This window comes from Oreochromis niloticus, unplaced genomic scaffold (genome assembly GCF_001858045.2).
Source record: "Oreochromis niloticus isolate F11D_XX unplaced genomic scaffold, O_niloticus_UMD_NMBU tig00007262_pilon, whole genome shotgun sequence".
Classification (NCBI taxonomy): Eukaryota; Metazoa; Chordata; class Actinopteri; order Cichliformes; family Cichlidae; genus Oreochromis; species Oreochromis niloticus.
The window spans coordinates 1-70,667 of NW_020328451.1; the positions used below are offsets into that span (position 1 = coordinate 1).

Consider the following 70,667-nt stretch of genomic DNA (forward strand, 5'->3'; position numbering starts at 1 on the left):
TAAACAAGCCCCTTCACCGCTGTGCCTTTAGTAGTTGGTATGAAGCGTTTGTGTCGATATGTTGTTTGGTTTCGCCAGATGTGCATTATGGACTGATATCTCCAGTTTGGTCTTGCATGTCTTAAAAACATTCAGCCTCATTTACAACAGTGTGTATTCAGAAATCAGTGATTCATCAGTGGTTTGTGCCTGAATTGTTTGTACTATGTGAACATCCATTCCTTAAAAAATTGGCAACTATTTGAGCGTTTCCCACTTCCGAATAGTCTCTGTCACTGCTGTTTCCACTGATGTTTCCTCTTGGCACTGTGTTAATACAGATATGAAAGCTCCCAACAAACCATCTGCCAAAACTTCAGCTTTTGTAGTCATATTTGACAATGATCAGTTAATAAATTACACTGGCTTCGCAGCACCTGGCTGCTAATTACCCTTAATCCTAAAGATGCGCTTAGTTCTAACATAAGTTTACTGTGGTGTATCACATCGTTGAAAAGCTGAGTTTGATTTCTTTAGCCAAAACCAGGCCTTACTATAGTCACACCTTTCCAATCAAGAAATCGCATAAATAAGACATCCCTGACGAAGCAGAGTACACCAAAAGATCATCAAAACCAGATATCATGCCGCCATCCAAGGAAATTTAGGAACAGGTGACAAAAAATGAATTGAGATCTCTCAGTCTCGCAGCAACAACTCATCTAAGCAGTAACAAAAGACCCCAGACCAACATCCAAAGAACTGCAGTCCTCACTTGCCTCAGTTAGTATTCATGACTCCATGATGAGAAAGAGACTGGGCAAAAATGGCCGGCATGGCAGAGGTCCAAGACAAAAACCACTGCTGGTAAAAGGAACATAAAGGCTTGTTTCAGTTTTGCCTGAAAACATCTTGATGATTCCCAAGACCTTTGGGAAAATACTCTGGGGACTGACTAATGAGACAAAAGCTGAACTATTTAAAAGGTGTGTGTCCTGTTAGATCTTGTGTAAAAGTAACTGTGGGGATCAGGGAGAATTTTGCTGCTATTTTTATAATCATCATCATTACCTTTGCATTAATAATTAATATTGATATTGCATTCAGATGTTTAAACATACTGGTATCATATTAACTGTTATTACAGGTGCAGTGATAACCACTTTAAACTGTTGAGTTGAATTTATAATCTTAAATGCTTTTGAATGCTTTTTATAATCTCAAATGTTTATATGCAGATTACATTACTTATAAAAGAAAGGCCTAACGCTGAGTATACTCTGTGCCAAAATAAGACAGGAAACTGCATGCTTTGCAAAAGCGAAACCGAAAGCAGAGTCTAAGTGCAAGCTATTTTGAGGAGCTGTTTGGATGATGCTATTTGAATAACCAGGTTATTCTTTATTATCTTTTATTCATTTATATATTTTGATTAAGCTTTTAGTAGAGGTTCTTGATTAAAACATTTATTCAGTAGATTACATATACATAGTTTCAGTTTGGTTATTACATATATGAGAGTGGCTTCTGTCTCTCTGTCTGGTGAGAGGTCAGGAGCTAGTCGGCGAGGTGAAATAGGGTGCAATTGTGGTTAGCACACACACACACACACGTAGACACCCACACACACACTCAGTTAGAGAGAATCATTTATAGGTGAAAGTTTAATCATATTTTGCTTGTGACTGCAAATTGTGCCTGCAAAAGTACCGTTTGTTGCAGAACGTCTGCTTGATGTTCCAGAGAGACAAGCGGGCGTCCGGTGGCGACAGGAAGCACCTGCCGTGAAGACAAAGTTTTTTTAATTGTGTTAAAGGTTGTTAACAGAACATTTGTGGTTTTGAAACTTCTCCATGTCTGGTATTTGTTTGACGTATGAGGGGGCTTATAATGATTTGCTTGTGATCTATTGTGAAAGGTGACTTTTAGGTCAGAGTGGAGGCACTTGCAGCAGCGACAGCACAGGATGTTGACGATCAGATAAGGAGAATAGAGCGGGTGACAGGAAACATGTGCAGAGGCGTGAAAGCAGCGTTTTAAGACTATTAAAATGCTGTGGACTGAGATGAGTGATGTTCAAGAATATATATGAGTAAAAGTCCTGAACATGATAGCTTGACCCGAGTTTGAATAAAGAGAAAATTGATGAACATAAGTTGGGGAAGTGTAGTAGGGAGAAAGTGTTTTTTATCCTTTACAGGAGAAGATTTCCACGAGAGAGGGACTCAGAGAGGTGACCCCACATAATGTATGGAGAGAGGAGTATTAGGAGTAGAAATTATTTACTGCTATTGTTCATATTACCATTGTATTAATAATTAATAGTGATATTGCATTCAGATGTTCAAACATATGGGTATCATAGTAGCCTTTTTACAGGTCCAGTAAGAACCACTTTAAACTGTTGAGTTGAATTTATAATCTTAAACGTTTATAGGCAGATTACATTGCATTATATGAAAGGCTCACCTTTGAATATAATCTGGGCCTAAAACTCCTGAGAGGAAACTGCAGGTTTGCAGAGTGTGCTTTTGCAGGAAGTGAAACCGAAAGCAGAGTCTGAGTGCAAGTTATTTGAGCAGGTTATTTTGTATTATCTTTTATGCATCTATATCTTTGATTAAGCTTTTAGTAGAGGTTTTTGATTGAAACAGTTGTTTAATACATTTTACATATAAGTCAAGATTATTACACACTGGTTGCATAAGCGAAGAGGTGAAATAGGGTGCAATTGTGGTTAGCACCCTATTTGGTTAGCACACACTCACATACAGGCAGGGGTTCATTTGTGAAAGGTGAAAGTTTAAGCATGTTTGCTATGACTGTATTTCTGTGTGTACGTGACTGTTTGATGAAGAAGCAGGTGCAGGATGTGAGAGCTGAGGTGGCTTGCGGGAAACCACCTGGGAGAAGATGGAAGCCAGTGTCCTTTAATTGTGTCACAAGTTGTCAAAAAGAACATTTGTGGTTTTGAAACTGATGCATGTGCTGACGTGGAGAGGGCGTCACTAAAAACACCTCGATGCATAAAACTAATGCTGTGTCTTTGTTGAGATGAGATCTGATGCTGTTTGTACACAGTGGAACATCTCCCACGCTGCGTGTGTTTCATTAAAATCATCGTTTGACTCCACCTGGCAGGATAAGTGTGTTGTTTTTAATTTCCTTGTGCTCCCTCCTTAATAAAATGAACCTTAACACTAGTTACAGTCAACTATGACACCTTTTGGAATTGTAACACCCCAATTTGCACTGCACAACTGAAATATGTGCATTTCTGCTCTGGTCAACCTAAGAACCGCTGAGCAATAACATTCGTGATATCCAAAGTCCTTCTCTTCTTCTACTTCTATAAAATATTATTCTGTGGTACTCTTAGCTTCATATGTTCTCCTCAGTTTGTATACTGTAGTTTTATGAAGCTACTCTTCTTGTCTAGCTTTCATAGATCCTCTCCAGCTAGATAAGGCACTGCATCCTCCCGTTCCCCCTTTCTGTCTCCTCACTGCTGCCTTTGTTGTGCTCTTCTAGTACTGTAGGAAACACATCTGATTGCTCCATTCTGGCTGATTATTCCTCTTAGCTAACAAGCATGCAGCTATATCTGCAGCCATAAACTTCTAAAACAAATAAATCTCTATTGTTTGTTTATTATATTTCTACTTGTTTTTCATTTTTGGGCTGTTTTGATATTGCTTTTTCAGAAAATCACAAGCTTTCATTAACAAATGTTACTAAGCTTTACAAAACCAAACAAAAAAACAAAGCCCTACTAGTGGTGCCTAGAGTCTGTCATATTCCTTACACAACAACAAAATATTGAAGATTTGGACACAATACACATTTGTTAAGCTCTTCTAATCCTGCCCAGTACTGGGGTTAGACATTGACTGACCAGCAGTTCTTCGCATTTATCACCGTGAATATGAGTGTTGAAAAAATATACATCTCTGATGTCCTGTTACTACCGGTGACAAACATTAACAAAACAAACAAAAAATGCATAAAAATCAATTATCAAAGACAGTAATGGATTCAATCATTTTATAAGCTATGTATTTATTTAGGCATATCAGAAAGCTGGTTGAGGATTATGAATTGTCCATGCTTTGACTTTTTTATGTGGAGCAACATGAACTTGATGAACATGTGGTAAGCCATGAGCATATAATTAAGGGTCCCTTCACACACAGTGCTGCATGGTACAGTGTGTGGACACAGCATGATCAACAGTAAACTTACAGTCTGCTCCAGTGCCCAATGACAGAATGTTATTCTTTTGTTTTTTCAATTTGGCCTCTTACAACCCCACAGTGGATTTTAATCACATGACCAAACTGTCTAGACGTTTACCTTTAATTCCAGGAGTTTAACAAAAAACTATTTTATACTTAGGTCCATAAATCCATCAGTAATTTCGGTCAGTAACTGCCTGAAGTCTAGAACCCAACAGACATCACCAAATGTTTCTTCCCTTGAGATCCACCATAGTCCATTACTTCCGCTGCCTTCAGTTACTGCACATGTGTGAGTCTTTCACCATTATGTTTTTAATTTAATAAATAAAATACATATAAATAAAACTGCTGGGTTAAGATCAGGGGACTGACTTGGCCGTTGAAGAATATCTCTTGAATATTGAGAAATTCTTGGGTTTCTGTCATGATCCGGAGTCCGTGACTCCGTGTTTATGTTTTAGTTTATTATTATTCTGTGGTTTTGGTTATCTTGGGTGTTTGTACTCTTCTGTTTCATGGTTCATGTTCCTATGTTCTGTGTCCCCCAGTCTGTGTTAAGTTGGTGTGTTATGTCATTACGTGTATGTGTTTCCTGTTTTACTTTGAAGGTCCGTGTCTGTTTTCAGTGTGTTCAGTTTACTTTTCCCCTGTCTCGTCAGGTCTGATTACTTCCAGCTGTGCCCTCCTTTTGTGTCTCATTCCCTCGTTATCCTTCTGTGTATTTTAACCTCGTGTCTGCCTCTGTTAGTTGCTGGTTCGTCTGTGTTGTTACCCTCCATGTTCTCCTGTGTTCTCCCTGCATCTCCGTTTCATGTTTCAGGTTTGTTTTTGCTTAGCTTTTCCCAGTTTAGTTTACTCTTAGGTTTGGTTTTTTGTCCACCTTATCTCCGTTTGTGTCACTCTTTGGTTAATAAAGCTCGCTCACCACTTAAGCAGTCTGCATCTTGGGTCCATTTATATTTACACACGGCCTGCCTCGGCACCCCGTGACAGTTTCTTTTGTGGTGAGGTCATTATCAATTTGCTCTGACAAATGCTTTCCAACCAGTTTTGCAGTATTTGGCTGAATTTGAGCAGAGTACAGCCCTGTACACTTCACAATTAATTCTGCTGTTCTACCCAGTTCCACTGGCAGCCCCACATGCCAGTGCACTGTATCACATTTGATGGATGGTGTGTTTTGGATCATGAGCCGTTCCTTTTGTTCTCCATACTTTTCTCTTCCCATCATTCTGGTACAAGTCAGCCTAGGTTTCATCTGTTTAAAGAACTTAATACAGAACCGGGATGGACGATGTTTTCTGTCAAAATGTATTCTTGCCTTCCTCTTCTTGAGTGTAACCAGTGGTGTGCACTTTATTTGATTTTACTGACAATGATAAATTGACAATGATAAAGGGTGTTTACTACGTGGCTAGCTTTTGAAAATATGTTTATCCTCAAGGTTTTCTAAAGCCAAAGAAATGTGATATTCTTCAATGACCAAGTCTCTCACTTGATCTCAACCCGAAGGAGCATTTTCATTTACCGAACAAAAAAGTGAAGGCTGAAGAACACAAACAAGCAGTAGCTGAAGGCAAATCAAGTATTTAGTGATCTACATTGTTTGACTTGAGATCCACTGTGATGGTGGTATAAGTAAGTAAAGTGAGAAGAACATGTGTCATTGTTCAAACTCTTGGACCAAACTGTAATTCAACTCAACACAGCAGCTCTGTTTGTGAAAATGTTCCTCTTTGCACAGGGGCTTCATTCAGCTTTCTGATTGTTCTGAAGTCTCCACTTTGGTGCTGTGTTCGATTTCGTTGTCCATCGTATTCAGGTCAGCACGTCTTTAAGCTTATTGAAGTGTAGATTTGCTGCAGAGTTCTTCTTGCCAGAATAAGTCGTCAACTTGTTTGATTATTGTATCCACCACCTGTACCTATATGAATCGTGCATTATAAACATGAAAGGGCGTAGACATGGTCATATTAAAAGTAAAACATTCTTTAGGTTTCTTCTTTTACCCTCAATCCATTAATCCTTTGTATTTTTGCAAGTTACTTTGAATATAGAATAAGAGGAAGCAAGGAAGTCATCAGAGTGAAAAAATTCTAGACCTGCTACCTGTCATGTATTGTACATCATATTTTCTGAAGTTTTCTATGTACAAGGTCTCAAAAGCAGAGTGTGCTAAAGGTCGGGGGTGGAGCTGACTGTCTGGATGACAATGGCAGGGTGCATCCCGTTGAAGAGCCTGGCCACTTGAGGAGAGATGACGCATAGAGAGGAACCCATCATTTGGTACAGCCTCCTCAGAAAAGTAATAAACGTTTGAGGGACAAGCAGAGGCCAGATGGCTGCAGTCGGCCTTTCAGAGTTAAGAGTCTGTCACTCCAAGGTTGACTCAGTTGAGCTGATCCTCATACTGTTTCCGGAAACAGTCACCAGCGGGGAAAAACTCCCAACAACGTTCCTGGTACATTTTCCATACGTAAGACTCCTTAAAGACAGAGAGCAAGAGGTAAGGAGGGTTTGCTTCATGTGTGTTACATTTAAAGTGTAATTATCACATCAGCTTTGTTCATTATGGAAATTAGTACTAGCATTGTAACCTCTAGGTACCTACTGAAATGAACAAAGCTAGCCTAGAACCCAGAGTGCCATTAAAGCCGACCCCAGCCCAGCAGTCAGACCTGATCTTCAACAGCTAACAAAGGCAGTGATGTGCAGTCAGGGTGCAGCGTCCGTTTCTATGTGTTCATGTTTCTAAAGCAGAATCCCTGTGGTGATCACTTTAAAGTATCTTTGTGCTGGTTTTCATTTTTGCATTGTGCTGTCGGCTTTGTGCTCATGCCTAAATACTACAAGAAAGCTCATATGTGTGTGCTCAATGGGATAGTGATTTGTGTTGGTGTGTGGGACTGTAGCCTCAGGTTTATATTGTTAAATGGTAATTATAAGACAATGTGTTTCAGGTCATTATACGGAGAAACAGAAAAGTAACATAACAAGTAGTGCAACAAATGAATTTCTCTGGTGAGTAATTAAATAACATACTATATTACTTTTAAGAAAAGTGTTCTGGGTAATATTTGTAATCTGTTACTTATTTTGAAAAATGATCCCAGATATGATCACAACAGGGAAATGCTTTAAACATGCACAAACATTTGACCACAAAACATGCAATTAATATGCACAGATGTAATGTCTTTGATATGCTGCTTAGAGATGGTGACTCTCCAAGCAGAGCCAATCAGAACCCAATGAGAATCAATAAGAGAATTGATAAGTGACATCAACAGTGGTATTGAATTTGCTAAATTTGTATAAATTCTCATCCCTTACTACAAGCCGTTTTTGTCTGAATCACACATTATTTGATCATTTGATATGCTGGGGTTTAAAAGCTCCTGAGCTCATACCACAGAAGTGAATGCTAGAAGCTAACTAAGAATATTTTTTAAGCTTCCAGTTATACTTTAAAAACTGCACTTGAAGTAGCGGAAAAACTTAAAACAATTTAAAAGAAAACCAGAGTGACCAAAAGAAGGAATCCAGCAAAAGGGAGAGTAGACGATCACTACAGATGCACCCACTGACCAGCCATGGACTGGAATTGGTTGATCTCCAATGTTCTCCACCCTGATCAGTGACCAGCCAATCAGCCCCTGCATAAAGCCCTGCATTTTATGCATTCACAACAGGCATTAAAGGTAAATCAGACTGAGCGGCATAAACTAACATGTCAATAGTGTGAAAGCGCTTGAGTTGTGCTTATATGATTGGGCCTGGGTCTCCTTCAGTGTATGAAAAAGGCAAGCCTTCAACATTCACCACACCTTACACGTTGTTGTTTAGCTTGGAGACTTTGGATTCCTTGACTGAAAACTGCTGAAACTGCCCTGTTGTAGCACTCATTCCCAGTGACGATTCTGTGAATGTCCACAGTGTAATCTCAGGGTTCACAGAGCAAGTGGTCAAAACAGGACTTCTGGAACGTGATCCAGAAATAGCACCCATGATGGAATATCATCAGTATATATCCAACAAAATGATCTTGAATGGGAGACTGGCCAGTTTTTAGTTTTAAACAAACCTCATTACTACAAAGACATTTATGAAAAACTTCTATAAAGTATTCTGCTTTAATCACATAAGATACAAACTGATTACAAGTTTGTTTTGAGGCCCTTGTTTAGGAATTAGTTAAACATTACAGGAAATGTTATCCTTTGTATTTGATCGAACATACAAATATGACCAGAGGTGATTTTCAATGTTCCATACTGAGGCTTTAACAATGTAAGCAGCCATTAAAAAACTGTTACTGGCAGAGAGAGTGGAAAGGTGTTTTACCTGGCCTGTGTGCTCTGTTTCATCTTTGTTGATGAGATACATCAGAAAGAATCTGAAGCGCACACACACACACACACACACACACAGTTGTTAGAAAACACAAACAGTATTATCATTGCATATATCAGTCACACAGCATCAGTGCCAGATGTTACAGTAGCACTTGCTGGCTGGAGGCAGTTGTGTATTCTTGCCTGTGTGGGTTCTCTGAGGCTTCCTGCCACATTCAAAGGACATGTTTGTTAGATTAATTGGTGATTCTGGCCATAGGCGTGAATGTGCATGTGAATTGTTGTCTTCTGAGAGACTAACAACCTGTCCAGGGTTTGCCCCACCTCTCTCCTAATGACAGCTTGGACTGTACAACAATTTTAAGAAACTTCTACATAAAGCATTATACCTAAAAATGAGGGCTGGCTCGAGACACAGTACTGTATTTAGGGTTAAAGTCAACAGACATTTGAAATTTTGGTTGTATTTTCTATTACAGCTCAAGAACGTAATGTGGCCATTTCCAAGTTATTACTACTCAGTTACCAAAGTATCCAAGTAGTATCATGGTAGCAACTGTGGTTACAGTTGAGTAATGCCACACTGAAATTTATGTAACTGGATAAGAAGTGTCCAAACACTGGGGATAATAATGTGGAAATGCACCTCGGTGTAACACAAATGCTGTGGTACAAAACAAGCCAAGACAAATATCATAGATATCATCACATCTACCTGAGATTGGGGACCAAGCCCCAAGTACCCCAAGATTGGGCACCTATCTTTCATTAACTGACCTGAAAGACTGTGTACTATGTAGGTGTGATGATCTATGATGATGTAGGTGTTAAAAGGTACAATAAGACACAGAGAAATGCAGACACTCTCCAGATGTACTTACAGGTAGTTGGCTAAGTTGTGCTCCTGTAGAGTGTGCGTTTCAAAGCCGTGTGGCACGGTGTCAAAGTAGTCATTACCTATTCCACAGATAAAACATTTGGTCTGCAAGAGAAACACGGGATAGTTAAGTGGTTGTCATTTATTGTAACCTATTGGCAATCTTCATCTATGCCCCTGTTGGAGATACAGCTATGCAAAACAACTACAAAACGTATATTTTTACATGTTCATATGCCTCAGTTGTAAAAAACTGCATTGAAGTGTTGTGTGTGTTTTCACCTCCATGTCTTCTTTCACTTGTTCCTGCTGATCCCTCAGATCTCCAAAGGCATCAATGATTAACCCTAGAATTTCACAGAGGGTGGAGCTTAAACATGCCGGTCCACATTATTACACTGAATACAACAATAGATATGAAAACCGCAGGCTATCTGCTTTATCTACTATAATACTTCTAAAGGAGTATTTTTGCTATTCAGTTACATTCTCTATATTACATCCAAAGAGCGTATGTCCCTATAGAGAAGGCTATAAATACTAAAAACAAAGCCTAGACAGATGCAAAATTCTGAATGGTCCAGGTCCCATCATATTTTAAAAGCCTCATAATATCATATTAATCCAACTGAGCACTTCAGTGTCAGAATGTAAGCTAACATTTGGTTTGTTTCCAAAAGTAGAATGGGAGGAAGAGCCCTCAGCTCTAACCAACTCTTCTCCAATGAAACCAGCTTCCAGTCTGGGTTCTTGAGACAGACACCCTACTTTTAAGATTAGGCCCCAAACTTTTGTTTTTGACAAGCTTAGTTATCATCATTGTCAATATGTATGGCAGAGGGAAACAATTATTTGGTTCCTACTCAATTTCTACTACCACTGAAGTTTCTCACTTGAAAAGAAACGAACAGTCTCTAATTTTTATGGTAGTTACATTTTAATGGAGAGAGAAAGAATATCAACCTAAAATCTAAAATTTCATTGAAGTTATGAATTGATTTGCATATCACTGAGTGAAACAGATAGTTAATCCCCAACCAAAATATGACTTTGCGCTTGGTGAAGAAACCCTTGTTGGCACACACAGTGATAAGGCATTTCTTTTAGGTGATCAACGGGTTTGCACATCTTACGAGAGATTTTGGCCCACCCCTCTTTACAGAAATTCTTCAGATTACTTGGCTCCTTCTTGGCAGTTCAAAGCTTTAGCTCCCTCCACAGATTTTCTATTGGACTGAGCTCTGCAGACTGGCTAGGCCACTCCATGGTAGGCAGCACAACTAATGTGCTGCTTCTTCTTCCGCCACTGCTTCGTTGCCTTGGTGGTATATTTTAGTTCACTTTCATGCAAGAAGACCCATCTAAACCCATCTTAGGTGTTCTGATTGAGAGTTTACAGTACAGTACACCTTCTTTTGGGGAACCAGCTTCCAGTTGGGATTCAGGAGACAGACACTATCTCTACTTTTAAGGTTAGGCTTCAAACTTTCCTTTTTGATAAAGCATATAGTTAGTGCTGGATCAGGTGACCATGAATCCTCCCCTAGTTACCGTGTTGCACTGTTTCGTCTTTAGTCACCTTTTTCTCTCACTTTGTGTTTATACACCGCTCTGCATTTAATTATTAGTTATTTTTAATCTCTGGCTCTCTGTCTTTGTCCTGTCTTCCTTCCCTCAGCCCAACCGGTCGTGGCAGATGGCCGCCCTCCCTGAGCCTGGTTCTGCTGGAGGTGTCCTTCTGTTAAAAGGGAGTTTTTCCTTCCCAGAGCGGTTCCTCATAGGAGGGTCATATGATTGTTGGGGTTTGTGCTTGTTTTTTTGTATTATTGTAGATAAAAGGCACACTGTGGAAGATAGACAGAGTTTAATAATAAGTAATGATTAAGTTTTTTTATGGGAAGAGGAGGATTTTAAAATCAGTTCTGAATTTAACAGGGAGCCAATGAAGAGACGTTAATATGGGAGAAATATACTATATCTAGTCCCTGTCAGTACTCTTGCTGCAGCGTTGTGGGTTAACTGAAGGCTTTTCAGGGAGTTTTTAGGACATCCTGATAATAATGAATTGCAGTAGTCCAGCCTGGGAGTAATAAATGCACAAAATAGTTTTTCAGCATCAATCTGTGACAGAATATTTTATAATTTTAGAGATGTTGTGCAAAGAAAGCAGTCCTATATTTTTCTTTAATATGCATATATCCTTACCCCAGAGTTAGTATCTGGTTAGGCACTATGCTTCGTGGAATTTTTAAGGCCAAGTACAATAAGCTCAGTTTTATCTGAATTTACAAGCAGGAAATTGGATGGTTAAGTTGGGCTGATTAAGGCTGTTGGCTGATGCGATGTTCAGAGTTGGAAATCTGCCCTGAGGGGACGGGAAAAAATTCAGGAAATTCCAACTTCCGATTTCACATAGAAAGCACCATCTGACCATTTTTTGCTACTATAAGCCTTATTGTAAGGAAGGAGACAAATCTTGCTAGGACACTGCCGTTCATTAGTGCATCTCTCCATCCCACTAAGCACCTGTCACCTTCTTGAACTACAGACAGGCAGAGCTGCCACCCTCAGCCCCTAATAGGAGACAAAAGAGCTCTATGGAATGCAATGGGTGGCTGACTATAGGGGATTAGTGTGTGTTTGTGTGTCCTGAAATTTCCGGGTGACAGAAGGCTTCCTTTTATCCTCAGAAAATACCATAGAGCCCTTATATAGTATTTCTTTCAGATGGCTTAGCAGCAGAAAACATTCTCATCTAAGCTGAGTCTTTACTTGGCATGTCTCTCATCACTGACAAGATGGTCATATGTTTGGCTTTGCGATACACTTATCTTTCACCCCTGACCCACACTGACATGCATTAATGACACAGGTGTTTATGTATAAGTAATGGCTTACACTACCAACATTTAAATTCATCATAATTGTTCCATTTCTGTTTCATGGCTACATCTTTGGTTAAACTTTACTATGTCACAAAGTTGTCTCTTTTAATCTGGCTAATCAATGTCAGCTTGTGCTGCATAGGTAAGGTAGGTAGGCACCGCTATCATGAAACTGGTATCCCAGTTTTCTACTAATATTATCTAATATTCTGGATATTTATAAGTGAGATATTTGTATTTATTAAAGCTATTTCTTATAAATGTAAACTTTGTAACATATTGTATTATTTATTTTACTTTAGTTTGTTACTGTTTTTGTCTTGGAGAAACTGTAAGTGCATAATTTTCTTAGGGATTAATAAAGTGTCCTGATTTTGATACTCCAAATGCCCTTATCCTGGTCACCAATTTTGGCTTGACTTCCTGGAGCCAAATAAGGTAATGCCCAAAGACAGCCTTAAACTGAGCTTAAATCACAGTAAAGGCTCAGGTTAGTAACATATAATTATTTATATTACTTCCACTGTTGCTATTCCTAAACACTTAATAATGCCTGAAAAAGAAGCGGACAAAATAAGTAATCTTCTTACTGCCTGAGGGTAACACTGCCGAGATTAAAACTACTGACTCACAGCTCTCTGTCCATAAATGGAAGTGTTTGCTCTTTACAGACAGCAAAGAACAAAGTTTTAGTCAGACAAATGTGATGGGAGCAACTTCCCACAGCCAAGAAAGTGAAGCAGTGCATACCAGACATCCCAGTATTAGCTTTGGGTACAAAAAAGTATGTCGAGGCTCTCTTGGTGTAATTTTGGTAGGCTGGCCACTCCTGAGAAGCTTCACAGGTGTTCCATTTGTTTTCATTTATGAATAATGGCTCTCACCCATCATTCATATTTATCATCATATTTATCCCAATATTTTTATATGACATAATTGCCAGACACAATAACCAGAATTTTATCTTATACAGGGAGTGCAGAATTATTAGGCAAATGAGTATTTTGTCCACATCATCCTCTTCATGCATGTTGTCTCACTCCAAGCTGTATAGGCTCGAAAGCCTACTACCAATTAAGCATATTAGGTGATGTGCATCTCTGTAATGAGAAGGGTGTGGTCTAATGACATCAACACCCTATATCAGGTGTGCATAATTATTAGGCAACTTCTTTTCCTTTGGCAAAATGGGTCAAAAGAAGGACTTGACAGGCTCAGAAAAGTCCAAAATAGTGAGATATCTTGCAGAGGGATGCAGCAGTCTTAAAATTGCAAAGCTTCTGAAGCGTGATCATCGAACAATCAAGCGTTTCATTCAAAATAGTCAACAGGGTCGCAAGAAGCGTGTGGAAAAACCAAGGCCCAAAATAACTGCCCATGAACTGAGAAAAGTCAAGCATGCAGCTGCCAAGATGCCACTTGCCACCAGTTTGGCCATATTTCAGAGCTGCAACATCACTGGAGTGCCCAAAAGCACAAGGTGTGCAATACTCAGAGACATGGCCAAGGTAAGAAAGGCTGAAAGACGACCACCACTGAACAAGACACACAAGCTGAAACGTCAAGACTGGGCCAAGAAATATCTCAAGACTGATTTTTCTAAGGTTTTATGGACTGATGAAATGAGAGTGAGTCTTGATGGGCCAGATGGATGGGCCCGTGGCTGGATTGGTAAAGGGCAGAGAGCTCCAGTCCCACTCAGACGCCAGCAAGGTGGAGGTGGAGTACTGGTTTGGGCTGGTATCATCAAAGATGAGCTTCTGGGGCCTTTTCGGGTTGAGGATGGAGTCAAGCTCAACCCCCAGTCCTACTGCCAGTTTCTGGAAGACACCTTCTTCAAGCAGTGGTACAGGAAGAAGTCTGCATCCTTCAAGAAAAACATGATTTTCATGCAGGACAATGCTCCATCACACGCGTCCAAGTACTCCACAGCGTGGCTGGCAAGAAAGGGTATAAAAGAAGAAAAACTAATGACATGGCCTCCTTGTTCACCTGATCTGAACCCCATTGAGAACCTGTGGTCCATCATCAAATGTGAGATTTACAAGGACCCTATATATTTGTTTTTTGTTAAGTTGCCTAATAATTATGCACAGTAATAGTCACCTGCACACACAGATATCCCCCTAAAATAGCTAAAACTAAAAACAAACTAAAAACTACTTCCAAAAACATTCAGCTTTGATATTAATGAGTTTTTTGGGTTCATTGAGAACATGGTTGTTGTTCAATAATAAAATTATTCCTCAAAAATACAACTTGCCTAATAATTCTGCACTCCCTGTAATGTTATGGGCCGATACAACAAGTCATATGATGCCGTTACTGCTATTGATGTTAAATGCCATAAGCAACTTTAAAACTTTTTAAACAGGAACTAGAAAAAAAAAGTTGAGGTAAACTAAAAATGTTCCTATGAAATTACTCTGATATAAACAAAAAAGACAAAAGAGCTTAAGAACTTCTGCAGGGAATCCACATGATGGAGCCAGACATCGCTCTCCTGACTGATTCTGATTACTTACATTGTCTGTGAACACAACCCCCAGCTTCCAGATCTGGTACTTGACGTCAACAGAGTTCAACCTGTGAACATAGTGAGAAGACACAAAGTCTTTTAACAGGTACATTAAATAGTAACACTTTTCATGTTTTGATTAAAACGTGAACAGAAATGGTTTAAATGAAAGAGACTCTCTGTTATCAGAACTGACGATATCTTAGCTCCTTTACCTGGTATAACCAGTATGAAAATATATGTGAATGTGACAGGATCATGTCTTATTCAGTGTTCAGATAAAAAATACTGTACTGATTGTACCTGCTATTCTTTGTTGCAGAAAATTTCTTATTAATCCAAATCCCCCATAGAGGATGACCCCATGGAACCATTACTTTATTAAAGTCACTGTCAGCCGTTCAAAGATGCAGGAAATCTCCTTTGTGTTCGTCTCTGAAGTTTGAGCTCTACGTGAGCTTTGAGTGCTGAAGTAGAGTAGAAATGGGCTATGTAACCAACAGTTTACAATTTAAAATCCTCCACTAAATACCATTAAAATGCACACCTACAACCTGGTACAAGAAATAATTTTCCCTGTACAGTACAGTTTCAAACTTCATAACAACTGTATGGTGGGTCATTTGGACAGTGATGGTAGGTAAGGGCATGGCCACTTTGACTGACAGGTGACTGGCCTGTAAGTCAGCTGTAACTGATCGTTATTTGATTACCTAACTGGCAAACTGCATTTTTTAATGGAATTACAAAAATAGCACTAAAATTATCTGATCTAATAATTAAAAAGAAATTACAAAATTTCTATGCTAGACTAATGAGCACAGCTTGACTGTTCTACCAAAACTTAAACTCTACTAAGGTTTGTGGTGGACAATTTACTGTAAATTGCACTACATTTAACACTGAAACACACTTTTTTCTATGACTGCTATGTGTGTGATAGTTGCTGCTTGGAGGGTGTGCTTATTTGGAATAAGAAGGGGAGTGTGTAACTGGCACGGAAAGCCAAATTAATTTTACTTTTCTGCTGACAGACTAAATTGATTTCCAATGTTTAATTAGATCTATTTAAAATTTCAGAGCTCTAATATGCCACTGTGCCTTAGAAATAAACAGCAGCACCTGTCAATAGCCTCAGACAGGGGTTTTGCAACATTTTCAACATCTGTAACTCCCATAACTCCTGAACCATTTCAAATGAAAGACTTTCAATGGTTCCTGAAAACAGTGACTCTGTGCTTGTCAGTGATTTTAGGGTCATTACAGTAATCCCAGGCACAGTGTTGCAGCAACCCCAAAAAGACGGTTGGAGGTTGGCTGACAGAAGAGAGAGTTAGTGAGTGTGATGGAGCCCTACACAAAACACACACACAACCATGTTTTTATAGTTTTGTTTTTGCTGTGTTGTTTTCTGTGTTATTTGCCAAAATTTGGATGTAGCACCTGCCTGGGCTTATAGTAATGACCCTTATATCACTGAAAAAGCACAGAGTTGATGCTTTCAGGAGCCGTTTGAATTTTTCAGTTGTGCCAGTGGTTCAGGAGTTGCAGCAATTTGACCTAAAATAGGTTAACTTTAATTTAAATGTTTATTTCAACACTCGGTGTGCTAAGCCCCAAGATTAACTATTTTCTGCAGCATTAATCTCTTGGTTTGTAAAAATGTTGCATTTTACTGTTATATTTATATGTTCTTTATAGCTTTTAATGACCAATTTATCACCATCCTCTAATAACTACCCTTTTGAAGGAGCTGATACTCATAGGGATCATTTTGTGCCAAATAAGAGTTACTTGGCCCAGAAAACACACATATTTACGTGAGCAAAGAAAGTTCATAATACAGATTAGAGACCAGCAGTTATAAAATCACTACGTACTAACTAATCAGTTATCCAGAAAATAGTGCCACCATTCGTGGAACTTCCCTCTGAGGGATCTTTTGGCTTTCCCTGATGAGCATCAAAAAAAGAAACAAAGATTCTAAAACAAACCCATTTTTGATATTTTTTTTTCCCCTGTTGGCTGTGATTTTTAAAATTATTTTGTTATTTAAACATTAACATATGATCCTTAAATGGACACCTATATGTACTTTTTGACCTTATATCAAATATGCACACAGTCTAAGCCTATCACTGGAGCCGCATCACTGGAGCCACAGCGCCAATCCATCTGTCCATCTCCTGCTCCCCTCTCCCCTCACTCGTGAACAAGACCCCAAGATACTTAAACTCCTTAACATGGGGCAGAAACTCGTCCCAGAACCAGAGTGGGCACTCCTGCATTTTCTGACTGAGCACCATGGCCTAAGACTTGGAGGTGCTGATTCTAATTCCTGACGCGTCACACTTGGTTGTGAACCGCTCCATTGTGAGCTGCAAACGAAAAGATTGTGCCACAGAAAGACTAGAAAAATCATTTAGACTATATGACCAAAAACACAAACACAAATGTTAGTTAAAAAAAAGGTCTGCAAGGTGTTGCCTCAGCAGATGGATCTGCATATTTGATTTGGGACTGGTTTAATGGTACAACAGCAGTAATCTTTAGCCACAGATTCACATTTCCGCGATTGAGTATTTTCAGCAGTAAGTCAGTGTGTGTTTAAATTTACATTGAATCAGTTTCCTTATTTCTTTAAAGGTGACAGTGCATGTTAATGAATACATCAGTGTAAATATGCCAGTTAGCCAAAAGGCTACCCTTCATCTGTCGCCCCTGGCAGGTCAGACAAAATCTATAAACACGAAATTTAACACACCATCAGACAATGTAGAACGATCTAGTCCAGACCACAAAAACATAAAATTACAACATGAAATGTCATAGTACAATAAAACAATAAATATAAAACATACAACAATAAAGATAACACATATTAATATAAAATTAATAATCACTAATCAAATTCCTCTTTAGCCATTGTTTGAGATGAGTTTTAAATGTGTTGAAGGTAGTACATTCTCTTATTACAGCTGGAATATCACTCCAAATCTCACTACCTGTAACTGATAATAACTGTTTGCTGAGCGTTATGTCTAAAAGGTATTGCACAATCACCTCTAGTAGAGGATCAGGTTTGTTTTCCACTGATAATGGATTTTAACATGACTGATCAATGATTGTGGAGCACGTCCATGTTGGATCTTATAAATACAACGAGCAAACTTCAATGTTTTAAAATGTTCAAAACTTAAGATATTATATTTCTGAAGTACGACGGAAGGAAAAAGTTACATTATTTCATAGTTTAAAAAAATCCAATTTCATATGATCAAATTTATGTCAAAAAATCTAAATTTTATTCCCTCCTATGTCATGTGTGAGTACTGTACTGTAAATGTCATGGATATCAGATGACACTGATAACCTAATGCTAATTGCAATAACTATGCAGAGGTCTCTAGGCCTCGACTTTTATGGAGCATGTGAAGTTTGGGGCAGAGTGGACAAAGAAAAGTTTCTCAGCAGGTTCAACAGGTTGCTACAACACAGGCCGATGAAGTATTGCACTCACTCATCCAAAGTGGCAAACATGTAACGTACACCCTAAGACTGATGCTGCTTTTTACTCCTTAGTTATGATTTAATCTGATATTCTGTAGCCTTGGAGACAGTTTGCATAGATTAGAATGTTAGATTCCTGTGATGTCATCGATGCCCATGTTTTGTTTTAATGTCTTGTGATAGTTCTAACTGCATACAAAGTCAGAGTTCAAGTGAGTTTAGTACAAAGAGTACAATTTTGAACCAGTTCCTGACATGTCGTCAAAATCTTGGCTGACCTTTACCACACCACGTGCTGTGGGTGTGCGTAAATATCTAGGTGAGTAAAGTCTCCTTTACCTGTTAAATTCATCTTAATTTGGGGCTTTTCCTTCAGGTGTTTTGATTCAGTAGTAACCAAGTGATCTTTGTACAAACTGCAGACCGCCACACTGAGCCCTGGTTCCTCAGGATAGAGGACAGGACGTCAGATGGGCGAATCAAGAGCTCCAAACGAAAAGATTGTGCCACAGAAAGACTGGAAAAAGCTTCCAAAAGAAGCAAGGACAGCAAAAGTCCAACCCCAGGCCTCAGCCATCTTGTCTTGGAGAAGTGTAAGTGAGACATTCAGAGAGATTATGTTTTGTTTTCTAGTTATTGATCATCTGTAGGCCTGTGTGGAGTTCAGAGGTCTAATTGGTTTTTGGTTTTCCAGCTGCTTTCAGAAAGAAGAGCAGCAAACGAAAGTCAAGCAGCGATGGAACAAAACAACCACGCAGTAAAAAGAGCAAGACATCAAGCTCACAGGAGGAGGCCAGCTGCTCCGTCTTTGAGGCAGATACACCTTTGCCCAGCGCATACAAAAGTCACAGTATAGGTAAGAAGTACACACCACACCTGCAGTGATAGAGCCTCTTTCCCAAGCTCTCAGAGTTTAGCTGGTATCCATCTGCTAATCACCAGGAAGCTTCTAACAAAGCCTGTATGAATGTGTAAATTGAGGCAATGACAGCTTTCCTACATACAACTAATCACAACCCCTGTGTTTGTTTTGTCTCTCTGTAGAGGACTTTGAAGAAAAATACAAAGAGCAGGATAAGCTGGGTGAAGGAGGCTTTGGGACTGTCTTCTTTGGAAAACGCAGAGAAGACAATTTCCCAGTATGGCTTCTTATGTGTGCACTTTACAATTCTTCGAGTTCCTCCTGTTCTCTTTTTTCTAAAACACATTTTCTCTGTAATGCAGGTGGTGATTAAGCATGTTGCTCATGTTTTAGTCAGCTACCTACCAGTGGTAAGAAATGTTTGTCTTTTTCTGTTGTTTTCTCCCAACATGTACCTCAAACAGCCTAATGTTTGAACACTGACCTTGATGTTCTGTTTCTCAAGCTTCTTAATGGTGAAATGACCAAGATTCCCAAGGAGGTGGCATTGCTAATAAAAGTGGGGGCAGGACCAGAGGCTACAAGCAGCAATGTGACCCCCATTTTAATCGACTGGTATGACTTGGAAGACGAACTCATTATGGTCTTTGAAAGGCCAAAAGAAAACATAGACTTGGAAGCCTACCTGGCAAACAGAAGAACCTTTGTGCACGAGAGGGAGGTTAAGGTCAGCGAGTGGCAAGATAACATATATGGCAGTCCTTAATGGATAATGTAAATCTGATTATTTGAACGTATTTTTCATTTGTCTGTCAGGTCATAATGAGACAGCTGGTACATGCAGCCGCTGAAATGCAATCCAAGGGTGTCTTCCATCGAGACATTAAGCCAGACAATATTGTGTGTGACACATCGCCTGATCATCCAGCATTTCAATGTGTCAGATTCATCGATTTTGGCATTGGAGTCACTTTTACACCAGAAGCAATCACACGAAGAAATGGTAGGTCGTCAGCCTCACTGTTTAAATGTCCTTGCCTGCCCACACGCTTAGTGCCCACATGCTTAGTGCCCACGCGCTTAGTGCCCACGCGCTTAATGCCCACGCGCTTAGTGCCCACACGCTTAGTGCCCACACGCTTAGTGCCCACATGAATTCCTTACCATGAATAATTTCTCTCTGGATTTTAGGGACCAAATCACCTGCTCCAAACTGGCAGGACTTTAATGCCACCACAGCAGACTGCGTCACAGTTTTGCAGCTGGGTACGGTGATGGATTGGCTGGTACGTCACATCATCCCTGATGACAACAACACATCTGAGATGCGCACTGACATTTCAGAGGGTAAGCTGAATGTTAATTCTTTAACCTGTCGCATTACAAGGCTTGAAAATTCTGTTTTCTGTGTTATCTGTCTTTATCTGTATCGCTAATGCACACTTATATAAACACCAACGTGATAAACTCGAACCCCACTTTTGTATTTCTGAACAGATTGCAAGTGTTTTCTGTTGGGTTGTTACTGTCAGAGCCATGAAGACCGTCTCACCCTAGAGGAAGTTCAGAATCATCCCTGGCTCAAATGACGTACTGATGCCAAGTAAAACAGGGTTACAGAGCAGGAGCTCTAACAAAGAAGTATTCGGTCACATTCAAAAGCTATGGCACATAGCTGTCCATGTTTTTATCATTTCTATCATTTTTACAGGGCCCGCCCCTCTGGAAGCACCCCACAAGAGCAAGTGGACCATGAGATTGCAGTGGAACTTCCACCCGGTCTTTAGTCTTGTTGCCATTGTATTTTCCATACATTTCCCACCCACCCCCAGCAATCCGTGGAAAGGGGATCTCTCTCTGAATTGCCTTTCCCGAGGTTTCTTCTCAAGTTTTTGAGGAGTTTTTCCTCGTCTTCTTAGAGAGCTTGTGCTGGGTTAAAAACTGTTGCTACTATTAGCCTGAGTTATGAATACAGTTGTGGCCTAATGTTTTGTCAGTGGTACAAAATTTGCTTTTGCGCACTTTGCCACTTCAGTCTGTATTTAGAGCCACAACTGTATACACAACAGACCGAACATGCTCAGCTTTGCCAAAGCTAGCAGGAATTGGAGTTTAATTTGATCAATTAATTATTTATGAATCAATTTAACAAACAAATGGGCAAATGTAAAGAAATGTATCAATCAGGGAATTAGTAGCAACATTAATTGGACAATCTAAATTTATTGGTTGATTATTAAATGAATCTGGATAACTCATCCTGCATCTCCTGTGTGTTTATGTCACTGATATTGATTTATTAATGATTATTTTTTTCTACTAATGTGTCACAATTTCCTTGAAAGTGAAAGGATCTGGATTTCTTCTCTTAAGCGCCTCAGTGTCATCATCCTGTCCTGTCATACTAAGAAATGCAGTTGTGAGTTTTTCATTGCTTCACTTGCACAAAATACCTGGGCACAAAAAATGGTCCAGCTCTCTCCTGCTGTCCTGTTGTATAAGGCGCACACAATTCACCGTGATGAGAGGATAACCTTTCTCACTGCTCCTGTCCTTGATCCTCTGAGTCACTTAAATACCAAACTACTTGTGTGATATGTTGGTCCAGATTCACTGTTAGATGCTGAGCTTGTGGTGATACTCTAAGCCACTACTGTACTCTGGCTGTTTCAGAGTTTTCACAGTCACTGCTTTCAGGTGTCTCCATCCAGTCACGTCTCCCAACATGATGACTTCTTTTCTTTTGGTTCCCTCTACGTGGAAGTGGTCCCCCAGTGGTCAACAGGTAGGTCATTCACGAGGTGTAGGAGATTTCTATGAAGTAAACACATTACGTCTCTGAACACATTTTGTAAATGGGACTGTCACTCACTTGTTGTTTGACTCCCAGCAAGGTCTCAGTTTTCCAGGTCCTCCCCTCTCACTCATGTTACAGACCAGGACACTGTCTCACCAGGTTGGAGAGTGACTGTGTTCTGTGTCTGATGATCATAGTTCTTCTTACGCCTTGCACTAGAGTGCTGGCTGTTCTCAGCTGCAATACGGTAAGCCTCCTCCATCCACAAAGCCCACTTTTTAGCATTGCTCTGAGGTGTTTCAGTCCGATCTCTGGCTAACAGGCCAAAAATTAAGTCTACTAGGAGATGGGGGTGTCGACCCAACATGAGGCAGTGGGGTGAAAAGCCTGTTGCCTCGTGCCTGGTGCAGTTGTATGCATGTACTATCTGAGGCAGATGCTCTTTCCAGCTGCTCTTTGCCTTCTCCTCCAGTGTCCTTAGCATTTGAAGAAATGTCCAATGAAATCGCTCAGCTGGGTTGCCATTTGGATGGTATGGTGTTGTCCTTGAGTGAGCAGCTGCAGCCAGGTGTCGTAGGGTTGTAAATAAGTCATTTTCAAATTCCCGCCCTTGGTCGTGGTGTAGCCATCTTGGAAATCCAAACTGGGGGATGAAGTCATTAAAAATCTTTTCTGCAGCTGTTCTGCCAGACTTGTTTTTTGTGGGGTACGCCTGAGCAAACCTGGTGAAGTGGTCAATGACTACCAAAATGTAGTCGTAGCCCCCCCCATATAGTCTATGGACACAAGTTCGAGTGGTGCAGATGTGGAGAGGCATCATCCCATTGGGGCTCTGATGTGTTTGACTGGTTTCTTTTGCTTAATGCAGGGGCGTTTTCTGGTCACATATGCCTCAATGTCCCTGTTCATAAGAGGCCAGTAGAAACGGTCCCATGCCAAGTGAATGACCCTCTCTGCCCTGCGTGACCCATCATGGAGATGTTTAAGCACTAGGAGATGATATTGCGCTGGCAGCACAAGCTGCTTTCTCTGAGCTGCTGTACGATGTTGCAGCTGATTTTCCATATGAAGCTTTCCCCACTCGTGCATAAGCTTTCTCACAGAGCCACTGGCTCTCCTTCTGCCATCATTAGTTATTACTGATTTTGTTTCTTTCAGTTTGATAAGTTAACTGATAGTTGCATCCTTCCTTTGGGATTTTACCAGGTCACTGTGACAGGCTGCAATGGTGACATGTTCACAAGTGTCTCTGGCTGGACATGTTAGGCACAGGGCAGCGACATATGCAGCATCTTGTCTCTTTGCAGACTCACAACCCTCCCATGTAGCCTGAATGGCCTCTCTCGTCAGCTCTTCAGTACACTTTGTGAGGGAGGTGTCAATGTCAAGTGGAAACCAAGAGAATGAGTCTGCATCAGTGTTCACCTTCCCCGGCCTTTATTTGACATCAAACCTGAAATCTGCCAGCTCACCTACCCAGCGGTGGCCTACTGCATTCAGCGTTGCAGTACTCATCACATATGTGAGGGGATTACTGTCTGTATAGACCAGGAGTCGCATGTGGCTCTTTCATCCTTATACTGCGGCTCCACATGGCTTGGGACAATAAATGATAAGTATTTATTTGAAGTGTATTTTTTCTTCGCGCTACTTTTTTAAATTGTAGAACTAAATTGGAAGATTATTGTGATCTTGAAATATTAAAATAAAATTAGATTTTATTATTTTCATTGTTCAAAATAACCGTTGCATAACGTGGAAGCTGGTGCACCCGCCAAAACGCCGTGCATGTATCGAGACTTTCAACCCCGGGTAGGCCAAGTATGGAGAAATGTAAGAAAAGAAAAATACAGGGGCGATTCTAGGATCAGAGCTTTGGGGGTGCTGAGCACCCACAGAGTTGCCCAGCCAGGCAAGATAAACTTTACTCGTCACGATCAGACTTCTTCCCTGTCTCTGTCAGTCCCTGCATCCTTAAATGTCTCCAGTTGTCCTGAGTTCTTTCTGACTGTCTCCTTTGTGCATTTAAACCCATGTTCCTCCCTGTCCTCGTCATCTGTTGTCTTCTTCTTCGTTATCAGTCATCATAATTTTACCATCTCTGTGCAAATTATTACAAAATATTGATAAAAAAAAATATAAAAATGGAGGCAACTTTACCTGTGGTAAAATCGTTACTGCAGATACTAATTTTACTAATTTACTAATACTAATTTTGTGTTGTAAGATTTATGAGTTTCATGCTTTCATAGTAGTACTTGGGAGAGCTTGACATTTTTATCAGGTGGTACACACTGTAAAAAGTTTGAGAATAACTGATAAGTGTATGTGTGATTAAGATTAAGGAACTGACCTCCCAGCCCATTGTTCCTTCAGTGGGCTGGTTTCAGTCACTATGCAAATGTACTGTTTATAAGATTGGGGAAACCTGCAGTCAGCTGAGACTGAAAAAGTCACTTGGATGAGTGATGAAACTTTTCTCCCACAAAACGCTACATCCAGATGAACAGAATCAACTTTTGGAGATGTGTATGTGTGCTTTTGAAAAACATTTAAAGCTGCAGTACAGAATCTTTGAAACAAGCTAGCTTAAACATTTTTAGAATATAAACAGAGCACTCTGCTTTTCTTTACAGCTCCTCACTCCACCAGGGCTCTGTTTGGCACTTTCTGATAGTGCGCAAATGTGATGTATGTACTGCGGCATTCACACAGACAACTAGATGGTCCAAAAGTTGGCCTACCTATTACTGGCTGAGGTTTTAGTAGAGTTGTGGCTGAACCACATAAAAATATATCATTAATTTTAATTTCCCCAATAAATTATCACGTTATGTTGGAATGTTGTTAAAGAGGGTCAAAAATGTTTCAACCCAGTTTGTTTTGCAGATTCTGTATAGCAGCTTTAATATAGGGAGACACAACTTCCAGATTGTGTGAGTAAAATCAGGTTTTTTCTCTTTATCAGGTTAATAGTTTCTGTTGTGCCTGTCACTGTTCCCTGTCTGTTTTCTTACCTGGTTCTTCCTTACCTTGTACTTTCTCCTCATGTTCCCCTCTTTCCTCTCTCCCTCTTTGGACTGACAATCATACACAAATAGATTGTATTCAATTAGATAAAAAAAATTACATTAATATGAAAAAATACTATTAAGATCACTAACAAAAAGTCCTCTCTCAGTGTACTTTCAACCAAAAGGCAAATAACCAAACCACAAGAACATCTAATAAAAGATATAAATATTGAAACACTGATCCAACATTATTCTTGATTAACGGATTATTTGATTTTACACTTTTACCTGAATGTGGCTCCTTTTTTTGAAAAAACTTCCATTATGAACCTGGCTGTCTCTCTGTACACACACACACACACACACACACACACACACACACACACAAGAGTTATAAGGTTAATGGGCATTCAGTCAGTTAGCTAGTTAGTATCCATTTCAAACAGGACAGTGGTAAAAACAGCAGGCTACGGAAAATGTTCAGTTTCAGATTTTAATTCAATTCAATTCAATTCAATTTTATTTATACAGCGCCAAATCACAACAAAAGTCGCCTCAAGGCGCTTTATATTGTACAGTAGATAGCACAATAATAAATGGAGAGACAGAAGGTCATCATTGACGAGTTGATCAAAAAGTTGGATGTAAACCTGAACGAGGACATCGGGAACCTGTCACCTGAGGACCTGAGGCAGAGGGTGGACGCTGCCATTGCTCAGATAGTGAACCCAGCCAGAGTAAAATTTTAAATAGGCTATATAAATTTCAATGGGAGCAACAGGACGGTCAAATGTTGCTGATTTTACTACAGAGCAGGAGGGATTGTACGGTAGCAAACATCGTAGGAAAACACGTTTCCCACACTGCAGGTCAGGCACGTGCAGAGGGGGGGCAGAAGGGGCTTGAGCACCCGCCCCTTTCCTGATGGGTGCCCAAAGTGCCCTTTTGTTGAGGCAATTTTTTTTTTAATTTTTAATTTTTTTTTTAAATGTGTGTGTGCTTGTGGAGTCCTGTCTGTGCCCCTCAACAATAATATTTAACTATTAATCACATTTTTGCTAAATAAAAGGATCTGGCTTGCATCAGTCACATGATCACCATTAACCAATGATCGCCCTTGACGGCAGAACGCGCTGGTTACGAGCCGGGAACGAGCTCACAAAGTGCACGCGCATTTTTTGCGGTCCGGAGCTGTAGGAGAAACACAAATTACCTCAGACACACAGACTGATGCGACAAAACCAGTAAGTAGGTGTACAGCGCACACTGTAGTCTAAAGCACACAGGAGTATTAGCTTATCACGTACACGTTGGTAAGCTGTCTTGTGGCAACTCACGAACTGAAACAAATGAGCGTGCTGTGTGTGCAACAGCGCGACAAACATTACCTGTCCTTTTATTAACTTCACAAGTAGTGCTGGTCATAGCTGCTGGCTCACTGGGTAAGGCTGTCATGGGTCTGTAGCTCTGTCCACCGTTTTGGGGAACATATTTAGTTTTAAAGTAAGTTACAGGGCTTTTCCTGCCTTTCTAGAGGGCTTATATTTCACTTAAAACGATCTAATATGCATGTCCACATAATTATGGATTATTATAATTATAATATTTTAAAAAAACACACTGTATTTTAAAGAACATACATTAAGAAACAGATTATATTAGATTTATATTTTAAATAAGACAAAATGCTGATTTTACAGCAGCAAAATTATTGTATCTCCACAGTTTAAAAATGTAATAAGCTTTCTGCCTGCACAGAGTGGATAGTGAAACAAATGGAATCATCATAAATACATTATTATAAATTTGTTACTTTTTTTCCCTCATTGCTTTATTATTGTAGCTCTAGTAATAAATAATAAGGGAAGGATTCTGGATCAGCACCATGATGCAAACTTGTGCCCACAGTATATACAGTATTCTGAAGAAGGTCTAAAATGTCACTGTGTGTGCGTGCATGTGTGTGTTTTATGTATATGGATTTTTGAATTATTACTCATAACATTGTCCAGACATGGCTGGTAAGGACATGAGGAGGAAACAGTAGGAGCTGTGTGAGGCTACTAAAGGCAGTGGATCCCTCAGCAGCTGGATTACAAAGAGCACAGGTAACATTAACACATGTACCAGTTGTTGGAGAGGTATTCCAGTATAAAAATAATAATAAGCACAACTGAAATGTTTTGCTTCTATAACATTTTTCTGTCATCATTTTATTATAGATTAAGTGTAAGAGTTGTTAAGTGTGGATAATTAAATAATAGTAACAATAATAATAATAATAATAATAATAATAATGGATTGGATTTCATATAGCGCTTTTTAAGGCACCCAAAGCGCTTTACAATGCCACTATTCATTCACTCTCACATTCACGCACTGGCGTGTATTGCAATAGTGTATTGCAATAGCAAGTTATGCCTTGTTCTCAGATGGACAGCAAGTGGAGAGTGATAGATGAAATGAGGGGATGGAAGGAGGAAGAGAGGCAAAGAGTGATTCACAGGCAGGGTCTAGTTTATTTCTCAGATTTTTGTTGCCTTATGGTTCCAAGTGCTGTCACCAATCTTTGCATTTTGTTATTATCTCATGACACTTGTTTAATCAGCTACCATCTCTCCTATGGACTTTTTAATGTCTACAGTCTCAGATCAACACAGCCCTGCCCTCCAGCACTATCAGCAGCAGCAGCAGCAGCAACCCCTCAACAGCAACATTGTACCCATCAGGTAAAACATAGGCTACGTTTGCTTTGCCTCACAACAGTGATATAGTATGATGCGATCCCATATTAGATTCTTGATGAATGTGTGTTGTTGTTATTCAGCCTGGTTCAATGTGCCCTTTTTTAGCTTTGAGCACCCGCCCCTATAAACGTCTCTGCACGGCCCTGCTGCAGGTTACCTGTGTGCAGTAGCGGTTTTAGATACGGGCGACACGGGCGGTTGCCCGGGGCGGCATCGTGGTGGGGGCGGCATCACGGGCATCGGCAAAAAAAAAAAATGCTTGTACTCATGCTGCCCCGACATCATGCCAGCGCATATTGGGAATGTCATAGGCACCGATCGGTTTTCTACCGCCCATTTGCTGGGAGTAAGGGCGCCCTCCGTTTGCGAGGTGCGCCTGCTGCTTGCGGCACAGGGAGGAGAGGGCGGGGCGGCGGGGGATTCTCTGGCTGGCTGGAGCAGCATCTAATAACCAACTCGCAAAATAAAACAAAATAAAAACAAACCAACAACACGAAAACACCAGACATCATGATACAGACTTATAATTTGCACCGATGTTTTTTCAAAATTCTATACGCGGAAAGTGAGCGCGAGAGCCCTCGGTGCGCCTGCTCGCTGCTGATGTCAAAGTAAACTTTATTGTCATCTCCGCTACAGACAATCCAGTATATAGAGAGACGAGACGACGAGGCTCCAGTTACAGCGGTGCAAGTAAACAAACAATAAATATTTAAGAGTAAAAAACTAAATATACACTTTAGGACTCGGGGTAAAGGGATCAATAACAATTTAAAATGTATATTTTGTATTTTGTTGATTTAAAGTCTCACACACAACCCGTTTTTAAAGTTTAAAAAAAAAGACAAAAGAAGAGGAGTGTAGCGACTTCCACAGTCGCTAGAGGCCAGGGACTGAGCCTATTTGCCTGACGCGCTGTCAACTTTACGCAATAATGCGAGAGGTGGAATTGCTTGCTTGTTTATTAAAGTGCTTGAAAAGTTTACAGAGCAATGTGATCGGCTCACGATTCAAACTCTTAAAACGTCACAGGCTCTAATGCAACAAGGGGAAACTCGTTGTGTTGCGGTCAACAAAAACTACAGCTACCCAGCCCTGCTCTGTCAAAATCAAACCAGTGAATGACAGACTGACAACGCCCTCTTAACGTCACCGCTACCACCCACGTGACTCCCGTTACACATCACCATAGCAACCAAACAAATGAAAACCCAGTGATTATTAAAATTCAATACATTTAATTATGGCTCCTACATGGAGAAAGATACAGGTAAGCAGATGTGTCATTGGATAATGGCAGGTCATGTATCCTAAAACTTTCAGAAAACTTTCTTAATTATGTGGGTTACAGTTCCTCCAAGAAGAAATGGTAAAAATAGTAACAGTAACAGACTAAACTCCAAACAATATATACAATAATATAATATTAATTAGTCAGTGTCAATTGTTGATTTGTCCTGTTCTCATTGTATGACGAATTATGTCTGTTTAGTAGCCGTTTGCATACATGTGTGTGTGTGTGTGTGTGTGTGTGTGCGTGCGTGTGTGTGGGGGTGGGGGGGGCGCCAGAGGGGGTGTTCGCCCAGGGCGCCAAACAGGCTAGGACCGCCACTGCCTGTGTGTAATGTTTTTCAGCTTAAAAAGAAACATGGTCTGACTCCTACCTAACTATATAAAGAGTAACGGAAGGTAAATGCAGCTAACATGCCCTGTTTTAAGCCAGGCACTTACAGCTCCGCTCCGCTGCGTCTCAGCCACCATCGCTCTGGCAGCAACGAGCCAGAGCAGCGGAGAGCCGAGCTGGAACAAACCATTTTGGGAGAGGGGGGGGATATCTATACTTTTGTTGTTAAAATGTTACGTCTCAACCAAGTACTGTATGCTTTTTATATTTTTTTAGTAGTGTGTCACACAAACAGCAAATATTGTCAAAAACAAGTAAGAAATCTTACTGGTTAAAAATGGGCTAAAATCGCCCCTGCCCAGTGAGTTGACGTCACTCCAGCGCGAAAACTGCGATCTGGAAGCAGTCAGTGATCAATAACTGATCAATAACCGTTATTAGCAGCCGATAAGGAGACCGGATGGGTTCTGGGACGGAACACAGTTTCTAAGGGACCAGACTCTGAAGTTTTCCCGGTGAGTGGATCCGGATCTCCGGGAGAAGAGCCACCGGTCCCGGTGTTTCAGGATAGCCGATTAGATGTCTGTTAAGATTCTCAGTCATCCAGGTCATGTAGTAAGGAGCTTGGAAAGAAAGCGTCTGGACTTCTTTAATCTTTATCTATCTTTAATGGATAGCCGGTTAGATTTGTTTACATGTTCCAGATGCTGCATCCGATGCTGATTATAAATATTTAAATATAGTTAAAGGGAAAAACCCTTTGACTGGACTTGGACCGGTGTTTATATGACATTTTTCGGTTATGTTTCATGTTGCTAAGACATATGGAGCTGAACGGTGACGGCTCCTAGCGTCAGATGCGCTCGATTAATTCTGTTACTACTGCTAATTTCTCTGCTCTTTTTTTACCAACTCTGCCCTTTACGACTCCAGACGTCTTTTGGATTTATCGGTTAATGAGCTTACCAATCTTTTTAATTCCACATACTCTTCTATTTTGGACACTGTGGCTCCTACAAAGACAAAGCGTACTAAGTTGTTATATCAACCCTGGCTGAATGAAACTACCCATGCTCTCAGGCGTGAATGCCGTCGCGCTGAGAGGAAGTGGAAAAAGGACAAACTTCAAATGTCCTGGAAATTCTTCGTAATTGTTTAGCAAAATATCAGAAGACCGTGAAAGCTGCTAAATCTGCCTTTCTGTCAGGTCTTATTTTGACCAATTGCCACAAGCCTCGCGCCCTTTTTAACATTTTTTAACTCTAATTGATCCTTGTGCTACCACATATAAGGAGGCCTCCTCGTCCCTTTGTGAACATTTCTTAAGGCATTTTATTGATAAAGTTACAACGTTAAGGGCCCCGTTTTCACCGGTAGTCTCACATCCAGCTCCAGCTTTTAAATGCTCCTGTGGCGACCCACTAGAGGGCTCCACTCACACCCAAGCTTGGAAGAAGGGTTCTGTTGTGTTTGGGCGGAATATGCTCAGTTCATGTTTGGAGGTGAATAAAGTTGGAGTGTAAAACTACGGCTCCTGAGTCATGTGTCCCATGCCTCCATACTCTGCTGTTTTCCAGCAGTTTGAGCCTGTGTTTGGATGTAAAGGAAATAATTGATCACTTAACAATCTCCAACTCCCCACATGATATTCTTCCAGCCCGCACTTTCAAGGAAGCGCTGAACACTATTGGACCTTGTATTTTATTCATATTGAATGCATCAATGTCTTCAGGCTGTGTACCGTCTGCCTTCAAGCCTGCTGTTGTACAACCTGTTATTAAGAAGACTAATCTTGACTCCAGTGTTCTTTCCAATTATAGGCCGATTTCTAAACTTTCCTTGATGTCAAAAATCCTGGAAAAGTAGTCTGTAAACAACTTCAGACCTTCTTAGATACCAATGGTATTAGTGAAAAGTTCCAGTCTGGCTTTAAGCGTCAACATAGTACTGAGACTGCTTTGCTAAGAGTTTTTAATGATCTCCTTTCAACTGCTGTTTCAGGTTGCTCTGTGGTTTTAGTATTACTGGGTCTGACCTCTGCTTTTGACACCGTACACTGAAAAAAAGGGATTGGCCAACTCTTGGATTTACGTAAACATCTTGCGTGTATTTAACATAAGTGCCTCATGCTTTAAAGTTAAGTGTAACTATATAGTGTAGAAACTACATGATATGCAGAGAGGCTAGATTAAATTGTTCATATCATGTTCGAGTGAAGTAACTCAATAACTTTCAGTCCCGTACGCTTTTGGATCGTGGTTTCAGGAAGGCATCCATCTCAGTCAAATCGAGCAAATTGGGTGGTTGTTACATTAAAAAAGTCTAACTTGTAATTTAAACACAATAATATCATGTTTCTATAAACGTAATTAAATCATGAAGGATCTGTATGAAATTCAACAACTTAATTTGTTCTTGTTGAGATGACATGATACAATCTAGTCAGAGTGGTTAGTTGCTGAACTCATGAAATTCACAAGATCGCACGAGATGTCAAACTGCAGGAAAATCACTGGAGTTATAAGAGGCAGACAATTACACACACACCACGTGTATGCTATTGCTATTTATTGTGGTTTAACCTGTCAAGGACAAAAACGTACAAAAAAATTCTGCATCAAGCCTTGAAATCATAGCTTTCCTGCTTTTGTTAAGTCTGGATTGGTGGCATGGTGGTTAGTGCTGTTGCTTCACAGTAAGAAGATCCTGGGTTCAAATCCACAGTCTGGCTAGTTTGCACTGGTTTCTCTCTGGGTATTCTGGTTTCTTCCCACAGTTAAAAGTCATGCAGTTGTTAGAGTTAGGTTAATTGGTGATTCTAAATTACCTGTCAATGTAAGTGCAAATGGTTGTTTGTGATAGACTTATGAGTTGTCCAGGGTGTACCCTGCCTTGTAACCTATCACTTCAGGGTTATTTCCCAGCCCCCCTGCAACCAGGATAAAGATAGGAGGATGGTAGTTGTTGTACATCCATTAAATTTTTATGGTAACCAGGATCTAGATTTTTTTTGAACATTACATAATATGAAGAGAACATGTAGTATTTAAGTGACCAAGTAGTATTGGGGTAAAAGTTACTGAATAGTGTTGAAATAAAATGACAAAATTGTGAAGGATTAAAATATTCCAAGAGCTCAACTTACTTCATCTAAACATGTTTCAATCGCGTTTTATGAACACAAAATGCACATGTTTATTGAATATGAATAAGTTGTGTTGATTGAACTCAATTGTTTAAGTTTCTGCCAAAGCAAAACATTTGTGTGCAACCGATGTCCACTATTGAATCAAGTAAATCCAACATGGCCTTTTTTTCAGTGTAGATCATAAGATCTTTTTATCAAGATTAGATCAAGTAGTTGGTCTTAAGGGCACAGCTTTGTCTTGGTTTAAATCTTATCTCCCAGAGAGGTCATTCTCCATTGCTATGAGGCAATATTCCTCCTCTTCTGCCCCCTTTCACTGTGGGGTGCCTCAGTGGTCTGTTTTGAGCCCTATGTTATTCTCTCTGTACTTGTTGCCCTTGGGATCTATTTTCAAAAAGTATAATATTTCTTTCCATTGCTATGCCGATGACATTCAAATATCTTTTCCTCTGACCTTGAATGTCACAGATACATTGCATACATTGTTTAATTGTCTTTATCAGGTGCCAGAATGCATGATCATATCACTCCGGTTTTAGCTAACTTACACTGGCTTCCTGTGAAATTTCGTATTGATTTTAAAATTCGAGCTGGTGGGTAACAGACGTCTCCGAAAATGTCGGAGCACTTTTGCAAATATGTGATATCTTGATAAACCAGCTACATTCTCGCCTGAAAATATGTTAAAAGTTTATTTTGTGACCCAGAAAGAGTAATATTAAAACTTAGCAGCGCCCGCCATTGTTGGAAACTGGAACTGGCTGGGCCGTGCTATGAATTCTGGGATAGGTTGGGCCACGAAGGATACACCCGACCCATCCTTCAAATTCGGGGAAAAGGAGGACGCATTTGTCGGCCGCATCTGGAGGAGTCTACGAATTGGGACAGCCTTTGCTGCGTCGCTGTGACATAATCGGCCTACAAATGCGGCCTCAGGAGGATGCAGCCTAGGTTTTTGAACACAGCTGCAGAGGGTTGGTGTGACAGAGGAAGAGATGGAGACAGATAATTGGCTAAAATGTTGTATGAGTCTTCATCAGTTACTGCACAGTGGAGCTATCCTAAACACATATACATCATCATCAGAAACAGGAAGTGAGAGTGACCTTCATACTTATCGTCATGTGAAAGCTTGATATCTAAACGGTCTCTTCACCTCAGGGACTGCTGACCTCTGACCTCCACCATGAGCTCCCGGGTGTGCAGGACCTGCGGGGGGTCCGACATCGACGTGGACCAGGCCCGTGGCAGCACCGTGTGCACCGGCTGCGGTTCGGTTCTGGAGGACAACATCATCGTGTCCGAGGTCCAGTTTGTGGAGGGAAGCGGAGGCGTGTCGTCCGCCGTGGGACAGTTTGTGTCTGCTGATGGTGAGACGCCAACAGGGGGCTGGCGGGTTAGGGTGAAACAGGAAGGGCTGATTATAAGGAAGACCATGTGAGTCTGCTGAAGTCCATCCAAGTTTCACAGAAGCAGGCTTCTGACCAGTTCAGGTACTTTAATTAGTGCCATGTTTCAGAAGAAAACATCACAAGAAACAAGCCGCCGTGTCTCGAAGCTTCTCGTTCCGAATCCAGAATCAGAAACGTGTCCGCCTGAGCGTTCCCCTCGTGGGCCTTAACTGATGTCCATCGTACAAGAGTGGAAGTCTGCTCGTTCTTCCTCTTAAAATGTTTCACTGGAACCACGAACCAAACAGAAAGAAACAGAAATGCACAATGTATCGCCAACTGCTGCACCTGTAAGAGATAAAAAAAAAAGTAAACAAGACAAACATACAGCATGTAGAACAGAAAAATTAGAAAATACACAGATACATACAGGCCACTACGAGCCACCAAGGGCATGGGCCAACGACCACACTAAAACATCAAGCACCAGCATCCCAGGGAGGGCACTAAGCATCCAGCAGGGAGCAGGGCCATGTCCCAGCCATGCGCGCACACACACACACACCATTAACTAATGGTGTGTGTGTCCTAGCAGGTCCTAGCAGAAAGACATAAAGATACTAAACCAAAATACACAGAAACTTGTTTTATGCTGCAATAGGTGTAGGCTGCTGGGGGATACCCATGATGCACTGGGTGTTTCTTTTCACTCACTATGTGTTAATAGACCTCTGCACTGAATCATCCTTGTTATTAATCTCTGGCTCTCTTCCACAGCATGTCTTTATCCTGTCTTCCTTCTCTCACCCCAACCGGTCGCAGCAGATGGCCCCGCCCCTCCCTGAGCCTGGTTCTGCCGGAGGTTTCTTCCTGTTAAAAGGGAGTTTTTCCTTCCCACTGTCGCCAAAGTGCTTGCTCATAGGGAGTCATGTGATTGTTGGGTTTTTCTCTGTGTGTATTATTGTAGGGTCTGCCTTACAATATAAAGCGCCTTGAGGTGACTGTTGTTGTGATTTGGCGCTGTATAAATAACACTGAACTGAACTGAATTTTTAAAGTCAGTAAACATGTTAGCTGTACAATCATTCCACCCTGGAACGAAAACTCGGACTTCATGCCTGTGATGAGTGTCTGTAAACCTCTGAGCACATCTGTATGGGAGTACAGGAGAAACACAGCGGAGGTGGGTCTGATTAGGAAAAAATCCAGACTGAATGATTCTGCAGCTGAAAGTCTGCTGAATAAAACCAGATCCTGAACCCAAGCTGAAGCAAGGTGCTCAGCAGGGTTGCGCTCAGTGTGCAGGACACCTGTGGACTCTGACATAGGTGCAGGAAGCCGAGTGTGACACCCTCCTTACCTGAACTGCTGCTTGGATCTTTCTGTTTTTACTCTTTAGCAGAATAACACTAACCCGTCTTTGCCCAAAATGCTCTGCAGCAACTACAGTGATAGGGTCAAAGATCAAAGTCCTCCTTGGTTCTGTTTCACACAAGAGCAGCGGTAAAGAGTTGCGAGCCCAGATGCTTCAGAACGGTGAGTCCTGTGGCTGTTTGGAAGCGGGATGTCCCGGTGAGCCACAGGCGTAACAAGCCTTTGTGTATGCAGGTAAGCGTCAGATCCAGCAAATGGGCAGTCAGCTGCAGCTCAACCAGCACCACCTTGACACCGCCTTCAACTTCTTCAAGCTGGTCGTTAGCAAACACCTGACCTGGGGCCACAAGACAGAGCACGTCATCGCCGCCTGCCTCTACCTTGTGTGTTGCACTGAGGGCACCCCACGTATCCTAGCGACCACTCTGACCCACTGAGCATGTGCAAATCGCAGAGACAACCCACAAATCTGAAAGCACGACAGCCTGGAGTCTGTTTACATGCAGCCAGGTGAACCGCTGACCTGGTTTCCTCACCTGTAGCTCAGGTGTGCAGCTCATCTCCTCTTTTAAAACCCTGAGAGGAGACGGACGTCAGACTTTCATCAGCTGCAGGTGGATGCAGGTTTGTCACAGGAGCTGATCCATCTGCGGCACATTCAGGCCTCCATCACCTGAACGTGCCGCAGATGTTGTGCTGTTTAAGATAATCTGCAACATCTGGAACAGGTAACAGCGTTACATCTGACACTGACGGGTTTTCATTCACGTTTGATAAGTTTCTGTTCTGAAGTGTGAAGTCATTAAAAACACCACCAACGATGAAACAAACCTGAGGTTTGAAATCAAACACAAACTCAGTCAAAACACAGTTACAGGTTACAGGCTTCATTCTGACTTTTCACCTCCAAACCTTCAGTGGGTTTTCCTTAGATGAGCCTCAGACATGCTGCTGGACCTCAGCGATCTGCTGCAGGTAAGACCGAGCCTCAGCTGCTTTCAGCGGACTCTGAGTGGAGTCATTGAGGTGTGACCTCTATGCTGTGTGTCCAGGTGGATGTCTACATCCTGAGAAAGACCTTCCTGCTGCTGGCTTGTGAGCTCTGCATCAATGCTCCTGCCATTGGTGAGCCATTTACTTGTTTTATTTATTTAAAGCACTTAACACTGGAAAAACAAAGAATGCAGTCTTACAGGTCATTTAAAGTGTGATAAACAGCAACATGTGCCGACATCCAGAAAAAATGAAACTGAAAAAAACAACAGCAATCACATTTATCACTTTCAACTTTTTACTTTCTCTCTGCAACTCTTTTCTACCGAATACAGGCTTGAAGTAATTTCTCGTCACATTCACATTTTTATTTTCCTTTTACACATAATGATGTAACCTTGAACACAACAAGTACAACTCATTGTCCACAACACACAGAAAAAGCTGAAATTCACCCTCGGTGTGAGAGCCACATCTAGTGGCAGCAGCAGGAAACTACAACTTTCTTAATTTGTTTTCTCAAAGAATCAGAAGGCTCTAAACACTTTGAACAAAGCTAACAGCCAATCAGCTCTCACGCCCATGGCATGGTTCAGTCAGCTGCCAACTCCCCATCGCCAGGTCCGTTGATTGAATCTGAGCTCCAGGTTCTGATTTCCTGCCTGTTGGCTTGAGTCCTTGGCTCCAGGTTCCAGTTCAACAGTAGAGGATGACCTCTGGGATCTGCACCCCGGTGCCATCTGTACTTTCTGATGAGCACTGAAACTGGAAGGTCATTTTCCCACACTGCACTTCAGTCATGCCCTCCTGGCCAAAGTAACTCAGCTCATTTCCATCTAAGACGGCACTGACCATGTAGAAGGTGTCCTGCTCTACCTGCATGGGGGCTTGAACAACAAGGTGCTGCTTGACCCATCTGACAGAAACTTCTGGGCTAGAACGATTTCCTGCCTCTTCAATTCAATCCTCACAACCTACTCGGCCTTCCCGCCACTGCCCAGCTACAAAAATCCTGCGGTCCACGGCAAACTGGATGCTGTCACAGTGCCCCCTGTAGCGCCACTGGTTGCTGCGGTAGGCCGAGGATTGGAAGCGGTGGCACCTCTATGGCAGTAGCCCTGCCCGCTTCACAGTGGGGAATTCCAGCCTGGGTTTGTTGGTAGCGGTGAACAACAGATCCGACTGCGCTGCCCCATCTGTAAACTCCTGCAGTGTAATGGAAGGGAATTGCACCAGGTACAGGTGGGGTGGCAGCATCTGCCGCTGTCTCCATAGATGTCCTCAGCAGTTAGCCATAGGTCGCTCACCTGGATGAAGCTCTTCTTCGCCTCCAGAACCTCCACCTCCTCGCCTTGAGGGAGACTGGAGGAGAACAGCTCGGCTGCAGTCTGTAATGCTTCACCTGTCTGCACTGTGGTCATTGAGCTCTGATCACTAACATGGATCCAGTCAGTGAACAGTATCTAACTGGCAGAGGTCTGGAGACAGCAGACCGCTGATATTATTAACATCATCAGTGTGGCCGAGAAGGTCATGGCCACCACATCTGCTTCAGTATAGCGAGTGAACAGGAGATCGGGTCACTGCCTGGTAACACTTGATCATCAATAATTGCAGCTCTGAGTCCCAATCACGTCCCAGCTTCTCAGCGTTGAACCCGTGGTGCGTGTCACGGAGCTTTGGTGTGCGGGTTACCTGTGTGACGTCCACTGTGCCCGCGTCCTTCCGCTGTTAACGTTTAAAACGAGCAGAACGCTGCAGCCTGCCTCCGGACGCCATCTTATACCATATCGCTGCCTTCATCACGGCTCCACACCGCAAGAGGGTGGCAGAGCGCGGGAAAAGAACATAGCAAACGCACAGCCGCAAGTGTTTCCATGGACACTGAATACGGTGTGTGTGTGTCCGTATATTTATGTTTGCTACAGACACATACAGATGAGTGTGTTTGTTTCCATGGTGATGTCCGTGTCCAAGCCACTATTATAAAGAAATAAAAATACTATGCATGTTAACAAGCAGACACACACAGAAAAGCAGCTTCTGAGTGCAGAAGCGGCTCAGTGGACGCTGAACACTGGGACAGTATGAACACTCTTCAGGTGCGGTGTAGTTTCAGTGACCGTGGTGATCAGTGAGGGTTTGCAGTCATGAAGGGAAACTGCCACAGAGTGTCTGCAGTCTCCAATGTGATGTGTGGTCAGTGTAACTCACAGCTAACTTATAGAGTCCTGATACACCATTAACAGTGAAGCACTCCTCCTTCTCCTCAGACCCCTGCCTGTATATTCCTCGCTTTGCTCACATGTTGGAGTTCGGGGCGAAGACTCACGAGGTTTCCATGACAGCTCTTCGTCTCGTACAGAGGATGAAGAGGGACTGGATGCACACGGGACGCCGACCCTCCGGACTCTGTGGAGCAGGTGAAACGTGGAAGTTTTCACTATAGCAACAAACGTCAGCGGCAACGTGCACAAAGCAGACATTAACGCTCCTCCTCTTCCTCCTCCTCAGCACTCCTGATAGCAGCTCGGATGCATATGTTTCAGCGTTCGGTGAAGGACGTGATCGGCGTGGTGAAGATCATCTACCAGGCCATACTGAGGAAGAGGTGAGCCACACAAACACTTGAGTACACCTGACTCCCACCAAAACAGGAAGTAGATCTCAGCGCCTTTCCCTCCCTGCAGGTTAACTGAGTTTGAGGACATGCCCACCAGTCAGCTGACCATCGATGAGTTCATGAAAGTAGATCTGGAGCAGGAGTGTGACCCCCCATCCTTCACCGCTGCACAGCAAGAAGCCAAAATGCAGCAGGTACATCTTTGTCTCTGATTGGCTGCAGCAGCTAGGTCTCCGATTGGCTAACCAGTCTGTGCTTCCTGGTTTCTTGCAGTTAGAGCAGGAGCTGGCTAAGAAACTGGATGAGGTTGAAGGTCAGTTTGTCCTTTTTTACCTGGGTGGGCTGCCTCAGGTGTGTGTGTGGGGGGGGCTTGGAATCTTTGAATCACGATGCGTTTCCTGTCATCATCAGGAGAGATCAGCTGCTACAAGGACGAGATCGAAACCGAGCTGGAGAAGAGTCGGCCCAAACTCAGAGGAATCTACACCACTTACACCAAAGAAGTCGGTCAGTTCTGATGCTGGGTCACCTCACCATCTCACCACGCCCACACAGTCACTTAGTTGTCTCCATCTTGTCTGTTTTCAGACCCCGAGGACAACGGCGACGTTTTGTCCCTGCCATCCAAGCCTGAGGAGGTCGAAGGCGAAGGCGTGGAATTCCAAGTCGCCACCCACCACCTGACCGAGGACTTCCTGTGTCAGGTGATCCAGGAGGAGGAGGGACGGGGCGTGAACGGAGATCAGGAGGCGGTGCCAGAGAAGGAGTCGATGGGACCCCACCGTCAGGCTGCCTATCTGACCTCCATTCCAGGAAAACTGCCGAGCGCCGCTAGCCTGAGCCTCCAGCAGACTTTCCAGACCTCGGACACATCAGAGAGTGGCGGGAGAGTGCTCGGTGAGGATAACCACTGTAACAGAATGGTGACATCACCATTACATCATAGGGGAGTCAGAGATGGTTCGTGAGAATCAAGCTCTGCGTTTGCTTTCAGGTGACTACCCGCAGAGCGAGGAGCTGGACCTGAAAGATATCGACGATCAAAAAATCGATAAGGTCAGTTAATGTTTCCACAGGTACAAAGGCACCTGAGCAACTTTTAGTGTGAAAGGACCCATCTATACGTGCTGTTTTTGGACTGGCCCATTCTGTGTGTTGCAGTACATCCTAAATGAGAAGGAGGTTCAGGTGAAGATGGAGCTGTGGATCAAGCAGAACCCTGAATACCTGAAGGAGCAGGAAGGTGCTCATCAGCAATCATTGATGGGTGTTACTGATTACTGATTCTGATTGATTTGCGTTTGTGTTTCCAGAGAAACAGGAGCAGATAAACAAAGAGAAGGAGGAGGGCACCTACAAGGAGAAGGTGAGTGAAACCAGCATTCAATCTAGAGCCTCGCCTGAAGCTCCACCCACCTGATCTGTGACCCCGTGGGGTGTATGTTTTGTCAGAAGAAGAAGTCTAAGAAGCGGGACCAGATCGAGACATTGACAGCAGGTGAGGCGATCAAGAGAATGTTGGAGAAGAAGATCATCTCCAGTAAGATCAACTATGACGTCCTCAGAGACCTGAACCGAGGGACAGGAAGTCTGAGCAGCTCCCCTGACCACACCCCCGATACCACCGCAGCACAAAAACGACTCAACCGCCACCAGAAGACCAGTGACGGTAACCAAGACCTTGCAGCCAACACCAGCATCATGGGCAAGAGGTATCTGAGCTGATCTGTGATCAATAACCTGGCATCAGTATCGACTATCCCTTAACCTGTCCTCCACGTAATCCTGACGTTCTCTCTTCTGCTCTTTCAGGTTCCGCCACTTCATTTCCTCCACACAAAAGAAGAAGAAAACAGCTCATCAGGTGCGCATCGTCCTTGCCTGTTTTACCTGTGTGTCCTTCCTCACCTCTCGCACGTATTACTCCCTCCTTACCCGGTTTGCCTGATGTTAAACTTTCAGGTAGAGAGCACAGTCTCAGTGGTTACAGAAGCACAAGCACCAGCAGAGACCGAGTCCAACCCGCCCCCTGGCTCTGCAGCAGAAACAAGCCCCGCTCCCCAACTGCTCCATCTCCTGTGGAGGAGGAAGAGGAGGAGTGTGTTAGCTCTGCAGCTGGTGGGAAGTTGGTCCAGACTTTCATTCTGGAAATCATTACAGTAACCTTGATTGATTGATTTCATTGATTGATTGATTTGTGTCATCCAGATTACGGTTGTGATGCAGACGAGGAGGAGATCTTTTATCTCCGCCCTGCTGACCTTTGACCCCCTGAAGAAACTCCATCCAGGCTCCAGAGCCAAGGCAGCTGATCCACGTCCCACAGATCCAGTATCAGAGGAACCGGTTACTGATCTGTTTTGATTTCTGCTTTGATTGATCCCTGATCGTTTTTATTGATCCTCCTAGTACTGAGGTTTTTAGATGTTTTTGTATTGACGTGAAACCAGCGGTGTGTGTATGTAAGTGTGTGTGTTCTTGTTGTTCCTGTATTTCAATACAAACAATAAAACAACCATTCCTTCACAATAAAGGAGCTGACAGTGGACACGAGTTTTTCTGATCTCAGAACCAGATGATCTCGGTTCTGACTGTGCAGTTTTGATCGTCCACTTCTAATTGTCTGGTTTTGATATTCCAGGTACAGGATTGTCTGGTTCAGACTGTCTCGTCTGAGTGTCCTCCCTGAGTTCAGATCTTTCACACAAAACCCAAAAGGAGTCTAGAAGAATGTCTTCCTCCCTGCTGTCATCATTTATGTCTTCTTTTAAAAGGCAGGTTTTTACCTTACAGTAGGAAGTGACTGTTTAAGTGGAACTGTATAGATAAAGTTTAAAGTAAAAATGTTGCACCATATTGACAGCAGCAGGACAAACACAGAGCAGAGAGAAGTTCTTTATTAACATCCCAAGTCAAAGCTTAAAGAACGTTTTAAAGTCTTTGACTGGAGCTTCTCGGGTACATTGTTCCTTTCAGTCTGGGAGCCACGGTAGTATAGTGGTCTACAGAGAGACCAGAGAGGTTAGAGCGTTCCTGAATGCAGCAGCAGAAAAACATGAGCACATCACATCCCAACAGGAAGACTCAGCGCTGGGCCACGTCTTCAACCACCACTTCATGTCAATCCTAGTGTCTGGCACCTGTGGGGAGGGGCACAGTCCGGTTACCATGATGACATGCTGATGTGTGAGTCATTGGGCAGCTGTGACCTCACCAGCTGTGTGAACTCTCCACTGAGGCTCCTGCCCAGCAACGGGAATTTCCCCCCACGGCAACCGTCCAGCACCGCTGATGAGCGTGTGAACACCTGCACGAACTGCACAGAGATGTCAGTGGTATAAAAAGAACCTTACTGGTCTGGGTTTGGCCTAGTTTCAAGCAAGGCTGTGGCCTGGTTCTGATCACCTGGTTGCTTTCTGATTGTCTGGTTTTGGTCAATTTCAAGCCCAGGATTCATACTGGACTCGTCAAAGCCTGTAACCAATTTTTAGCTCAGACGTGACATGATTCTAATCAACCAAAGTTTTTCTTGCTGGATGGTCGTGACTGTAGTGTGGATTTAGATAAAGTGAACAGGGTCTTTCATGGGGCGTCATTTATAACTCGTTCTTGTATTTCCTGTCTGTTCTGGTTTCTTCTGGTCTTTCCTAGTCTGTTTGAGTACCTCTTGGCTGATGAACGTCCTGTGGAGTTCATGAGCTGGAATGTTTCTTTCAGATCAAAACTGCAGGTTAGGATACGATCACCTGTGGTACAGGGGGCGGTACTGGAGGAGCACTTAGCGGCGGGGCTAATCTGCAGGACAACACAGAAAAGTCAAAGGTCAGCACTTCAACAGTGAGGCTGAACAGGAGCTAAGTCAGGACAGGAGGAAGGTCCTACTTGGGTTTTATTGGTCTTAACCTCATTCTTCTTGGCCGCCACAGGCGAATGCTGCTTCAGTGCGTTGGTGGTGGGAAGAATCATTCCCTGACCGAACTTTGTGGGATCAGAGGTCACAGTTACCCCAGGGATCATCTTCCTGGCTGAAGATGAAAGGTGCTTTCATAATGAAGCGTTTTAGGTACTGTCTCAGAGTAATGGCTTGCAGAGGGTTGAAACTAAACACGTTCCAGCCACCGGGAGGAGCTCAAAACAGAGCGCTATGTCACACATACAGCCTGGCCCCTAAAGGTCCATGTTTTGCTCACATGCATTTGTATCGGATGGTTGGATACTAGAGGTAATTGTAGACTGTGCTTGTGTCAGTAACTCACCCCCTTATATCAGCAGTATTCTTCACACCTATTGATATTCACTTCCAACTATTATCTCAAGCCTGGACCTACCCACCTCTTATCACTAATGGTTATTTCAACTGCCATTGCTACAATCTGCTGAATTTCACAGGTTTCCACATTACTGCTATCTTTTTCCTGTGTAGACCCACCCCTAAAGGACTTTGATAGTTATTGACTGATGTACTTCAGACACACGGAGGATGCCCACGAACAGTTCTAAAAACCCCTTATGGTCAGAAACTGCCTGGTGTCTTCTGGGTAACACACCTGATTTGAGCTGCTGGACATACTTGCCCAGAACCCTGCGAACCTCTCGGACGCCAGACGTCTTCATGAGGTCCAGGAGACGCGTGTTGAGCTGGTCCATACAGAAAGCCACGCAGATCTGGATAGCAACATAATTATCAGTACACTCATCAGTCCGGTCATCACAGGGTTGCAGGGTACGTGATCAGAATCAGGAGTCAAACTCACGTCCAGGTCGTCCTCATCATTCTTGTCAGACAGGTTGGACACATCGATAGTTCCTCTGAACTTCACTTCCCTGCAGGACAACCCTGCACACAGGAAACAGCACCACAGAAGACTTGCAACCCTATGTCAGAGTCCCCTCTGTACACCAATTTCCTCTGGTTATTGGCAACTCTATACTCAGAAACATGTGGCTAGAGATTCTGGCAGCCACGGTCAAATGTATCCAAGGGCCAGAGCGAGTGACACTGAGTCAAAATGAAACCTTTCATATAAGGATAAGAGTAGATTTGGTAGTGATGATTAATATTATCAGCAAAGACTCCTGGTTTACAACAATGGCTTACACAGCAGAGGGGAAAAACTCTCCACTATTATCTTTTTTCAGTACCATGTGCCAACACAGTGCAGAGCAACTGCCTGAACTCTACTCCCATAGAGATTGGTTATCTTGTTTATAGTGTTACATGACTCTGAAAAAGAAAGCCTGACTCCCTGGTATAACTGAGTAATGTGCATTTTGAACCAGATAACCGTGAGCTGAAGAGGAAATGGTATCTCGCTGATTTAGAAGATCTTCATTCAGCCTGGAAAAATTGTTTGTTGCTCAACACCAAAGCCCTCTGTAAAGCTAGAACACCTTACTATTTAATACTCATATTGAAGATTCTGATAATATTTCAAAATACCTGCTCAAACATGCTCCCAGAGTTATCACCAAGATGGCTGCCAAGTGGTGAGACGTCCTAGAGGAGGGATGTCTTGAAAGTTGGACCGCGGTAGAATCAGCAGGCTATGGTGAATAATCACAGTAATTTTCAGGTCTGTGAAGAAATCTATCTAGGAGCTATGACAGTGTAAAGACACCCTGCAATTTTAAATGTGCGGCGACATTTGAATGAGGCGCGTACCAGTAGAGGGAGCCAACGCACCACGAATGGTGCACAGCCACAGATGAGCTTTGTGTCATTTATTTGTGACATGCAGGATTGTCCGCAAAGAAATGTGGATAAGTTGTAAATCAAAAGCTAAAGAGCTCATTCTTGCACTGTTTTGATCAGAACACACGTGGGAATGTTCAAGTGTTGACAATTTGTAATTATAAAGTGAATTAGGGAAAGATAATCGATACTGCCACTGGCTAGTTTTCAACCCGGGTCTCCCGCTCCCAAAGCGCGTTCAGCCTGCCCTATAATATATTATAGGATTACAAAAATGTTCTGTAACACCAAAAGTACACGGCCTGTCAACATCATTCCTTCACTGTAACAATCAGCAGGCTTTAATTAAAAAAGAAAAAAAATCAAGGCGATTTCCAGGTCTATAAGGAAAAATACATCTAGGAGATATGAGGAGTTGAAAACGCCTCCGTTACAGAATTCCAGCTGTCATTTTCACTGAAGTCTCCATAGACTTTAAATGGGGACGTTTCTGACTTTGTGTTGCTTGGAGGCCATTTGCGAGAAAACGGCAACTCCTGCGATAATGACGGTGGCATTTTGTGAAAGGCAAGAAAAATACCTACGTTTTGATGTATAATTTGTGTTAATGAAGGCAAAATTGAGCGTTTGTTCAGACGTGAAGAAGAGATTGAGAAAGCGACAATGCCTGGCGTGTTTGGCGGTGGGTAGCAAGGCTAAGAAGCAATATTGAGGTAAAAGTTGAGGGATTTTGGGACACGGTAAAAAGGCAGAGAGAGCCCGTCTATAGGCTCGCCTGTAGGCTTCTAAGCAAGCGTATTTCAGAGCCAGGGACTATTATTGTTTGTTTGGTATGTATCCCCAACAAATGGTCCGCATGGGATTCGAACCACTGCCCCCTGTCTTCAATCTGTGCCATAGGGCCTGTCACTTTCCCATGAGCCACGAGGGCGGCCAATGGAATGGGCGCAATTCTGGTATATTTATCTTCTTCTTTTTTTTTTTTTTTTTTGTCTGCTACGTTTTGTTTCACTAATTGTGTCACCTCTATGTGAGATTGAATATCAACATGGCGGCGCGAGCAGTTGCAGCAGCCGGCGCTCTCCTCAACTTAGCGGTTTTCTTTTTATTTTCTCTATTTTTCTTTCACTTTTACTCCGATATGCAGGAGCACATATGCAGCACAGTAAAACTCAACTGCTTGCGGTTCGAAACCACAAAAACCTGCACACCTTTGTTGACAATGACTGGGACTCAATTCCCCCTGAGATCCGGAGGGTCACCGACTCTAATTTCACCATACCACCGCTGAAGTGGTGTAGGCGACGGAGGCACAGGAAACAGAAGAGAGGGAAGAGAGCGGGGCTGAAGGCTAGGTGTCAAAGGAAAATCTCCCAAATAGAAGGCTGCCAAAGTAAAACAGAGACACAGTGAGACAATATAATCAATCACATGTACATGGGGTGAGCGTCTGAAGAGACAGTCACACCAGTACTCTTCTTTATTGCAGTTTATATAGGCATGTAGGTTACACAGCAGACGGAGGCAGTCTCCGCCTGTTCTCAGAATATAGATTGCTTAACTGACAAATGCATATCTTACTAAACATTCTGTCCGTACTATACTAAACGTCTGCTTAAGTGGCATTTTCCGTTGCTCTTTGCACAGGAACTTGTCTTCACAGGCATTTGATAAGCATAGGCAAGGTTTCATGTTTTATCAGGGTGAGTCGTCATTCAGAGTTTACACAGTTACAAGCAAAGCGTATTTGAATAATAAACAAAATCTTTTCACATTTCCCTCCTGTTGTTTAACTTTCACACTAGTTAAAACACCATTGGTTTATTATCTGTGCATGATTTCTTGCAGCGCATTTTTAATCAGCACGTCATACATTGGTGTATCACAGCATTTCAGTGTCAGGGGGATCATCATCATCTTCGTCCATGGGCAGTGTCAGGTATGCCTGCACATGAACTGCAACAACTTTATTAATCATTGATTGTACACATGGCAAAATACAAGAAGTAAAACAACAGAGTAGGAGTAGAAGAACTCCTACAAAAACCAGTCCTTTTATTAAAAGAGATTTCCAGGAACCACTCAACAGCCGGGTAAGCCAATCTTCAGTGTTCGTGACATAGTCCTGTTGCTGAGCGTCCCTGAGTTGTTTCAGCGTGCGTAAGGCGTCGGTCATGTTGGAAGAGTGAACATTATCTGGAATGTACGTACAGCATGTGTTGTTAAAGAGTATACAGAGTCCTCCTTTTTCAGCCAGAATCATGTCCAGTGCGACTCGGTGTTGCATCACAGTTATGCGCAGGGCATCAATCTCTTCATTTTGTTGATTGTTGATTTTGCACGAGGCATTCAGGAACAGTCCAAAGCGGTAATCCAAAGTTTCAATTCTTAACATGTTCTTTCCGGTGCCCACCCATGGAAACAGTGAGTGGAGGACCTTTTGTCCGGTGGTCCAAAGCTTAAATTCCTCTGGCACATCACTGCCATAGATGGGGTCATGTGGTTGTAGTGTGGAGACGTCTCGTCGTCGTCTTGTAGTCTGAGAGTCATTTACAGCTGACATCCTGAAGGTGTGGTCTGAAATGAAGATTGGGGCACAGGTGCCCGTCCATCCGGGTGGCAGTATGAAGTAGGCACGTTGTCCACACAGCCAGGCCATTCCCTGCACCCAGTAGGTGCCGTTGCTGGGCGCGGACGTGTTTACAGGTGCGCCCTCTCCGTTGGCTGTGGTTTGGTTACAGTTGGTGGTGTCGCCTAGGGGTCTGTTACCGTCGTCTTGTCGGTAGCACATGGAGTGGTTCTTCCCCGGGGTTTGGTCCAAGAACACTGGGAAGTGAATGGACGTGTTCCGATTCGTCACGTTGAAGTTGATCCAGAAGAGCTGGTCACACGTTCCGTTGTCAAGTCCAGCGTTTTCGATGGTGATTACCTCGTATTGGGGTGGTCCCTGAAACATACTAAAGAAGGTTAAGCGCATAGATGACAGAGCTTGTCTCATCAATGATGATTTTCTTATGTTGATAGCCAATGCCCGTGAAGCTGGCAGCGCACTTGGCTTGTGTTTTATTCATGTAGTTTCCATAAAAAGTGGGATGTGTTGAAGTGCATGGCATGTGGGAGCAGACGTAACATGCAGTGTTATTAGGCTCTCCCTTAGTTCTGTCATGTACGTAGCGGTACCATGCGTTATTCATCCATGGGTGAATGTGGTCTTGTGTCATGTCACGGAGGTGTGAATTGTCATGCGTCCATCTCGTCCGTAGATGGTGCTGTTCGTTTTCTGTACCATCCTCTAGAAACATGAGGAGTCCTGCTGAGAGTAGGAGGACAGCCACGAGGACAACAGGAGTCTCCATGGCGACCAAACACACCTAGGTCCTCAGGTGAGTAGACTACTGGCAAGAAGCAGAGGGCGGGATATACCCGATCAGCCCTCCCTTCACCAGTCAGATCACCTGAGGGTAGGGGTGCCGGCGCCTAGGAGTCTGGGCTGTCACTCACTTTCTTGCAGTGGCTTTGGTGAATCCAAGATGGTTTCTCTGCTATCTTACAGGCAGTTGGTGTGGTGATAAGCACTTGGTATGGGCCTTCCCAGCGGGGCGAGCTCCAATTCTTTCTCTGGAGAACTCGAATCAGGACCCAATCACCTGGCTTCAACCTGCAAGATACTGGAGAAGATTCAGAAGGCAGTTTATTGTTCAAAACAATATCTTTGTTTTCCAGCAGTTTCGACATCCATTCTGCCAGTGTAGTTTCTCTGATTGATTTATCTAAAGGTTCACTTGTGATTGGCAGTGGAAATGGCCTGCCATGAATGATTTCAAAAGGTGTAAGTTTTTGTGAACCTTGTGTTAATCTCATCCACATTTTTACTAGGCCTATGCACTCTGGCCACGGCCTTCCTGTTTCTTCCATACATTTTCTAAGCCTCTGTTTTATTGTGCCGTTTGTCCTTTCTGCTAGGCCGGCACTTTGAGGATGATAAGCACAGTGATATTTGATGCTGAATCCTAGTGCTTCAGAGACTTTGCTGATTACCTCATTGACAAAGTGTGTCCCATTATCTGATCTTATCAGAGTGGGGATGCCATATGTTGGAATAAAATGGTTACATAAGCATTTTGCTACTGAAATGGCATCTGCTTTCTTTACTGGATAGATTTCTGGCCATTTTGAGATCAAGTCTATGATCACTAGAGCGTATTCTGAGCCTTGGCATTCATTTAGTTTAATAAAATCCATGTGGATTGTGTGAAAAGGATGGGGTGGTGTGGGAAAATGACCTCTCTTTGGTCTGAGATTCCCTTGTACATTGTGTTTTTTTTGGCAAATCATGCATGTTCTGACAAATTCTTTTGCTGAAGTTTCGAAATTTAGAGTGTAAAAGTGTTTTGGAGATTATATCTCCTATCCCTCCTGTTGACGCATGGAGAGTAACTCCATGTGTCACTAAGGCTGCTGTTTTGTGTAGAGATTTTTGGAAGTATTGGTTTTCCTTCACAAGTCATCTCTTAGTTGCGCTCCGCATTTCAGCCATTTCTTTTGCTCAGCTGTGGGAGCTGCTTTTTGTTCATCCTTTGTCAGTAAAATTGTTTCCCTTTGTAATTTCATAGTCATTCTTCTGATGTGCTGCACACTTGCAAATTGCTAAATGTCGCATCACATGAGGAGTTTCCTCCCATGTAAATTACTTGTGTTGCATCAATCAAGCAGAAAGCATCTCACAATTTATTGTATTACCAACTAAATTTATTGTCTGGTCACTGCTTGGTCATACCAGACTCTCTCTGTGTCTTTATTTTTCCTTCTCTGTTTTCACAAACGTTTCACCTATTGTCCTGCAAGCTGGAGAGTTAAATGTCAGTAGTGGGTAAATTCAGCAGTTGATAACAAAACTATTAAGTTTTTCCTGTTTTAACACCAATGTGAGATATAGAGGCGCACGTATAGTGTGTGCTCTAGTGTAAGCTGCTCTTCATTGCATGTATGTGTGTTAGTACGCTTGCATGCAGGACCTCTGGGCCTGTCTCACCCAAAAGGGCATTTTCTTAACAGTTGCCTTTCACTCGCGTGTGTTAAGAAAGGCAAATGTGCTTGTAGCAGTTGTGAGATTATTATGCTGTCATATATTACATTATACCTGTAATCAAAATGAGTGAATCATGATACTGCTGTAGGCCACATCATACTTCTTGTGTAATCAGTATGTAGTTTTAGTTTGCATCATACTTCTGAGTTAAAAGAATGTGAAAATCATTAGATTTATTAGATAGGTTTGTATTATCCTATACTGCTGATTTACTGTGAGTGAGTTACACTGTTTCATGACATTTCATACTGCCGAGTTATGAAGAGAATATTGTATTCAGAGAGTAGGGGCCTCTCTCTTTTTTTTTTTCTTTCTTTGTGATAGTAAAGAGAACAGAGCACATGCCACGGGAGTGTCAGCCCCACCCTTGATGGAAGCAGAAAAACAGGGAGCCAAGGTCATAACTCAGGCTCACAAAGAGTCAGAAAGAATGTGAATACTTAGTTTTGTGGCTGTGGCGCATTCTGTATAGCTTCTTTTCTTTGTTTTAGTAGCTTTCTGCCTTCACCTGAGGGTGTGCCCTAAGCATGTGACTTCAGGTCTCCATAATTGGAGTTTATTTAAAGATAAATAAGATGATTTCATATATTGCTCGCAGATCATGCACTAGACGATATGTTGCAGTATTAGCCTGCTTCAACACTTAAACAAAACATCACTCTTTGTTTTATTATTATTATCATTATTATTATTATTATTATTATCCTGTCTCAAAACAGAAAATGAAATTGTAGTTGTTCTTGGCTGAGAAACACAAAACCTCTCTTTTTTTTTTTTTTTTTTCAAACCAAGAAACTAAGTTTTAATCTCTCAGCCTTGTCACATAAAACAAAACAGATAACCCAGCTCTCAGCTGGCTCTGGACTTATCATCATCAAGGACACATGGTGAGAGCTACTTCAGAAGTTACAGTACTCATCACTCAAGCAACATTTCAAAAAACAAAAGAAACAAAAAACAAAACTCAGCACACTGCACAGAGAACAACAACAAGACATAACTGAAGATGTTGTTCTTGTTTGTTCTCCTTGAATTTTAGGATAAAGTTATTACATCTGCATTAGTAAATCATATGCCTAATCATTATGTGTAACTTGCTCATCAGCTTGGTAGTGTCCACATATTTAATTCATTTTATTCAGCTTCTCAAACCTGTAGCTTTAGCTGTTGTATACAGGGTTTGGCTCATTAGTTGTTAGTATAGGTTTGCTCTTCATCTTTACAAAGTCTCATCTAAGATGACAGGTTTACAAGCAGGTCAAGTGTCTCTATGCACCTGATTAGTGTAGTTATTTCCTTATTTCCTTCATCTCCTATATCATTGTACTGAGTTTGAGCAAACCTTAAGCTTGAATCAGACTACTTTTAACAATCTTCCACCTCACATCATAACTGACTGAAGTGCCTCTTCCTATTAATAGTATGTCATTATTAATGTTATCATTGTATTGTTTTTCCTTTTTTGTAACAGCAATAGTATATTACAATACACTACTTTACTACTAATATACAATAGTATATTAGTTTATATTTTATTATGTATCCATCACGGGTCTGTGTGAACCTGCAGCTTCACACCTTCCCAAGCTGGAGACATTTTCCTTGGCTGAACAATGACACAGCCTTAATATGCCTTATGCATCTCTCTTTTTTATTTGATATATTTTGTGTGAATTATCTGGTTTCACGCATTCTATTCATTCAGCTTGGTTGTCTTCCCAATTTTGTTTCATTGCTTTAATTTAAGTTAACCTTAATTTAACCTTTTGTTTATTCCACTTCATTCCTCTTTCCATGCTTTAAAATATTACAACTCTTGTGTATGCTTTGATTTCTTTTTAGCTTCCTTTTCAGTATTTATTTCTGCTTGGAGGGTTTCTTATAATTTAGTTAATGCATTTTCCCTCCCACGTGGGACATTTAGGTTTTCTTTGGATTTCTCCATCTATATGCACTAATTTGTCCGGCGCCTGGACATTTCTTTTCTAGCCACTGCTCGTCAGCAGTGAGTTTTGTTGCTTTATTACCCATTATTAGTTTATGCTTCTTTTAGCGCTTAGTAATACACACACACCTGCAGCGCTTTCACTGGCACGAGAACAGAGAGAGGTAGCTGACACGCCCTTCTACTTTCAAGCTATTCTTGAAAGCGGTGTCACCTTTACGTGATAAAACACGACCTTCCTCTCAGCTCACCAGTACTTCAGCGACCAACAGTAAACAAATCAGTGGAATAGTTCAGCCTCCTTATTGTGCTGTAAAAATCAACTTATTCCACCAAAAAAGACAATAAAAGACAGACAGTTTTAACGCGCGTTCACGCTACCAGCCTCTTAAGGCGAGCGTAGTGCTTCCAGCCACTGCGGGCGAGCTAGGCCTATTTTACCCTTTCGGGGAGCTACCAATCACTTATGATGAGCTCAATATTTATTTTAGTGCTTCCAACCCTCTGCGGGCGAGCTGACTACCAGTCCTCAAGACGAGCTTAATGCTTCCAGTCTGTCTTGGACGAGTCTTAAGTTTCGTTTTCGTTTTTGCGCAAACCTTTATTATCTCAAAGTAGTCTGTCTTACCTTGGCGCTGGTTTCTTCAGATGCACCTGATCAGCCCCCGACGGTGCGGACCACTTGTAAAACGTTGACCAAGACCCGAATTCACGCTCTTGGGTTTTATCACACACCTAGTGCGTGAGCTGCCGGCAGACTTCAACGTGGGCTTCTCGCACCGACGGGACCTGGTGAGGTGCTCTCTGTGAGAGCTGCTTTAAATAGGCTGTCTCATCCGGCTTCGAAGGACCAAGAAATGTCAAAGGAAAATCTCCCAAATAGAAGGCTGCCAAAGTAAAACAGAGACACAGTGAGACAATATAATCAATCACATGTACATGGGGTGAGCGTCTGAAGAGACAGTCACACCAGTACTCTTCTTTATTGCAGTTTATATAGGCATGTAGGTTACACAGCAGACGGAGGCAGTCTCCGCCTGTTCTCAGAATATAGATTGCTTAACTGACAAATGCATATCTTACTAAACATTCTGTCCGTACTATACTAAACGTCTGCTTAAGTGGCATTTTCCGTTGCTCTTTGCACAGGAACTTGTCTTCACAGGCATTTGATAAGCATAGGCAAGGTTTCATGTTTTATCAGGGTGAGTCGTCATTCAGAGTTTACACAGTTACAAGCAAAGCGTATTTGAATAATAAACAAAATCTTTTCACACTAGGCTACGTGCTAACCCACACAGACCGGCTATTCCGAGTCTCTTCCTCACCAACTCACGGTCACTAAATAACAAGATGGACGAGCTACGACTGCGGATCACCTCACGCTGTCTGGATTACTGTGTTATGATCATCACAGAGACTTGGCTGGACTCTTTCACCCCAGATACTGCGATTGAGCTAGCGGGCCATGCTACGGGGGAGGTCTGCTAGTGTTTGTAAACAATGGTGTGTCCAAATTCATGGGCTGCATCCTGAGGCCGCATTTGTAGACTGATTAGGCAGCCGACAAATGCGTCCTCTTTTTCCCCGAATTTGAAGGAAGTTCTTCGTGGCGGCCGCTACTAAGTTTTAAAATTAGTCTCATTAATCTTTCTGGGTCACAAAATACACTTTTAAGATATAATGACAGCAAGTGTCATTATTCTAAATAGAGAAACATGGCGGGCAGCTCGCCACAAAGAAAAAGGAAAAGTCAGGGGCGCCGGTTCTTTAAGCGCAGCCCAGCACCCCACCAGCTGCTGCCGAGGCACAGAGTGGTTTCGAACCAGCGACCTCAGCGTGTCACACACGAGCTGGTAGCCTTGGCAGTATACTCCTGCGCCACCTGTCAAGGCCAAAAATTCTGGACATATTTGGTATATTTATCTTCTATAAACACGCCCCTAGGTGTCCTTCGTGGCCCACCATATCCTAGAATTCATAGCGCGGCCCAGCCAAACTCCAGTTTCCAACAATGGCGGCCGCTACTAAGTTTTAAAATTACTCTTATTAATCTTTCTGGGTCACAAATTACACTTTTAACATATTTTCAGGCGAGAAAGTAGCTGTGTAAACATCAAATATCTGCTGGGTTTATCAAGATATCGCATATTTGCAAAAGTGCTTCCACGTTTTCGGAGACCTCTGTTACCCACCAGCTCGATAGCTAGCCGGGAGCTCCAGGGCCACTGAAGCCGCTGAGAACGGCACAACTCCCGGCACGTCATTTTCAGATCACCGCGGACTTTCGCTACTCTGGTTAAACGTAAGTCACTTAGACAAGCTAGAAATGATATTGTTTGGCTTTTTTCAGTGTTTTATTTGTTCGTCAGTAAATCGGTTTGGCTGAGATTAAAGTGATTAGATTAGATTAGATAAAATAAAACTTTATTAATCCCCCGGGTGGGTTCCTCTTGGTTTTCTCACAGCTGACTAAACGTCAAACAGAAAACCAATTAAACAAAAGTGTGAGATGGTCGACAGTTTACGCCAGCGTCCTGTTATAATTTAGATAGCAAGGAGCAGGCGGCCGAGTTTATTCAACTCCACCGAGACAGCGGTGACGCTAACCAGAAGGCTAGACCGTCCAATTTCCCCAGCCATTTACTTCCGGCCTACCCGACCTTCTGAGGACCCGGCCCACGTAGACCGCTCAGGCCGGGTCCTCAGGAGGATGCAGCCCATGAATTTGGACACGACCAATAACTGGTGCACCAACCATATCTTTTCTTGTGTAAATGTAAATTTGTCTGTTATTGTGTAAATACATTCGCTATTGTGTACTCTACACACACGGAGAGATGCCAAACTGCTTTTCACTGTTCGTGTAACAGTGAAAGGCTGTCGTGGCGTCGTGTGTATTAGGATCAGCTGTTCTCCCCTCCTGTGTGTGATTACCCAATTACCTGGTGTGTGTGTATATTTAGTGGGTGTCGGTCTGTGCTCGTTGTCGGCTCGTCTGCGTTAGTCTGCATTTGTCTGTGTATCTCTGTGTTAATCTGCGGCTCTCTGCATTCTCCGTTTCATATGACTTCAGGTTTGCTCTTTAGTTTTCCCAGTTTAGGTTTCTTAAGTCATTTGTCATTCCTCACTGCCTGTTCTGCCACTGCCACCTGTAAATAAACCCTCACTCATATCATCAGTCGGCTGCTTGCATTTTGGGTCCTCATTCTTCCATAACACGACTGCTGCCCCGGCCGTGACATAATACAACTGTGCTTTAATTTAAGAAAGTCCTGTTTTCTGTCTATAGAACTTCAAGAGAGAAGAGCAGAACTTTGTGGTCCAGAATGAAATTAACAACATGTCCTTCCTTATCACTGACACCAAGTGCAAGATGTCAAAGGTACAGACACATAGATGCTGGAGACATTTGAGGACATGTGCATACCAGTGACCTTATTTTAAAATTAAATTGTGCCTGTTTAATGTTTGACTTTGCCACAGGGAATAGTTTCAGACCAGGAGAGGAAGAAGATGAAGAGAAAAGGTGATCGATACTCGATGCAGACAAGTTTGATTGTTGCTACTCTAAAGCGCCTGCTGCCCGTGGGACTCAACATTTGTGCTCCAGGAGAACAAGAGCTTATCGCACTGGCTAAGAACCGCTTCACTCAGGTAGCATAGTAGTGCTAACAGATTACAGAAAGAACTGTTTCATTATAAAAATAGATATGATTCATTTAACTGTTTCTGTGTATTTCAGTTCAATTCAGTTCAGTTCAATTTTATTTATAAATCACCAAATGACAATGACTGCCTAAAGGCGCTTTATACTGTAATGACCCTACAATGATACAAAGAAAGCAGATAAAAGCCCAACAATCATACGACCCCCCTTTAAACAAGCGCTTTGGTGCCAGTGGGAGGGAAAAACCTTTGGCAGGACCAAGCTCAGGGAGGTGCGGCTATCTACCATGACTGGTTGGGGTGAGGTGTATGACAATAACAATCAATTATTTGCAGTATTGGTATTCCTGAGGTAAACCTTTAGTAACAGCAAAATAACTCTGCCTTAGCTTTGTAAAATTTTCATTACTAATTACTGAATAAATATTTTTTGCTCATGACATCTTTGATAGGATTTTGTAGGTCACAGAATACCTGTTGTTTGATCGAAGTTAATAATTCTTTTGCAGAAAGACACAGAGGACGAAGTTCGAGAGGTCATCAGGAACAACCTACATTTACAAGGAAAGGTAAGAAAAGGACACAAGTTACTTAAAGTATACTTACACATTATGCCTCTGGGCTTAGATTTTGCCATGGTGTCAGGTTGTTGTCAGTTTATCTTATTCTTGTGAAAGTAATGTCAAAGGACTGGTTTAAGAGAAATTCTTCAAATCTGGCACAAGGATGAAGTGATTCGATTTTGATGGTCGGTGGGCAAACTCGCAAAATTTAGAGTCAAGTACTCAGATTCAGTTTAAATTTCACACAAATCTAGAGTAAGAGGACCTAAACGAACTGATGAACCTTTATGTCCATAAGATAAATAAGGCTACTTCACAGTGATATCATAGGTTATCCGAAAGATATAGAATAGGAAATTCAATCTGTCAACAAGTGATTGAAGGAACTCTATCACTCCACATAGCCCCTATCCCACTAACATCACTAAACTCGTCTGTACGGGAGAGTACAGGCTGTATCAAAAAGAATCATTCGATTTCAAAGTGCTTTCATTCTGCAGCCATTCACCCGGAACAATTGCATTACAACAGCAGTGGCTGCAGTGACTACAGTGAACTATGGGATGACGTATTTCATTGATTATTCATAAACATTGAACATTTTGTATGTAAAACTTTATATTCAGCCATGTATTTTAAATTTAGTGTAAGCTTAAAATACAGCCTTTTGAAAGTGTATGATTTATTTTTGATACACTGTATATTCCAGAGTCATATGTGAAGCCATCTACTTGACAGCTAAAGCTTCACCCACACTGGGTCAGGAAACAGGACAATGATCCCAAACACACCAGCAGGAGAAAGAACTGAATCTGAAGTTATAGAGTGACTGAAATACTGAAAGTAGCAGGACCTTAAGAGTGCTGTGCGTAAATGAATGGCTTCAAACCTAAATCAACTGAAGCAACGTTATAAACAAGGGTGGGCCAAAATTCTGCCACAATGATTTTAAAGACTTACGAAGTCATACAAAAAAACAACCAATTCAAGTTATTGCCAGCAAGGTAGTTATACAAGCTACTGAATCATGAGCTTTACATGTGGTGTTTCTGTGTTTTGGCTTTTGTTTTGTTAAAGTCGAGACAGATGTAAACCAGTTGGTAGATGTTGGTTGGTACTATATATTTATATATTCACAAAGGTGCTTAACCTTGTGAATGGGCCAATAGAGTCATGCATTTCCTCTGTGTGTCTTACAAAGTCAGAGGACCCAGCAATTCGTTGGCAGATGGCTCTGTACAGAGACCTCCCAAACCACTATGAGGATACTACTGACCCAGAGAAGACTGTGGAGAGAATCCTGGATATTGGTCATGTCCTCTTCCACCTGGAGCAGGTCTATATATTCAAGTGTGAGTTGATTTTGCGCATTTTTGTGCCAACGTAGAGAGTATAGCTTTAAGGTACCCCACGGTCCTCTTAAACTAGCTGATTGGTCTTCATTAAAGCTGACCACATACTTCTCCAGGATAATATGGCTTCCAGATGGTAAGGTACACCAACTAAATATCTAGTATACTGAGTGGTTCAGTTTGTGTCTTCAGGTGGAGCATCCTCAGCGCAGTAAGAAGGCTGTGTGGCACAAACTGCTTTCAAAACAGAGGAAGAGAGATGTCGTCGCTTGCTTCAGGATGGCACCACTCTATAACTTGCCAAGGTATGTTCTCAAACACACACACATGTAAAATGAAGAAGAAATATTTAAAATTCTGCACTTTATTATTTTCCCACCCTCATCTACAGCCACACCTCGGGCTAGTGAGGAAAGGTTGTGGATATATGTTGCACCTACAGTGCAGCCCTTTATAAGCAGCAGAAGATGGGTAGATAAACAGTTATTAGTCATCCATGTATCTCTCTCATACTAGGCACCGGGCTGTAAACTTGTTCCTGCAGGGCTATGAAAAGTCCTGGATGGAGACAGAGGAGCACTACTTTGAAGATAAACTCATAGAAGACCTCGCTGTAAGTTAATTTCATTTAAAAAAAACAAAACGAGTGGAATTCTTCTGACTACTCTGGAATTTTTGCTTGTTTTGAAGGCAAATTATGTGTTAATTTCTTCAGTGTATAGCAGAGTTTTAGCACTTTGTGAATGTGTGTTGATTTCAGAAACCAGGTGAACAGGAGCCATCTGAGGAAGAGGAGGGGCAGAAACACAAACACATAGATCCCCTGCATCAGCTCATCCAGCTGTTCAGCAGAACAGCCCTAACAGAAAAATGGTGTGTATTTTACACACTACCTGTTAAAAGTCCCTATTTTTCCAGTTATTTGTTGCAGTTCATGTCGTTAAAGTCCAATGAATAGCTTGAAATGGTACAAAGGTAAGTGGTGAGCTGCCAGAGGTTAGGTTACCCAAAACTGAAAAATAATGTACATTTCAGAATTATACCAAAAGGCCTTTTTCAGGGACACAACATGGGTTAACAATTCAAAGCTGTTCTGCAGCAGTGAAGGTTGATCAAGCCTTGAAAGCTGCTGCTACTAATTCCTACAGGTGTTCCAACTTGGATTAATTCCAACCCCCTCTGTCTGCATAAAGCAGTGTTGGTGCCATACCCTTGTGAGCATCAGCTGAACAGTACTGTACTGCAGTAAGTAGTGTGTTGCTACAAAAATGGTGAGAAAAAGACCATTAACAGTGGAAGAGAGAGAGACCATCATAACACTTAAAAATGTAGGTCTGTCCTGACAAAGAAAGTCAAAGTGTCAGTGAGTACAGTTTCCTTCACCATCAAACGCACTGAGAAACAAACTGTGACAGGAAGAGGTCTGCAGACCCAAAGACACGACTGAATCACAGGACAAGGTTCTGAGAGTTAACAGCTTGTGTGATAGGCAGCTCACAGGACAACAGCTTCAAGCACATCTATCTCAAGGAGCTTCGTGATGTAGTCACCTGAAATGGTTTCATTTCACAGGTGTGCCTGTCAGGGTTCATTTGTGGAGTTTCTTGCCTTCTTAATGGGGTTGGGACCATCAGGTGTGTTGTGCAGAAGTCAGGTTGGTACACAGCTGACAGCCCTGTTTGACAACTGTATTAATTTATAATATGGCAACAACCAATGAGGTAAGTAAAGAGAAATGACAGCCCATCAGTCAGTCTGGGAAATTGCTAAAACTCTGAATGTGTCCCCAAGTGCAGTCAGGAAAAAACGCTATGACAAAACTGGACCGCCCCAGGAAAGGAAGACCAAGAGTCACCTCTGCTGCTGAGGATACATTCATCCGAGTCCCGAGGCTCAGAAATCGCAAGTTAACAGCAGCTCAGATTAGAGCCCAGATAGATGCCACACAGAGCTCCAGTAGCAGACACATCTCTACATCAACTGTTCAGAGTGTGTGAATCAGGCCTTTATGGTCAAATAGCTGCTAAGAAACCACGACTAAGGAAAAGCAACAAGCAGAAGAGATTTGTTTGGGCCAAGAAACACAAGGAGTGGACATTAGACCAGTGGAAATCTGTGCTGTGGTCTGATGAGTCCAAATCTGAGATCTTTGATTCCACCCACCGTGTCTTTGTGTGACGCAGAAAAGGTGAACGGATGGTCTCCACATGCACGGTTCCCACTGTGAAGCATGGAGGAGGAGGTGTGATGGTGTGGGAGTGCTTTGGTGGTGACACCATTGCTGGGATTTTTTTCAAAATTGAAGGCACACTGAACCAGCATGGCTGCCACAGCATCCTGCAGCGACATGCCATCTCATCCAGTTTGTGTTTAGTTGGACCGTCATTTATTTTCCAACAGTACAATGAGCCCAAACACACCTCCAGGCTGTGCGAGGGCTGTTTGACCAAGAAGGAGAGTGATGGAGGCCTGGCCTCCACAGTCACCTGACCTAAACCCAATGGAGATGGTTTGGGATGAGATGGAGCACAGAGGGAAGGCAAAAGGACCAACAAGTGCTCAGCATCTCTGGGAACTCCTTCAAGACTTTTGGAAAACCATTTCAGGTGACCACCTCATGAAGCTCATGGAGAGAGAATGCCAAGAGTGTGCAAAGCAGTAATCAAAGCAAAGGGCGGCTATTTTAAAGAATCTGAAATATAAAACATGTAAATATTCATCAAAATAATGAAAAACTGTTAAATGAGAAGATGTCATTTCAGTCAGTGGTGCACCAAAATTATTTTCCTTAATACAGCTATAATTGTGCTAACTTTGGTGAATGTGTTTGTTTTTGCAGTAAACTGGATGAGGATCATCTCTACATGGCCTACGCAGACATCATGGCTAAGGTATCTGTTGCTGAGTACCAACACTAAACACTTTTGAATTGAAACTCACATAGCTGGCTTAGCATAGACGGTAAAAAAACCTGTTATTGTTCTGTGTGCTGTTTATGTCATCGACCAGGGATGATGCTTTTGGGCTGATGGATTACTTGCAGGGCGCTGTACTGCCTAATCAAATCACTTATTGCAACTGGCACCTCCCCTACCTTCAGTGTAGAATAGTTTAGTGTGGCCTGAAAAGCTAAGAGAGGGAAAAGAAATTAAAACAGATGCACCAAACTGTGGCAAATTAACCAAATGTTAGCAGCTGCACTGTTAACAGTAGCACTAGCAGCTGCACTAGTAACTAGTCTTCTGGATGGTAGAGTTGTTGTTGGTTTAGGACACTGTTAATATATCACTGCTTAGTGATTGCAGTCCGAATTGGGTCTGCTGGGTATATTTCTTCAGACACTTCATGCTGTCAAGGCCGGGAGAGCAGTACGTGGGAGTGAACATAAGTGCAGACACAATACAGAGCGGAAATAAGATTTCACAAGTTTTATTGAAATCACAGAATAAACTATGGTGAGACATGAATACGTGGCAGGGAAATCTCTGACGAGGAGTCTTGCAGGTGGCTCTGGAGGCGGGTAGCCCTCTGAGTGTTGAGTGAGTGAGTTGGGTTCCAGCCTTGTATTCTAGTAATGCAGAGGAAGCAGCAGGCAGGAGGACAGGCAGGTGAGAGCAGTGAGTAATTTAAGTCGAGAGAAGCAAGTTGCAGAATGAAGCTGGGATTTGACTGTGGAGACCAGCGTCCAGAGGAAGGAGTAAGGTGGTGACTTGACGAGATTGCTAAAGGCACAAAAGAGATCAAGTACTTGGCATGAACAAAGAAACGAACTGGTGAAGAACTGATGGCAACACTGGTTTTAAATACTGTCTTGCTGAATGCCACAGATGGAAAACGCGTGGAGAAGTGTAGGTGTTGAACCAGGGCTCCACCCCAAAAGGCAGATGCAGAGCGCAAGGCCAGGACAGAAAACCACTGAACACTGACCTGGATCATGACATATATATAAACACAAAGAATGGTGTGTTTAGCTTTAGGATCAACCAAGTTCCCCAAAATAAAAAATAAAAAACTGTTTGTGGTGAACACCTACACATCGAATAAAAATTAAAGCATGTGAGACTCAATCTCACTGCACACTTTGCCAGGCAAAGTGTGCATGGATCTGACAGACAGAAAGATCTGACAGACATGCTCCTAATGAGAAGACGGATGGTGTCCTGGGGGATCTCCTGCCAGATCCGGACCAGGGTATCACCGAACTTCTGGAAAAGTTGAGGTGTTTTATTGGATCTATGTCAGCCGAGCATGGGGGCAGTTAGTGGTATCAGGCATTGTCATTCCGAAGGAACTACATGCATACTCGAGCCACATGAGGCCAGGCATTGTCAGGCACCAGGAGGAACCCAGGATCCAATGCATCACCATAGGGTCTGATGTGAGTCCAAGGATTTCATCCCATTACTTAATGGGAGTCAGGGTGCCATTACCTAGTCTGTTAGAGGTTTGTGCGTCTGTCCATGGATATGCCTCCCCCAGACCAGTCATACTGAACGATGTTACAGGCGGCATAATGTTCTCCACAGCTTCTCTAGACCCTTTCACATCTGTCACATGTGCTCAGGGTGAACCTGCTATCATCTGTGAAAAGCACAGGGCACCAGTGGTGGACCATTCTGGTATTCTACGGCAAATGCCAGACGGTGCTGGGCAGTCAGCAGAGGGTTGACAAGAGGAAGCTCTGTCCCCAGGCCACCATCATAAAGTCGTTTGTTGATTGTTGATCAGAGACATTCATGTCAGTGGCCCCTTAATTTACCGTTCGATCTACCCTCACCTATAGTCACGAGCTGTGGGTAGTGACCGAAAGAACGAGATGTGAATACAAGCGGCGGAAATGAGCTTCCTCTGAAGGGTGGCTGGCCTCTCCCTTAGAGATAGGCTGAGAAGTTCAGCCATTCGGGAGGGGCCCAGAGTAGAGCCGCTGCTCCTCCACATCGAAAGGAGCCAGTTGAGGTGGTTCGGGCATCTGACAAGGATGTCCCCTGGGCGCCTCCTGGGTGAGGTTTTCCGGGCATGTCCCACCGGGAGATGGCCCCGGGGCAGACCCAGGACACGCTGGAGAGATTATATCTCTCGGCTGGCCTGGGAACGCCTTGGTGTTTCCCCGGACAAGCTGGAGGAGGTGGCTGGGGAGAGGGAGGTCTGGGCTTCTCTGCTTGGGGAGATGGATGGATGGGCCTTCTGCAGGTCATTTTGTAGAACTCTGGCAAGTTTCATCTTGTTCATCTTTGCACAAAGCAGCAGATACCGGCCCTCCCCATCATTCGTAACATCTGGTTTAAAAAAACAAAGATGGTGACACCGAAAATACTCAGTTTGATGCCTCAGTGCTTTGGAACTTCCCGTCGCTGATGTGGCTATATCTATCCGAAGTAATCAGTCTGTAGTTTGTATGCTTTTTTTCACCTTTCTCCCTTCCTTCAGAGTTGCCATGATGAAGAGGATGACGATGGAGAAGTGAAGAGTTTTGAAGTAGGTGATCAATCGGTCTTGAATCTTCCACTAGTCTCCTCAAGTTTTTAGCAGTTTCATTTTTAGATGGTCTGCAATGATATGTGTCACCTTTCTAACAAAGGAAAAAGAGATGGAGAAGCAGAAGCTGTTGTATCAGCAGGCTCGGCTGCACGACCGTGGCGCTGCTGAGATGGTGCTCCAAACCATCAGTGCTAGTAAAGGTAAGTCTTGCCTATCGCCCCTACTCTTTACTGTAACTCAGCGGTGGCAAATATATTATGGCCCTTGTGATAGAACCAGGCTGTCCAATCCCTATGCCTGCTTACTCATTGATGTGTTAAAAGTAATTTGTTCTGGATATGACTGTTTGGGAGCCTATTCTTAGATTCACCGTTTCACACTAATTCACAATTTGATGATATTTGATGTTTTTATCACCTGTGCAAAGTTGTACTTGGCAACAGTTTGTGTCTTGCTGTGCGTCTGTTTCCTTTTGACACATTTCTAAGTTTGAACATTTAGTATGTATGCACAGAGGTGTTGCTTGATGAGTACACACACAGACATTACAATATAGAAGTGTGGTTTAAAGATAAAAAAACAAAAACAAAAACTGATTAGTTGTGAATTAATTTTCCCTTTTATGGAGCAGAAAACGTTACTGGATGCTAGCTAATAGGCTACATTTGGATGTCAAATATTTATAGGGGGAAAAATGGAAATTATGGATATGAAATAAAATGTCTCTTTGTTGCTTAACCTGCAGGTTGTCAGGTCTCTGGCCCCTGGGAGAGTGAAGACCTGGACAGTTTGTCAGAGCTGGTCCAGGATATCCGTCTTTGCTCTCAGGCCCTCAACAAGCTGGACCGACAGACCTTGAAGCAGAGCTGGGACAGGACTCAGTCACACGGACACTTTCTCGACCGAAACTCCAAGTGCCTCCTCTCCGCCACCTCCACTTGAGGGTGGGAGGTGTGATGATGTCGGCAGAACTTTGCTTCTGATGTCTACTCTTTATCACTGACGGTGGATTTTGAGCCAGTGTTCATAATAAAAGTGGTCATTTTTATAAACATTTTGTTTAGTGAGGCTACACCAAAAAGAAACAAGATAAAACCAAAATAAAGTGACATGCTGTCCACCAACAATCTGTTGATAGCTTGTGTTTTATGCATTTTTGTCTGCCTTATTTATACATGTAAAGCTCTGTATCTGTATAAAGAGTTTGTGTTAGTGTGCGAGAGGTTTTGTGTCGCAATTGGTCCTGTTTTAATAAATAAATAATAAATAAATAAAGTTTCATTTATATAGCACCTTTCAAGACAGAATCACAAAGTGCTGCACATAAAATTACAAGTCATAAAAAGATTTAAAAAGACTAAATAAAACAGGCAAAAAATTAACCAAAGCAGTTTTAAAAAGGTGAGTTTTGAGTTGTGTTTTAAAAACAGCTACTGAGTCCACAGTTCTTAATGCTTGGGGAGAGAGTTCCACAGTCTAGGGGCCACAGTGGCAAAAGCTCTATCACCCTTAGTCCTCCTCTTAGTATTTTTTTTATAGCAAGTAAGCCCAGATCAGATGACCTCAAAGACCTGCTGGGGACATAAGGCTGTAGCAGATCAAAGATGTAGGCAGGTGCCAGTCCATGCACAGCTCTGTAGGTCAAGACCAGGATCTTAAAATCGACTCTAAATTTAACAGGAAGCCAGTGTAACTGAGATAACAACGGTGTCACATGTGAGTACTTGGAGGATTTTGTCAAAAGCCTAGCTGCAGCGTTTTGCACAACCTGCAGACGATCCAGAGAACCTTTGCTAAGACACATAAACAGCGAATTGCAATAATCCAAGCGTGACGAGATAAATGCATGTATAGCAATCTCCAGTTCAGATCGAGATAAATTCGGGCTTAGCCTAGCCACATTTCTTGAATGATAAAAACAAGACCGAACCAGAGATTTCACATGCCCATCCAATGTGAAACTGGAGTCAAAGGTGACACCTAAATTCCTGACAGAGGATTTAACATAGAGTGAGGGAGGACCAAGGGCTTTCACTATCTGCGATAGGAATCTATCAGGGGCGCATACGAGGACTTTGGTTTTCCCCTCGTTGAGCTGGAGGAAATTTGCAGCCGTCCTACGTTTGATCAAATCTAAGCAATCATTCAGACGCTGAAGCTTAGATAAATCCTCGGGCATAAAAGAAATGTACAACTGAATATCATCAGCATAACAATGATAAGAAATGTCCTCAAAAGAGCCCATTATATGCTGGAGGGGAAGAAGATAAATTAAAAACAATAAAGGCCCCAAAACTGACCCTTGAGGGACACCATAAGTAAGGGAGGTAGAGGATGACCTAAAATCGGAGACTGCCACAGAAAAGGATCGGTGATGGAGATAAGAGGAGAACCACTCTAATGCAGTTCCAGATACACCAACCCATTTTTCAGCCTTTCAATGAGGATGTGATGGTCAACTGTGTCGAAAGCTGATGTGAGGTCCAACATGAGTAGAACAGAGCATTTTCCTGCATCATTATCCATCAAGATATCACTTGAGACCCTAAGAAGAGCTGTCTCCGTGGAATGAAACTGACGAAAACCGGACTGAAACTTATCGTAAATGCCATGTTTATCTAGAGCTGCCATAAGTTGCTTATTATATTTTGTAGGATTTGATTTAAAAAAACACAAACACAATTAAAGTAACCAACGATGCTATACGTTGACATTGTTCTTTCACTGTAAGAATCAGCAGGCTATGGTGAATAATCACAGCGATTTTCAGGTCTCTGAAGAAATCTATCTAGGAGCTATGACAGTGTAAAGACACCCTGCAATTTTAAATGTGCGGCGACATTTGAATGAGGCGCGTACCAGTAGAGGGAGCCAACGCACCACGAATGGTGCACAGCCACAGATGAGCTTTGTGTCATTTATTTGTGACATGCAGGATTGTCCGCAAAGAAATGTGGATAAGTTGTAAATCAAAAGCTAAAGAGCTCATTGCAGCTGTCATTTTCACTGAAGTCTCCATAGACTTTGAATGGGGACGTTTCTGACTTTGTGTTGCTTGGAGGCCATTTGCGAGAAAACGGCAACTCCTGCGATAATGACGGTGGCATTTTGTGAAAGGCAAGAAAAATACCTACGTTTTGATGTATAATTTGTGTTAATGAAGGCAAAATTGAGCGTTTGTTCAGACGTGAAGAAGAGATTGAGAAAGCGACAATGCCTGGCGTGTTTGGCGGTGGGTAGCAAGGCTAAGAAGCAATATTGAGGTAAAAGTTGAGGGATTTTGGGACAGCGGTAAAAAGGCAGAGAGAGCCCGTCTATAGGCTCGCCTGTAGGCTTCTAAGCAAGCGTAGCAGGTGAATTTCAGAGCCAGGGACTATTATTGTTTGTTTGGTATGTATCCCCAACAAATGGTCCGCATGGGATTCGAACCACTGCCCCCTGTCTTCAATCTCCGCCATAGGGCCTGTCACTTTCCCATGAGCCACGAGGGCGGCCAATGGAATGGGCGCAATTCTGGTATATTTATCTTCTTCTTTTTTTTTTTTTTTTTTTTTTTAGCTCGATAGCTAGCCGGGAGCTCCAGGGCCACTGAAGCCGCCGAGAACGGCACAACTCCCGGCACGTCATTTTCAGATCACCGCGGACTTTCGCTACTCTGGTTAAACGTAAGTCACTTAGACAAGCTAGAAATGATATTGTTTGGCTTTTTTCAGTGTTTTATTTGTTCGTCAGTAAATCGGTTTGGCTGAGATTAAAGTGATTAGATTAGATAAAATAAAACTTTATTAATCCCCGGGTGGGTTCCTCCTTGGTTTTCTCACAGCTGACCAAACGTCAAACAGAAAACCAATTAACAAAAGTGTGAGATGGTCGACAGTTTACGCCAGCGTCCTGTTATAATTTAGATAGCAAGGAGCAGGCGGCCGAGTTTATTCAACTCCACGAGACAGCGGTGACGCTAACCAGAAGGCTAGACCGTCCAATTTCCCCAGCCATTTACTTCCGGCCTACCGACCTTCTGAGGACCCGGCCCACGTAGACCGCTCAGGCCGGGTCCTCAGGAGGATGCAGCCCATGAATTTGGACACGACCAATAACTGGTGCACCAACCATATCTTTTCTTGTGTAAATGTAAATTTGTCTGTTATTGTGTAAATACATTCGCTATTGTGTACTCTACACACACGGAGAGATGCCAAACTGCCTTTCACTGTTCTTGTAACAGTGACAATAAAAAGCTATTCTGTTCTATTCTATTCTATATTTGCTTGATATAATGTTTACATGTCTATTTGTTTTTAAAATCTACCATGACTGGTTGGGGTGAGGTGTATGACAATACAATCAATTATTTGCAGTATTGGTATTCCTGAGGTCAACCTTTAGTAACAGCAAAATAACTCTGCCTTAGCTTTGTAAAATTTTCATTACTAATTACTGAATAAATATTTTTTGCTCATGACATCTTGATAGGATTTTGTAGGTCACAGAATACCTGTTGTTTGATCGAAGTTAATAATTCTTTTGCAGAAAGACACAGAGGACGAAGTTCGAGAGGTCATCAGGAACAACCTACATTTACAAGGAAAGTAAGAAAAGGACACAAGTTACTTAAAGTATACTTACACATTATGCCTCTGGCTTAGATTTGCCATGGTGTCAGGTTGTTGTCAGTTTATCTTATTCTTGTGAAAGTAATGTCAAAGGACTGGTTTAAGAGAAATTCTTCAAATCTGGCACAAGGATGAAGTGATTCGATTTTGATGGTCGGTGGGCAAACTCGCAAAATTTAGAGTCAAGTACTCAGATTCAGTTTAATTTCACACAAATCTAGAGTAAGAGGACCTAAACGAACTGATGAACCTTTATGTCCATAAGATAAATAAGGCTACTTCACAGTGATATCATAGGTTATCCGAAGATATAGAATAGGAAATTCAATCTGTCAACAAGTGATTGAAGGAACTCTATCACTCCACATAGCCCTATCCCACTAACATCACTAAACTCGTCTGTACGGAGAGTACAGGCTGTATCAAAAGAATCATTCGATTTCAAAGTGCTTTCATTCTGCAGCCATTCACCCGGAACAATTGCATTACAACAGCAGTGGCTGCAGTGACTACAGTGAACTAGGGATGACGTATTTCATTGATTATTCATAAACATTGAACATTTTGTATGTAAAACTTATATTCAGCCATGTATTTTAAATTTAGTGTAAGCTTAAAATACAGCCTTTTGAAAGTGTATGATTTATTTTTGATACACTGTATATTCCAGAGTCATATGTGAAGCCATCTACTTGACAGCTAAAGCTTCACCCACACTGGGTCAGGAACAGGACAATGATCCAAACACACCAGCAGGAGAAAGAACTGAATCTGAAGTTATAGAGTGACTGAAATACTGAAGTAGCAGGACCTTAAGATGCTGTGCGTAAATGAATGCTTCAAACCTAAATCAACTGAAGCAACGTATAAACAAGGGTGGGCCAAAATTCTGCCACAATGATTTTAAAGACTTACGAAGTCATACAAAAAAACAACCAATTCAAGTTATGCCAGCAAGGTAGTTATACAAGCTACTGAATCATGAGCTTTACATGTGGTGTTTCTGTGTTTTGGCTTTTGTTGTTAAAGTCGAGACAGATGTAAACCAGTTGGTAGATGTGGTTGGTACTATATATTTATATATCACAAAGGTGCTTAACCTTGTGAATGGGCCAATAGAGTCATGCATTTCCTCTGTGTGTCTTACAAAGTCAGAGGACCCAGCAATTCGTTGGCAATGGCTCTGTACAGAGACCTCCCAAACCACTATGAGGATACTACTGACCCAGAGAAGACTGTGGAGAGAATCCTGGATATTGGTCATGTCCTCTTCCACCTGGAGCAGGTCTATATATTCAAGTTTGAGTTGATTTTGCGCATTTTTGTGCCAACGTAGAGAGTATAGCTTTAAGGTACCCACGGTCCTCTTAAACTAGCTGATTGGTCTTCATTAAAGCTGACCACATACTTCTCCAGGATAATATGGCTTCCAGATGGTAAGGTACACCAACTAAATATCTAGTATACTGAGTGGTTCAGTTTGTGTCTTCAGGTGGAGCATCCTCAGCGCAGTAAGAAGGCTGTGTGGCACAAACTGCTTTCAAAACAGAGGAAGAGAGATGTCGTCGCTTGCTTCAGGATGGCACCACTCTATAACTTGCCAAGGTATGTTCTCAACACACACACATGTAAAATGAAGAAGAAATATTTAAAATTCTGCACTTTATTATTTTCCCACCCTCATCTACAGCCACACCTCGGGCTAGTGAGGAAAGGTTGTGGATATATGTTGCACCTACAGTGCAGCCCTTTATAAGCAGCAGAAGATGGGTAGATAAACAGTTATTAGTCATCCATGTATCTCTCTCATACTAGGCACCGGGCTGTAAACTTGTTCCTGCAGGGCTATGAAAAGTCCTGGATGGAGACAGAGGAGCACTACTTTGAAGATAAACTCATAGAAGACCTCGCTGTAAGTTATTTCATTTAAAAAAACAAAACGAGTGGAATTCTTCTGACTACTCTGGAATTTTTGCTTGTTTTGAAGGCAAATTATGTGTTAATTTCTTCAGTGTATAGCAGAGTTTAGCACTTTGTGAATGTGTGTTGATTTCAGAAACCAGGTGAACAGGAGCCATCTGAGGAAGAGGAGGGGCAGAAACACACACATAGATCCCTGCATCAGCTCATCCAGCTGTTCAGCAGAACAGCCTAACAGAAAAATGGTGTGTATTTTACACACTACCTGTTAAAAGTCCCTATTTTCCAGTTATTTGTTGCAGTTCATGTCGTTAAAGTCCATGAATAGCTTGAAATGGTACAAAGGTAAGTGGTGAGCTGCCAGAGGTTAGGTTACCCAAAACTGAAAAATAATGTACATTTCAGAATTATACCAAAAGGCCTTTTTCAGGGACACAACATGGGTTAACAATTCAAAGCTGTTCTGCAGCAGTGAAGGTTGATCAAGCCTTGAAAGCTGCTGCTACTAATTCCTACAGGTGTTCCAACTTGGATTAATTCCAACCCCTCTGTCTGCATAAAGCAGTGTTGGTGCCATACCCTTGTGAGCATCAGCTGAACAGTACTGTACTGCAGTAAGTAGTGTGTTGCTACAAAAATGGTGAGAAAAAGACCATTAACAGTGGAAGAGAGAGAGACCATCATAACACTTAAAAATGTAGGTCTGTCCTGACAAAGAAAGTCAAAGTGTCAGTGAGTACAGTTTCCTTCACCATCAAACGCACTGAGAAACAAACTGTGACAGGAAGAGGTCTGCAGACCCAAAGACACGACTGAATCACAGGACAAGGTTCTGAGAGTTAACAGCTTGTGTGATAGGCAGCTCACAGGACAACAGCTTCAAGCACATCTATCTCAAGGAGCTTCGTGATGTAGTCACCTGAAATGGTTTCATTTCACAGGTGGCCTGTCAGGGTTCATTTGTGGAGTTTCTTGCCTTCTTAATGGGGTTGGGACCATCAGGTGTGTTGTGCAGAAGTCAGGTTGGTACACAGCTGACAGCCCTGTTTGACAACTGTATTAATTTATAATATGGCAACAACCAATGAGGTAATAAGAGAAATGACAGCCCATCAGTCAGTCTGGAAATTGCTAAAATCTGAATGTGTCCCCAAGTGCAGTCAGGAAAAAACGCTATGACAAAACTGACCGCCCCAGAAAGGAAGACCAAGAGTCACCTCTGCTGCTGAGGATACATTCATCCGAGTCCCGAGGCTCAGAAATCGCAAGTTAACAGCAGCTCAGATTAGAGCCCAGATAGATGCCACACAGAGCTCCAGTAGCAGACACATCTCTACATCAACTGTTCAGAGTGGTGAATCAGGCCTTTATGGTCAAATAGCTGCTAAGAAACCACGACTAAGGAAAAGCA

The 70,667-nt window shown here is 42.4% G+C and overlaps 4 protein-coding genes and 1 long non-coding RNA gene across 8 annotated transcripts; 3 read left to right on the forward strand and 2 right to left on the reverse strand.

Annotated features, from left to right (window-relative positions):
• Positions 1–4,979: 4,979 nt before the first annotated feature.
• On the reverse strand, positions 4,980–25,078 carry LOC109195283 (uncharacterized). Of its 2 annotated transcripts, XR_003218213.1 has the most exons (6): positions 25,054–25,078; positions 14,860–14,920; positions 9,732–9,796; positions 9,454–9,554; positions 8,562–8,613; positions 4,980–6,702 (listed from the first exon to the last, which is right to left on the reverse strand). It is a non-coding gene; the product is annotated as an uncharacterized LOC109195283 (long non-coding RNA). The 2 variants fall into 2 exon arrangements; XR_003218212.1 differs by lacking the exon at positions 25,054–25,078 and having other exon boundaries at positions 4,981–6,702; positions 14,860–14,937.
• On the forward strand, positions 17,331–21,482 carry LOC109194271 (serine/threonine-protein kinase pim-1-like). Of its 2 annotated transcripts, XM_019347283.2 has the most exons (10): positions 17,331–18,681; positions 18,785–18,955; positions 19,057–19,218; positions 19,407–19,501; positions 19,587–19,634; positions 19,730–19,951; positions 20,041–20,227; positions 20,416–20,571; positions 20,722–20,827; positions 20,936–21,482. In XM_019347283.2, exons 1-9 carry the CDS (start codon positions 18,618–18,620, stop codon positions 20,811–20,813), a joined length of 1,197 nt encoding a protein of 398 aa, XP_019202828.1. In that variant the 5' UTR covers positions 17,331–18,617; the 3' UTR covers positions 20,814–20,827; positions 20,936–21,482. The 2 variants fall into 2 exon arrangements, with proteins under 2 accessions (XP_019202828.1, XP_019202827.1); XM_019347282.2 differs by having other exon boundaries at positions 20,722–21,482.
• Positions 25,079–29,033: 3,955 nt separating the features above from the next.
• On the forward strand, positions 29,034–40,993 carry LOC100694663 (transcription factor IIIB 90 kDa subunit; the record flags this gene model as incomplete). Its single annotated transcript, XM_025904816.1, has 18 exons — positions 29,034–29,052; positions 33,716–33,924; positions 35,386–35,481; positions 35,554–35,727; positions 36,263–36,294; positions 36,372–36,444; positions 38,586–38,735; positions 38,827–38,923; positions 39,003–39,129; positions 39,209–39,248; positions 39,347–39,442; positions 39,524–39,832; positions 39,930–39,991; positions 40,097–40,178; positions 40,249–40,301; positions 40,388–40,647; positions 40,748–40,799; positions 40,898–40,993. Coding segments are annotated over exons 2-18 (1,983 nt in total), but the record flags the coding sequence as incomplete, so codon positions are not given.
• A 716-nt stretch (positions 40,994–41,709) lies between these two features.
• LOC102081949 (activator of 90 kDa heat shock protein ATPase homolog 1) lies at positions 41,710–55,845 on the reverse strand. 2 transcript variants are annotated; one of them, XM_019347229.2, is made up of 6 exons: positions 55,805–55,845; positions 44,376–44,479; positions 43,690–43,772; positions 43,483–43,600; positions 42,818–42,960; positions 41,710–42,730 (listed from the first exon to the last, which is right to left on the reverse strand). In XM_019347229.2, exons 4-6 carry the CDS (start codon positions 43,580–43,582, stop codon positions 42,518–42,520), a joined length of 456 nt encoding a protein of 151 aa, XP_019202774.1. In that variant the 5' UTR covers positions 43,583–43,600; positions 43,690–43,772; positions 44,376–44,479; positions 55,805–55,845; the 3' UTR covers positions 41,710–42,517. The 2 variants fall into 2 exon arrangements, 1 of the variants encoding a protein (XP_019202774.1); XR_002056949.2 differs by lacking the exons at positions 44,376–44,479; positions 55,805–55,845 and having other exon boundaries at positions 41,712–42,075; positions 42,150–42,730; positions 43,690–44,365.
• Positions 55,846–59,821: 3,976 nt separating this feature from the next.
• On the forward strand, positions 59,822–63,935 carry LOC109195265 (tonsoku-like protein). Its single transcript, XM_019347230.2, has 5 exons — positions 59,822–59,851; positions 60,085–60,136; positions 62,673–62,720; positions 62,824–62,923; positions 63,469–63,935. Exons 2-5 carry the CDS (start codon positions 60,110–60,112, stop codon positions 63,663–63,665), a joined length of 372 nt encoding a protein of 123 aa, XP_019202775.1. The 5' UTR covers positions 59,822–59,851; positions 60,085–60,109; the 3' UTR covers positions 63,666–63,935.
• The last annotated feature ends 6,732 nt before the right edge of the window (positions 63,936–70,667 follow it).

Excerpts from the sequence above, each read along its gene's own strand:
- LOC109194271 (XM_019347282.2), top strand. The coding sequence starts at position 18,618 with ATGTCGTCAAAATCTTGGCTGACCTTTACCACACCACGTGCTGTGGGT. Across the intron at positions 19,502-19,586 it reads GCAGAGAAGACAATTTCCCA|GTGGTGATTAAGCATGTTGC; the intron begins GTATGGCTTCTT and ends TCTGTAATGCAG. Across the intron at positions 19,952-20,040 it reads TGCACGAGAGGGAGGTTAAG|GTCATAATGAGACAGCTGGT; the intron begins GTCAGCGAGTGG and ends TTTGTCTGTCAG.
- LOC102081949 (XM_019347229.2), bottom strand. The coding sequence starts at position 43,582 with ATGGACCAGCTCAACACGCGTCTCCTGGACCTCATGAAGACGTCTGGC. Across the intron at positions 42,961-43,482 it reads TGTCCAGCAGCTCAAATCAG|CCAGGAAGATGATCCCTGGG; the intron begins GTGTGTTACCCA and ends TTTCATCTTCAG. Across the intron at positions 42,731-42,817 it reads TTAAGACCAATAAAACCCAA|ATTAGCCCCGCCGCTAAGTG; the intron begins GTAGGACCTTCC and ends GTTGTCCTGCAG.
- LOC109195265 (XM_019347230.2), top strand. The coding sequence starts at position 60,110 with ATGGCCTACGCAGACATCATGGCTAAG. Across the intron at positions 62,721-62,823 it reads GAGAAGTGAAGAGTTTTGAA|GAAAAAGAGATGGAGAAGCA; the intron begins GTAGGTGATCAA and ends TTTCTAACAAAG. Across the intron at positions 62,924-63,468 it reads AACCATCAGTGCTAGTAAAG|GTTGTCAGGTCTCTGGCCCC; the intron begins GTAAGTCTTGCC and ends CTTAACCTGCAG.